Raw genomic sequence first — 71611 nt, 5'->3', positions numbered from 1 at the left:
GCAGATAGCATCCTCTTAGAGGCCCTTGAAAGTCATGCATCATGACTTTGGGCAACTACCTGCTGTGATGGTTCAGACCCAAGCTGCTTATTATCTGTACTGCCTGCTCTGGAGCAGCTTGTCTCTCTAGTCAGGGAAACTGAGGCATGAAGAGAAGGAAAAGAACAGGACAAACTGTTCTTGAGCTTTGCCTTTACCAGCTACTTGGACACTGGTATGTTGCATTGAGGCACTTTATTGTGGTGACTCAAGCACAACACTGAGAACAGCTGCCAAACCCCAAAAGCACAGAGTAATTTTTTGTTTAGATTCTCTCATCCTTTGATATAGTCAGGCCTAGAACATGATTTTGAACAGCAAAGCAAGCTCTGACAGCCTCTGATGGAGACAACCTCAGTCCCCTCACCTGCAAAGTGTAGCCAAACTGATTGATATGAAGCTGCCCCTCAAATCCCTGTGACCTAGTGGAGATTCATTTCTGGGACAGAAAGGCAGATGCATAGGGGAAAAAAACAAGTTTAGGATGTTCTAGAGGAGAATAAGGAGCATCCTTGTTAAAAAAATGGGTCTGGGCCATATGGCGGGTACATACTTCATAGCAGGGCTGGGAAACTATGTTCCTTGGGAAGAATATGGCTGAGCCAAACTAGCGAAGCAAAACAGCCTCTCTTAGGCTTGCTGAGGGGCAGAGGTACAGCAGAGCCCTCCAGTGGGAGAAATTAATCACCAGATGGATGGCATTTATTTCGATTAGCATAGTGTAGGAGTGTAGAGGCTTTTACCAGGAAGAGGAACTGGAATGAGAGGTTTGCCTGTTGTGTTACTGTGTCCGTGCGCACAGACAGGACACTGAGTCAATGTCAATAGCTTTCCTGGATGCCACTGGCTCTTCCGCTGTTGACCATAGCCAGTGTGGGCATCCTAGCTTCTGGGGACAACTGGGGCTGGTAGTTTGTGATATCTCCTCAATAAAGAAAACATTTAAAGAAAAACAGGAAACAAAATTAGCCTCTTCTCTGGTTTTTGACTTTTAAGAAGAAATCTGGTCTTGCACAGTGGGTCAGGTAAGGCTTGTCTTGAGACAATTGCTGTCCTGTTTCTAGCCATGCACATTGTTTCTGTGGATTTCAGGAGGAATTTGGCTGTGGGATTATTTTTGATCACCTCATTGCCTCATTGACTATCTGTGTGAATATAATCTCAGCATCAGTTCTGTCTCTAATATTCAGCATGGCTTGTCTGGAGGAAAGATGGAGACAGGCTGTGATGGGAGCTCTTATGCAAGAGTGCTTATTTTATGCTTCGATTGGATGCATGGAGCTGATTGGTGCTCAGCATGTTCTGGTATGGTGGGAACGAGAGGGTCTTTGGGGCCAGACTCACATCTGCTCCAACATAAGTACCCTGGGATGTTTACTTGCCTTTTGAGAATATGATAGTTCCCATGAGAACTTCTTCACGAATCCCAGGCTTCAGGGAGCCTAGTGTCCCTACTGATGGGGAGTGAGAAAAGGAAAAACACCAGGATGAAAACTGGGTGAGCAACAGAACACTCAGTATCACATACTTCTGCACAGGCTTTATCTGTTCACTTGTGACTGGCAGCCTCCATGGGGTATGAGTATTTACTTACCACCATCACATTACCTACCCCTCATCCTGTCCAGAGCCAAAGTGATGCAACAAGGTAGCACCACATGGGACCAGGTAATCAAGCTGAACCTCCTGTAGCCACTGCCTCCATCTCCTGACCCAAAGCACAGTTTCTCCCTTGAAAGTGATTTCTTATGCTGGAACAAAGTAAAGGTGAGAGATCTCCATCAAAGGACCAAAGCTTCTTGACTAGTCCCCAGCTGCAGATATTCTGAACCAGGTCAATAAAATCTGTGATCTTTTCTAGGATCAGGGTTAGCCTGGGAGCAGGAGCAGCCCCTGCAGTGGGGTAGGTGAGTTGGGCAGTGCTGGCCAGTGGCTCTCTTGTTACTTGCAGGAGGTAATTACTGCCCACTGCTATCCTTTGTAAAAGGACTGCTGTCCCATGGGGGACACTGCAGAGCCCCACTGCTCACTCTTTTTCCCACCCCGAGCTGACTTCTCTCTTCTGCTTCTGTCTGGCCTCTTCCCTGGGGAGCTGCTGTTTCAAGGACACCAACCTCCTCCAAATCACTGTAAACCAAAGGCAGAAGTAAAAAGCAGAGATCTGGAAATCCTTCTCTGCCAAGTCACATGATTTTCTCCTTTTTCATCATCTGAAAAATAGGATAAGATGCTTTGCAAATAGTATAAAGTAAAGACTGTACTCATTTCTACATGTGCACTGGCCTCAGAAACGAAACAGTGAGTGTCTGAATGTAGAAGACAACTTCTGCTAGGAGAGTAACAAGGTTTTGAAGTCATGCAAGAATAAGCCATCATTATACTGTTCTGAAGTTCACTTTCCATTAGAAATGCCTGCAGAGCAGAAAAACAGTCCCTGCAGGAGAGCTTGGAACAGCACTGCTGTGAGCTCACTTAGGGGAGAAAGGACTTAGGAAACTAAATCTTGTGAACTACAAGCTAAGCAACCCTCAAAACTGGTTATTCCTAGTCACAGCTCAGAGTCTTAGCTTAGGATGCAAGCAGAGATTGCTAATATCCTTTTGCTGCACCACTGAGCTGCAGCCCATTGTGCATAGTCAAGGGCACACGCTTATTTAACCAGAATTGCAGGGCCCAAAACTTCCCCATCAGAGTGAACGGGCAAAGAAGCAGAAAAGCTCTTGTGACAAAGAATGACTTACTTTGATCAAGTTAATTTATTATAGATTTAACTAGCTTGGAGTAGGTTGAAGAGCAGAGAGAAGAGGGGGGAATGTGAAGTATGGAAAAGGGGACTGTAAAGCCTCTGATTAGATGGCAGAAATGAATTATGGATCAGAACTAACAACATGAAGAAATGCTGTGGAGCCTGGGAAACACCATGAAAATCTGGGCTTCCCTGGGGGAAGGTGTTAGGTCCAGATCAAATCTTACAGCTTTGCCTGTTTGTATTGACTTACAACCAGTGACTTCAGGCTACATTAAAGCCCCATGTTAGCTGATGCCACTGATGACTCTCCGTCTGCTGCTCATGGTGGGGTGAATGAGAAATGAGCTTATGGATGTTCTTGCGCCTTCCTGGCTTCTTGCTCCTCTCTTCAAAGCATCACCTGCTGTTGTTTTCCTAGGCTGAATATCCTTGTGCACGAGAGCTGAAGTGCAAGAAGGAAAGATAAATCACAAGAGCTCATTTCCTGAGCATGAGCCCCCATGAAGTCATTGCTACAAGGTGATCTTTATATTGCAAAACCCTCTAACCAGGCCTGCATGCCTACCTCTGTCCCCAGCTAAGGGGTCAGGTGTGATCAGAAACTAAGGAGCTTGTGATTCATTTCCTGGGATGGACCAGCCCAAATCGGGTAGCTTATACATAAACATAAACACACACGCCAACCCCAGCCCTATGAATGTAACTGGAAAGGTAAGAAAACAAGTCACAGACCAGGCCCCTTTGCTCACTCTGCAGGCAGCAGCATTTTAGCTGCACAGGTTGAGCATGTGGTCTCTCTGAGACTTATCTCCATAAGGTGGTGTATGGTAGAAATTACACCAGACCCTGTAGGTGTTCCTTCCTGCTTGCTTTTACAGAGGGATAGAGCATGAGGAGCTCCTGTTCCAAGCAGGACCTGCAGAGGTTCAGCCTCTGCTTCCCCAACCCCTTCTCTATCTTATGGCCCAGGGGAAGAGGAATGCTCTCAGAAGTGACAGTCACACCTAGCCCAGATGGTCTAGGAGCCCAATTCCTGCAGCACTATATGACTCCCTTTGCGCCCCTTTCTATCCTATTTTTCTGGGTAGTTTTTGCATACCTTGGACATAGGCTTCCTGTGTCTCAGCACTTCAGTCCCATGGAGAAGAAAGGATAAAGCTGGGGAAGAGGCAATCCTGGATGTCTGCACTCTTGGGGAAGATGGGCCTGGATTACCTTCACTAACAAGACCTTGCCTGGCTGAGGAACTCTCAGACAGCTAAACCTTAGTGAATGTAAGGTAAATGGGGCTGGAGGGAAGTTGTCCCTACCCCTAGGACATTCACTGACTGGCTGTCCTTTGCTACACTGATGCTGGGAGTCAGCAGAGGAGGAATGGGAGGGAGAGATTCTTTGATGCCTGGAAATATTTCTCATCAATAGGAGAGCATATTCCCAGCAATTTCCATGGGGTATTTCCCAGCCTGCATCAAATGCTCCTTGACTGTACTACTCACTTTGCTTTTTATGCTGTGCACAGATGTGTCTCACAGGGCTGAATTAACAAGGATGTGCTGTGATTAGTTGTCTGTCATGATAGAACTTCTTTTATCCCCTAAAGACATTCTTGTTAAATACTGGACAAAGTATGTAGCAGAGAAAATAAGTCTACTTTTCATCTTAACATCTCCATGCAAATAATAAGCCTGATCCATCTTTAGCTCAGCATTAAGGGAGCCTCTTTCTACTCACCAAATCGCTTGATGCCAGGAGCTCAGAGCAGCTCAGCCACTAATGCACAGCCTAACATTGCTTAACTCCACTCTGCTTGCTTTTCACCAACTGATTGCCAAGCACCCAGCATGGAAAGTGGCACAGGGCTGTGAAGGTCTGTGGCTAATGCTGCATCCCAGCATGGTCAGCCAGATGCTGGGTTGGAGGACAGAAGGTATCCTGCTGCCCTTAGCAAGACAGTTCCTAGGGTTAAGCCCCAGTCTGCAGGGGAATTTTGAAAAGCAGGCATGTAATTGTATCATTATTCATCTGTGCAGCCTGAGTATGCCCTCCCTACCCACATGCTTCAGGGTGTTGCTTTGCCAGTATGAACAAGGAGGGAGAAGTGAGAGCTTCCCCAGCAAAAGAAACTCAAAGATTCTCAACAAAGCTGAATAATCACAGAATGGTTTGGGTTGGAAGGGACCTTAAAGCTCATCCAATTCCAACCCCCTGCCACAGGCAGGGACACCTTCCACTAGACCGGGTTGCTCCAAAGACCGTCCAGCCTGGCCTGGAACACTGCCAGGGAAGGCGCAGCCACAGCTTCTCTGGGCAACCAGTTCCAGCTTGCTACCTGCCACAAAGCACCCAGGAACAGGCAGTGCAGCCTCCCATGGGAGATGGAGACTTAAAAGGGGACTCACAGCCACACAGACAAAACCGTTTTCTTGGTCTCGCTGATTGGAAACTCCTCCACCATGTCTAGTAGAGGATGCAGACCTGGGCTCTGCCACTGCCTCACCAGAGGTTCTCTCTCATAACCCTGCATTTCCCATTGCAAAATGTTCTGAGATCCACAAACTAAAAGTTCAGGAAAGAGGAGAGTAGGATGTCTTTACTTGCTTGCACAACTCCAAGGGGGTCAGCCACACAGAGAGTGAAAACATCCACACAGCTTGGAACTATGTGGGGACTTCTAATGCAGAGCAGTTCAGCTGCCTAAAAATAGCAATTAAAAAAGAGAACTAATGTAAATCAAAAGCTATTTCCAGCCTGCTGCAGCATGGGCACTGTGTTTCCCTATAACAACCCAGAGCCACCAAATGTAGGCATCCTCCAAAGCACAGCATCCCTGCGGAGGACTACAGCTCCCAGGAGCCTGCAGCCCAGGCAATGCCTGTGGAGGGATCAGGCGCTGGGCAGCCAGGCAGGAGTACCGGCAGGGAGGCAGCATTGGCTGGGGATCCCCCCCATCCATAACCTGAGGTGGTTTAGGGCTGCTGTTTCCTACCCCCAAGCCTCTTCTCTCACTGACCGAGTTCCTCTGTCTCTCGTCCCCCTCGGTAGCTTTCACCTCACTGACACAGACTTCCTGTGAGTCAGCACCAGCAGATGTGAATGAAGTAGCTGAAGGTGAAGAGCTCAAAGTGGGTAGAAATAAGAACATCTGGCCAATGACATTTGGATACTTCCAGACCTACGTACTGCTGAGGGAGATGGGAGACAGGTCAGTAAATAGCTGAGCTGGGATGTCTGGGCCAGGATGGGATGCTGAGGGCTGAACCCCTTCACGGTATCTCCATGTGTCCCACAGCATCCCAGGACAGCAGTAGGATACTTCTGGAAGTTGGGGTCACTGCTGCAAAGCCACAGTGTTTGTCAAGGTTGTCTGTGGTGGAGTAAACTGCCCCTGCTGGGATAAATTGCTTCCCTTGTCTTTCTCAGCCCGAATCCTGCCTGAGACACCTAGCTTGTTCCCCTGGATAGAGGTGACCAGTGAGGTCAGAGGTATGGTTAGCCCAGGAGCAGGCAGCTTGGCTAAACGCAGGGAGCAGGAACAGCAACACAACACGGGAAGGGGCGTCCATCCTTTAAAATCTGCCTTAAAATGATGCTTCTGGGACATCTGTGCAAGAAGTGCTTTCAGGAGTGACGGAGGCACGGGTGGGAATGAGTTAATACACAGCCTGCCTGTGCCTGTGTGTGTGTGCTGGGGGGTGGAGGGGGTGTTATTCCCGGTAACAGGAGCAGAGCAACAGTAGAGGAGCTGCTCCTGTTTGTGTGTTTCACAAGCGTAACTCAGGCAGCTGTGCTGACACGCAGCCATCAGTGGAAAAAAAATCCCCGCACATGGAACAGCAAGAGAGAACAGTTTGCCTGGAATCATCTCTGGGCCCTGAGAAGTTGGTGACCACAGAGAATAAAAGCAACCTCCATTTCTCAGCCTAACTGAAAGGTTCACAGGGAACATCTCGCCCAACCCCTACCCTTTCTGTTGCTGAGAAAGGAGCAGATGTGCTGCAAATGCCCCTAGATGGATGCCTGCTGGGATGCATCAGGCTGCTGAGCCTGATGGATCAGGGCTCCCTTTGCCCAGGTGAGGAGTTGGGCAGCTTGGGGCACTTGGCAAAAGGAGCAGGGGAGGAGAGAGTTCTAGTTGGCTGCTCCACCGAGGAGCTGCCCCAGATAAGTTCCTGGGACAGTTTGGTATTGTTTCTCCCATGAAGAAAGTCTATGGCAAATGGGTTCTTCTTCAGCCTGGACTTCTAATATAGTTAGGTTAATAATGGTGGTGGTGGTGTTGTGGCTGCCCACTTCATGGGTCACATGTGACAACCTGCAAATTGAATCTGGCATTAAGGCAAAGCTGGACCTTTGGCAGTTCAACCGCAGGAAAGGGGACAGGAGAAGGAGTTGATTCTTTGCTGCCCTGGGCACCAGGATGACATCCGGGTCCATTCAGTTGTTTTCCTGGCCAGCAGCCCCAGCAGCCTTGCACAGCCTCTGGTGGCTGCCCTGGTGCTGCACAGAGAAATGAGCACATTGGTGTGAGATTCACTTCTGCCTCCAGCGTGTCTGGCTGCAGCCATGACCCAGACATCATTGTCCCATCACGGAGTTGGATCTGACATAAAGTCCCTATAGAAATAGATGTGCACCTGCTGAGGACGTGAGCCCCGTGGGGTTTGCACAGCCAGATGAGCCTTAGACAATGATCGTGCAGTTCTGTTCCACAGATGTGATATTTCAGTGCTGGGAGTGCAATGTGGGACACCCCAGAGACAAGCAGCTGTTTGCTCATCCTTAACACTTACCCTTGTGATCCCAGAAGGTCCCTCTCTGCCAGTGCACTGAAAGAGGAGCAGATGATCTCTGTGACTACTCTTCGCATGGGTTTCTGGCCCTGGCCCCTGGTCCTGGTCTGGTCATCCTGACTCACAACCCCAGGAATGCTCCAGAAATAGGTCTGTGTGTGCTTGCCACCAAGGGGGACTTACTTCTGGAAGTGGTGATGACTGTGAGTTGGCCCCTGATGGTTGTGACCACCAGCCATTAACACCTCTCTGAAGGAAACAGAGTTTGATGTTTGTTCCTGCTCAGAGATCAGCTCAGCACAAGGAACCGTTGTGAGTACTTGGAGATGCAGAGAACCTCCAGCCTGTGCCAGGCAGTTTCAGCAATGACCTTCAATCCCTTCCTAGATTTTACAGTCACTTGGCCTTTGGCTTTACTAGAATTAACTAAGCTTGGCTGGGATTTTATTTACACTTTCCTTTTTCACCCTGACTGCTTGCTATACTAAAAGCAGTTGGTCTGTTGGGTTTTTTTTTCCTCTTGGCCCTGACAATAACACCTGCCTCAATTTCTTCTCAGGTTCAGCCTCCGTGAAGGAAAACTTAAGCTTTCATCTAAAGAAGAGTAACTCAAACCAGCACAGAAGCTTTCCCATCCATGTTTGCTACCTCACAGCAGCCCTGGCTGGCAGGGAAAGCTGGTAGCAACAGGCAGGAGGACTCCCAGCAATGCCTGTCCTAGTGAGCACCACCTCTGAAGAAGTAGGTGGTGGAACAGGCAGACATGATGATGCTGAGCTCTTGGAGGTACAGGATTTTCTCAGCTACACTCAGAAGTTGTACACTTGCATGAGTTGTGGGGACAGTTTTAACCACAAGGGCACCCTGGCGACCTGCCAGAGATACCATAAGAAGGAGGTAGAGGCTGAAGGCTATGAGAATGAGGGCGATGCATGACTGAGAAGGCATCAAAGCTGGAGGGGAGGCCAGTTGGGAAGACCATACCTAGCACAGCACACAGAGGTATCCTGAGAGAAGGAAGAAGCCCCATGCCTGCTCTGAGTGCAGGAAGAGCTTCAAGGTGAAGGTGGACCTCACCAAGCACCTCCAGAATCACATGTTTGTTCTCCTGCACTGACTGCAAAAGGTTCATCACCAAATCAAGGAGCACCAGAGGATCCACATGGGACAGCAGAAGTAGAAGTGCCTGGACTATGGGAAGAACATCACCCAGAAGTTGCAGCTCATTGTGCACCGCGAGACGCACACAGGTGAGATGACCATGAGCTCCTGCAGGTCCCATGATAGAAAGGATTAAGCACTCAGCAAGAGAAGGACTGATGCCTGCTTACTTGGGAATGCTGCATCTACCCCCAGAGTCCACGGTCCTGATGTAGCTGCTCTCGTGGGAACATCTCACAGTATCTGGTAGGAGCCTGGAGTGGAAAACCTGGGAGGATCTGGACTTTGGCACAGAGCAATCTTAAACCTCAGTCAAAACTGGCTGACACAGTGGGACATTTGGAGATGAGGTATGGATATAAATACTAATTTTGGCTTCTTCTTTGTAACTTACGTAAGAGTCCTCATTTCAAGAGGGTTGGGTTGGGTTTTTTTTTTGCTAACAAGAAGGATGAGATGTTTTTCAAGGTAAGTAAGTGAAATCTGTGATTTCAGATACATTCATGTGATTCCAAGTGGTGGACCTTTAAGAGAAATAAAAGTACCAAAAATCTCACCAAACGTAGTAAGGCTTTCCATCATCAACTTCCTGGCAGGAGTAGGAGCAAGCCATTGTTGGTCCCTAGCCTTCCAGCAGCTGATGCCAGCACTGGCTGTCCTGCAGTCATGTGGGGCAGTGAGCAGTCTGCTACCATGGACAAATTGTAGCCAGAGGTAAAGGAGGATGCTGTTCTGCTGACAGGCAGGGTACACAACAAAGTGACCACAGACTAGCTGTATAATATGCACAGTTTATTAAACAACCACACTAAAGTAAATAAGCACATGAAAGCAAACAAGCACACTAAAGTGAAACTGGTGTCTATCTATATATATATAGTAAATAAGTACAGTGAAGCAAATTAGAGATCTATATATATACAGAGGAAAATTAGCAATGCATCAAATCGTTACTGCATAGAGAGAACAGATATTAAGAAGAAATACATCTCCAATTACCATTGAATCACCATCCAGGCCCACATTTCCAGCTCGGAAGCCGATGCCAGGAGTCTCAGGTAATTGGGAAAATTCCTGCATGGTGCATCCACCCATAGGTGAGGCTTCAGATTCGGCTGCAAGAGGGTCCTGCTTTTATACCCTTAGAAAAACAACTGGGTGTATGCCAGATCTGTAATTGTTTACTCCTGGGGCTGTTTCTCATGATCTCACTGTTGTCCATGCTGAGAGCATTGGCCAGGTGCCCTAGCATGGCCAAGTATGAAGGTCATAGCACACCTATGTTTTCCTCCTCCTTCCAACAGTCACAATGAACAAAACATACATACTCTACTGAATACACTTGGACAAAAAACATCCTTTGTTATGTCTCAGTCTTGAGAAGGAATCAACTCTCAGGTAGGTTCGCATCCATTATGGATGCCAAGACCAAAGGACTAAGGGATGGGGACGCAAAAGGTGTGTTTAACTGTTCTGCCAAGCAAAGGAGGCATTAGGTTGATCCCAGTGCTCCACCAACTCAGGTGGAGTTGGGAGCTTGCAGAGGCTGTTTCCACCACAAGCATGGATTGAGCCTCCCCACATCTGACATGGAGGCTCTGGCCTATGAGCTGTGTTGACCCATAAGTCCCCTATTACTTAGCTTAGTAACTTGGAGGCTACCTTCAAGGTGCACCTCCAAAGCTACTGGGCCAAGCCAACTTGCTGTTTAGAGTGATTTTGGGGCAGAAGAAGGAAGGGCTTTGCTGGGCAATGACTGCAAGTGCCACTTCAGACTTGCCCAGAGGGTTCAGTTGCTTTTGCATCCTGGGCATTACTACCAGAGCTTCAGTGACAGCAAAAAGGAGGTCCACGACTTCCTCCCCAGAGCTGGGTGCTCCCTTGCCCAGAGCAACACTCTATCCTCCTGCTCCTTCCTTAGCCACCGGGTTTTGCCTTTGAGGTTGCACAATATGTGGCAAGACATGAGACTGCATCCATGCAATGATGACTTTCAATACTTGGCCATGCCTTTGCAGCTCAACCAGCTGCTCCATCAAAACTACCCGCTGTGAAATGATCCCCCTCCCTCTGTGCTTTTAGCAGCCCTCACCGTTGATGGATTCAGCATGCACCCTGCGCTCCATTCCCCAGCTGCTGCTGCTCTATGTCCTAGCCATTACATTACTATCCTGCTAGTAACAATGGCAAAGAGCAATATCTAGTGCCACAAAGTGATGACAGGAGCCAAAGGAAGAATCAATAAACTACTGTTAGCTTGCAAAAACTGAGAGAGCTTGTCTCAGTGACCCCATGTTGTCACCAGACAAGCCGAATGGATACTTACACAAAATTAAGGACCATTTTTGTTTCTTCCCCCAGTAGATCTGTTTGATTTTCAAGATTTCCTTCAGCATTTCTGTTATTTTCATAGGGATTTTTTCCCTGCCTTTTTTTTTTCTGACATGAAATTCATCAGCCCTAAATATGTAGACTGATAACAGACTGTGATAATAGTAGACTAAACGATTACATGAAAAGCAGGGAATTAAACCATTCACTGGAAAACAGGCCATGGTGGAAGACTGCTGCTTCCTGCAAGCTTTGTATCCTTTTAAGCTTGCTTTTTTTGTACAAGATGTTACTGCTCCAGTAATCTTTGCTCAGCTCTGCCCTATTTCTGCAAGCCGAAGAGACAGTGAGCTGGCATGCAGGCTCAGCCTCACCAGTTGCCCCAGCCTTGTCCCTTGCTTGCGGATTTTCTCTCAGGAATTAAAAGACAGTGAGGGATAAATTATCCAGGTCCTCTTTTCTAACTGGGAATGATTTCTTTAACTCACATGGTGTTTTGCTAATGATCCCACTCACAGAAACAAACTTGAGCTGGGGATGATCGGAAAGCAGCTACGTACATGACATGCCAAGACTTCTGCACTCATAAAATGACTCCTTTTCCAACCAGGGTGATTATGAGTGATGAGTCGCAGACTGTGTTACTGGAACATGGATACAAGGAGAAAAGGCTTTGCCTAAGCGTCTTTCTAGTAAGACCCAAGACAAACAGTAGAGCATGAGTGTGGCCCAGTTGGACCCTCCTTTGGTGAACAGGAAAAGCTTTGTGCTTGCAAGCTAGGGTTGAGCAGTTTTCCATTGGCTGTCTAGAAAAGTTTGGCTGCTGTGGGGTAAAGGAAGGTGAATTCTTTGTCTAACAGAGTTTTTCACCTGCAAATCTTCCCAAAGTCAAATAATAATAATAAACAATAACAACAACAATAATAATAATAATAGTAATAATAACAGGAATGTATCTATTTGTCTCTCAGTGGCTGCAGGTCCACCATGCTATGGGGCTGGCTTTATCTCACCTGAATCCATGTCTCCACAGCACAGATATAAACATCTGACCTGGTCATCCACTATTTAAAATCAAAAGAGAGAAAGAGGGAGATGGAGAAAGTGATTTCTCTGCCCTATTTAGATGTTCACTCTAGGGTGAGACTCCAGGACTCCTACTGGCTTCATCTTTTCGGCTGCAAGGGGGAGCTGGGCTCCGAGTGAGACATCCCTATTAGTTCATGGTGGTTTTACCCCACAGCAGCCAATCTCTTCAGGCAAAGAGCAGAAGCTGTAGGAACACAGGCTGCAATGGCCAGCAGCTACTAGACATCACTGGCATAGAGAGTCAGCACTGCAGATGCTTCTGATGCAGAAACATCCCAGCCCTTAACAATTTGCCCGCTGTGCTGCACTGATGAAGCTCTCCCTTCAAACAGTCCTGGCTGCGTGCAGACACCCAAGGGAGTGAGCTGGTGCAGACAGGGATGTGGAAAGGCTGCCATAATCCACACAGAAGGAGATGGTTATTTTCCAGCTATTTTTCATGACTTTGTTTTTATTTATTGGTAGGCAGAAGCTAGTCATGCAAGAGACAGGAGAGCTAGCAGGAGTCATAAACACCCAGTGAAATACAAACATATAATCCAATGTTATCTGCTGCTCTTCCCTACATTTCTTTTTAGAAAGCAAAATAAATTACGTTTTGCAATTGTCCTTTTTCTTAATACCATGTCCCAACATACTTCTGTCATATAGGATCCTTCAGCTATGAGGTTCATCTCTTCCCCTGGATTTTTTCTGTATTTCCTCTAATAGTTTGCCTCTATTTTCTAATAAAAAGCTGTACTAAAAAAAGCTGCTTTTTATTGCTGTTGTATTCAAATCACCCCAAAAGAGATGGCGGTGGGGGAGGTGAGAACTTGGGATGGAAACATCCGCTTTGCTCCAGGACACTAACATCCTCATCTCAGTTCAACCCTTCATCCCATGGCAGGTCTGAAGGGGGGTTGCGTGAGACCCAGATTTTGCTGTAGGAATACCTGAGAAGGAACTTAACTTTCCATGTCTCTCTATCAATATTTGGAAAAGTATGTGCAAGCTCCTCACTCATCTTGGTGTAAATCAGTCTGCAAAAATCAGTCATAAACAGAAGCAAAACACTGGTGACTGGTGGGAAAACTTGTCTCCAAGCATTCAGTGCATCCTGGTTTTCTGCTCAGATCATTGCTGTTTGCTGGTGATCGTAGTTTTGCAGAGAGGAGCTCATCAATGGGGAAAGAGCAGCAGGGCGGGAAGTGAGAATGAGACTTCTTTCATTTCTATTCACACCTTGCATCATGAGCATCCCAAAACCACTCTTCATGCCAGCCCTGCCGTGCGTCCTGGGGCAGGAGAACACCCTTTTTCAAGATGCAGGAAGCAGACATGGTGCAAAAGATACAAACCACTTTCATTTAACAGATCCCCTGGTGTGCTCAGCTAAGACGCTGCTCCCTCTGTGCTCCTGCTCCCTTCCCACCATCTGCCCCAGACTTAATCTTGCTCTGTGGTTTGTGATGGCACCTATGCTACATGTTTGGAGACCTCTCTGAGCCAGTGTGTGTCACAGGCCATTCGCTGACATAACGGGATGTTCCTTCCCAGTGTACCTTAGCTATTTTCCGAGCAGCTCTCACTGACCAGGTGTGTTTCCATATCCTCCAACCTCCAACAATCCCCGTTTCTGTTTGCACCAAACAACCAGTCGAGAGAGCAGACTTGCTCCTTCCCTCCTACAGAGGGACATCTGTTATGCAGAACAAAATATGATGCTGTCGTGTTATTTAATCAAGACAAAATTCATAGGCAGCATCTGTGCAGAAGATAAATGTTTCGGGACAGTTTAGTCCTTTTCTTATCTGAGTGTCTGAGTGATTACGGTTATGTAAAGACTTCTCTTTCAAACACGGAGATGGAGTTTCATAAGCAAGGGACCAAAATAGTGCCAAGTAGCCAACCATCTCCCTTTGATCACACTGGATTAGTACAATTAATCTGCAGGTATTAGTGACCAGCAGGGTTTTGACTGGAAAAATATAATATATATTTATTATTTCATATCTGGTTTCCCCCAAGAGGCAGAAAATTCAATCCTGGCCTTTTCATCATTACATTTTTGTAAAGAGGGTTGTGGGATTTGGAAAATTACTGAGGGGCTCCTGATGAGAGGGAGGACAGTTAGCAATGGGAGCAATGAGACCTCTGCCCATTTCTTATGCCTTTGGAGAATGAGGCAATTGGAAATTGCCCAATGGATGAGTGCAAACTGGTGTGGGACCTCAGCCAGGACCTGCTGTGGTTGGTGGGAGGGCAGCAAATATCTGTCAGTATAACCAGCCCTAAAGGCACTTTCAATACTGCTATTGCTGCCTAACACTGGAGGAAACCACAGCTCAAAAATACGGAATTATTTACCTGGGAGACCAGGAATCCTTATTGTTATACTCTTGTCCAGTTACTGTAACAGTGCGTCTCATAGAAATACCCCTTTCACTACTACAAGCCCTTTGAAGAAAGAGAAGAGCTTTGCTTTGTTCCCAGAGGAAAGTCCTGACAAGCTTTCTTTGCTTTGGCTTTTGGGGATAGGTGCTGAGGGTTTCTCACTTTTCTTGCTGCAAAGCTGCTGCATTTCTCATCAATTTATACATGAAGATGTAGAGGCCTGGTCTGAAGCAGCAACTGTTTAACACTGTTACAGATCAATTGGTTTAAATGCTGCCCTTAGCACTCCCCCTGTTAAAGGCTGGCATAGATGGATTTAGCTTGTGTGGGTTGATTTGTGTGCTGACAGTTGGGAACACAACTGATTCTGACTCTGGTTCTTCCCATACCTCCAAGTCTTCACAGACCAGCCAACAGCAACCAGGAGATGCAAAGCAAAGAGAGGAAGAACAGCACAAATACACAGTGATCTTTCCTCTGAGGACCTATTTCAAAGCCGTCACATGCTAATTTTATTGACTATTCACCAGTTCTCGTACTAGAAAAGAAAATCTTCACACACTTCCTTGAAGTGGGGGTGATCCTAAATAGTGCCTGAACCCACAGCTAGAGCCCCAGCGATGCAAGCTGAGATATTACTTTAAAAAGACCCATGGGCTTTGCCAGTGCTTTTCATTTTTTGTAGCTTTATGAAATGAAAAAGCAATGTTTTCCCATCCCCTTGCAGGGGAGATAGATGCAGATTACAGCACAAAGCAGAGCGTTACATGATCAGCTCGGATAGGAACATGGAAATGAGTGTGGCAGAGGGATGTGGAGTTAGATGGAGGTTCAGCAGCCCTCGCTTATAAATACTAAACTCTGCCTATCTGGCTCAGAAGGTGAATTGCAGGTCACAGCAAAGATAGGAATCAAAAAGCTTTAACTTGAATTTCCAAAGTACATCTGTTGGAGCTGTCTTTAATAGGCCAAGCCTGTCACCTTCAGGGTTTTTGTTACTGGGGGATTTTTGCAATGGACAGACCAGGTGAGGTTCATGCCACTACCTTCAGGTGTTTGGCTGTCCTACCTTTCCCAACATCCCCTCCATCAGCAGAGCAAAACCCAGTGTTCTCCTGATGCCTGTTTGGAATGCCCATTTATGACTGAGACGAATCATGCCCCAGACTCCACCAGTCACAGAGGCTACCCAGATGGTGCAATCATCCATGCTGTATATAATTGCATTTAATAGGTGGGTCCCCACAACTCCATAAGCTCTTGTCAGGGGAATCCAAACTCCACTCTTACATGCCAGCTGTGCAGTTCCCTATAGATGAATTACTGTGAACTACATTTTTAAGACTTTCTTAGTATTGTTGCCTCACTTGCATTAAAATCTAGGCTGCAACAGCATCTTTCAGCCATTGAATTAACAAAGAGCATTAGAGCAGTGCAGTGCTAGAGGTCCAAGGCTGCAGCACAACTGAAATAGCAGCAACGCTTAAAAATAATACAGTTTCAGTGAATAGCTTCCTTACGCCTGCTATTTCCTGCCTGACAGCACCCTCTTCTGGGTGCTGCTCGCTGAATCATACAATCACAGAATGGTTTGGGTTGGAAAGGACCTTTAAAGCTCACCCAGTTCCAACTCCCTGCTATGGGCAGGGACATCTTCCACTAGACCAGGTTACTCCAAGCCCCATCCGACCTGGTCTTGAACACTGCCAGGGATGCAGCAGCCACAGCTTCTCTGGGCAACCTGTGCCAGTGCCTCACCACCCTGACACTGCTCAGGTCAGTGTGAAGCACTAGCAACCAAAGGGCAGAGCCCTCCCTGGGTGAATTTAAGCAGAATGGCATTAGACAGTCTCTTCTGAGCTATTTTTTCCCCCTTTAAAGGAGTTTGAAAATTGCTCTTTGAATGGTAAATGCTAATCAAAGTCAGAGCACCCAATTACTCAGTAGCTACTAGCTGATGGTAAAAAAAGACTGAGGAGCTCCTGATCAGAGGGAGGGGGCGCAGTTAGCAAAGAGGGGAATGAGACCTCTACCCATTTCTTTTGTCTTCGGAGAATGACTCAGTTGGGAATTACCTGCTGGATGAGCACAAACTGGTGTGGGACCTCAGCCAGGACCAGCTGCAGTTGGTGGCAGGGCAGCAAATATCCACAGGTATAATCACCTTTTTGACACTGCCATTGCTGCCTAACACTGGAGGAAACCACAGCTCAGAAATATGGAATTATTTACCTGGGAGAGGAGCAGGAATCCTTATTCTCATGCTTGAGTTGCTGTAACATGTCTCACAGAGCAAGACACCTGTAAAGCCTGGCAAACTGCTGCTTTGCATTGCTGGAGCAGCAGGTAAGATCTGCCCTGTGCTGAGGAGGACTGCCCTCAGATTTTGAATTATGCCCTCAGACACGTACCAGCCTTTTTTGTTTGCTTGAAATGCAGGTGAGCAAACACCTTTCTGCACAGCACATACATATTAGTCAGGACGAGGACAGGTGTGTTCAGGCGGCTACATCTCACAGCAATGTGGGGCGTGAGCTAAGAAGGGGATGAGCAGCTGCCCAGGGATGTTGCCCAGGGCTAGAGTAGCCACAAGTAGCATCCATCTGGCCACGCACCAGATTCCACCTCTAACTTGCCCTCTGCAATGGCAGAAGCACCTCGCTTGTGGCTGGCATCGGTCAGGTCTCCACTTGAAAGGATTTAACATAGTGCAGCTGGTTCAAGGGCTTGCTTGTATTTTAAATAACAAGGCTTATAACTACAAACCTCATGTGGGGCTTACCTGCATCCCGTTCTAACACTCCTCTCTGAAGCCAAGACACAATTTGCTGGCTAATTAGTTCCCTGGTGACTGTTTCCCACTCACTGCTGCAAACTTCATCCATTCTTACATGACAGATATAGTACTGCTACATTTGTTGGCAGTGTGTGGGTGCTTAGTTGCCTTTTTCAAGCATGAGTAGCAGCAAGGGCTGGGGAGATGAATGGAGTTGACATGGCTTTCCAGCCCCTGCTCAAAAAGCAGCAGTGGGAGGCAAGAGTGGCTGGGAGGGCCTCCAGTGCAGCTCAAAACTCAATTTCAGGGTCCACTTGGATCCTCCAAAACAAGGACACCCCAAAGCACTGATTGTTTTGGAAAGCCCTTCCCACCCTTCCATACCCCTCTGCCTGTTGGTTTGTACAGCGCCTGGCACATAGGCCCCTTGGCTTGTCTAGTCCTTCTTACACTTAACAGTCAGGTTTATTACTTTAGCTCTGTGTATCTTGGAGGATTTGCCAAAGATGATAACCCTCACTCACCACAGCACAGGGGAAACTAAGGCTAGAAAAGCCTCCTAGCAGGGAACCACAGATGTACATCTCCACCATTAAGGGTACTTTAAGCAGCCCACACAGAAGGAAGACCTGGTGCTTTGCCTTGCTTCAGGGCAGACACCTCTTTGAAGCATAAGACAGACTCATAAAAGTGCAGTTTAACTCAAGGCCAGGTTGGATAGGGCTTTGAACAATCTTGTCTAGTGGAAGGTGTCCCTGCCCATAGCAGAGGGGTTGGAACTGGATGAGCTTCAAGGTCCCTTCCAATCAAAAAAATTTTGTGATTCTATGATTCTGACTACAGCTCTGAAGTCACCATTTGATTTCACTGCCCAGCAGTGTCTGCACTCATGTTTTAAAGAGAGCTCTTGCAAACGTACAAAAGACTTGGTCAGTGCAATGATTTCATGCTCAGCTGCCCCTGCAGCCACATGGTGGTGGCAGAAACAGGACTAGTGCCCTCTTGCATGAGAGTCCGAGGTGATGCGAATCCAGATGGAAGGGTGTATGGTCCCTGACTTCTTGAGGGGCTGTCACAAACCTGAAATACCAAAAGCTCTAAGCAGGAGGGGGAAAAAAATGAGAGGAAAAAAAAAAGCCAAAAAAAACAGACATTGCTGAAGAAAGCACAAGGCTGCATGAACACAGAGAAGCAGGCATGTTAATGGTGTTTTTTTATTCTTAACACCTTGGACTGCAATTCTTTCCGTTTTTAAAGTTAAATTCGGGCAGCAATTGAGGAAAAAAACCAAACAAATAGTCCCTGTGTGCACAAACAATGCAGCTTTGAATAATACATGATAAGTTTATTTCATATTAACATAAACAGTAAAAAGTGGACATTTGACAGGATTTTACTTCAGGTCCTTTTCTTTATTCCTCTATTGTGTCCTTTTTGCCAGTCTCTTGTCCCTCAAATTGTGGATACTTTGCCTCAACATCAGCCCAAGTCAGATAACCATTGGCCAGGTCACGAATGATGGCAGGAAGCTCAGAAATCTGCAGGCAAAGTCACAAAGATGTATGAAACGCAAGTAAGTCATTGGAATAAGGCTGCTCTGTTGGATGCTTGGAGAACATGGGTAATTTTTTACATCAGTAACAGAACATGTGCAAGGTATCTTCCTACAAGATCAGTTTTGGGGAGAAAAACCATTAAGTAGGAGGAGATCTTAAATCACTCTGTGCCATCTCAGCAAAGACTGAGATGACCCTAAGGGAAATGCAGCTGTCATTGTGGTGGACCACAAGGTTCATACCTGGTAGTGTTACGTTACAGTTTTGGAACGGAAAGAAAACCTCACACACATCCAAAAGATGCTGTAAGCCAGGATTTAGCTGGCCCTATTTACTAGACCAGCACAAAAACCAGCTGCCTTTTCTTTGCTCCTCACAGCACACTCTCATGGTGTGAAGGATCAGCTAGGGGAAACCAGAAAACATGCAGAAATTTTAGGATAACAAAGTTTTGTCTCTTGCTCAGCAGTGAGATGTCATCCAGGTGACAGACACAGTTGGCTGCCCTGAGGAATGGGCACTGCCTGTCACACTGAATCGAATCCACAGCTGGCTCAACAGCCCCAGCAATATGGCACCAGTGCTTTTGTACAGAGTGAGGCTACATCTCATCCTTGCAGATGGGCACTAAACATCATAGGGAGGTTTGCTATTCCGGTCTCTATTACGGCCCTACTAGCACAGCATGCTTAGGACAGACACGGCTTTTGGGCAGTGGTTCACCAGCTTCTCTGGTGCTGCACAACCAACACTGGCAGGAAGCGAAAGCTTTAAGGAGCTATGCCTGAGCCATGCTCTGCCAGCCAGCCAGCCTAAAGTAGTAAAAAAATCTCCTGCCTTGTGGTGTTTGTGGATTCAGAGCTCTGCCTTTGAAAGCCAGACACAACCTGTGCATTTACTCAGCAGTCTTCACTTGGAAGGAGGCACTCTGAAAAGCAGTGCAATCAACACAAGGCATTGCACAAGGCATGGCTTTCAAGTAAGATCAACACCCCTGTACCCAAGAAAAACAAAAGCCTCTTCTCACTTCAGCAGCAGGGCCAGCATCTCTCTTCCCTGGGGACTTCTCAGAATAGCTAAATTGCCTGTGAGAGCTGGAGACAGCTCCCGCATACACAAGAGCCACTGCTGAGTCAGAAACAGCAGTTAATGCTCTCCCCTAGCCCGTATGAATCAGGCTCCGCTTCGCCAGCAGCCAAACTCATTTGCCTGCCCTTTACCTCGGCTCGGATCTGGCGCATTGAGTCGCGGTCCCTCAGGGTGGCAGTGTGAGGCGTCCGGTTAACAGTGTCAAAGTCGATTGTGATCCCAAAGGCCACACCAATCTCGTCAGTCCTGGCATAGCGCCGGCCAATGGATCCAGAGGAATCATCCACCTTGTGAGAGATGCCGTTCCTAGTGAGAGCTTCAGCTGCAAGAAGCAGAAAAGGGGGACCACCAGGGCTCGTTACATACTCAGCAGGCAACACAATCCTAGCAGCGGCTTCCCCTATATATTTGCATGGCACACCCTGAAGTGAGGCACCTGCATCCTGGTTTCGAACAGCATCAGACTCTCAGTTTTATTTTGACAAAAGATCCAGTGCTCCAGTCCCTGATAAGACTACAAGCTCAAGCCCACAAGCTCAAGCCCACCACACAGGTACCCCATTACTCTTACTGGATCACGCAACCCCCACCCAAAGAGCAAAACCATTGACTTCTTAATGACTTCAACCTGTCATTACAGTCCCATGACTCTGCCTTAACTCAAAAACATGCCAGCCACACGTGTGCAAGGGCATATCCAGCATGGGGAGGCAAGGTTCCAAGCAGAACTGATGCCAACAGCAAAAGACACTGTGACATACAGCCTATGTTCCTGTCCTTCAGATATGCATTTTCAGATGGTACCAGTGGGCATTTTGAATGCTTGGAGGCTCAGCAGCTCTGGGACTGACTCAGTAAATTAGTTGGCCAACAAGAACAAAGAAACAAACTTTAATCAAAAAAACACAAACAACTGTCCTCACCACCCCCCCCAAAAAAAGAACCAAAAAACTACCCCCCTCCCCCCTTCTGACAGCTTCTCCTAAGCAGTGGAAAAGACTTCTTTATGGCACAGAAAAAAAAGTGTCTTTTACACTGCAAACCAACATGGGGAAAGGCAGGGAACTGGGGTTTTTGAGACCAGACTGAAGAGATTGGTTGATACCCAAGGCTGACTGATAACAACAAACTCAGCTGCTTTGTTCAGTGAGAGCCAGGGGATCCCAATGCCATTTTCTCCCTATAGCACTGGGAAGAAATCTTTCTTCACAGTGTGCATCCCCATCAGCCCCACAGTGCTCAATACACTTACATAAGTCCTTGACAAAAGGCATGAATTCCTGATTCTGGCTTAGAGGAAGAACGGAGCACTTGAACGGTGCTACAACAGCTGGGAAGCTGAAGAACTAAGGAAAAAAGGAAAAGCAGAAATTAATTCAAGTTTAATGGTTAAATCAGATTCTTAAGAGCTAAGAATATGCTCTGAGGCTGGAGGAAGGGTGACTGTTCCAGGGGAGTCACTGGCCTTATGTAAGACATTAGGGCAGTAGCACATCAACACCACTGAAGAAAGACTGATTTTCTCCAGCTGTGCTCCACTCACCCTTCTCTCTTTAGAGCTAAACATTATCTTCCACCTAAAGAGGCCTACCAGAACGCTGCCTGAAGAAAGTGAACCTCACTTGAATTACAGGAAAATGAAGCGTAGAAGGGACTTCCCAGGAGATTTAGTCTTACGCACAGTCTAAGCCAAACTCACTGCAAGATTCCCAGAGAAACCCCAAACACATGGAGCATATGTGGCTCAAAGGTTTTCAGAACCCTCCACAGACACCCTCAGATAAATGTGCAAAAAAGAGAGGTGGGGGGAACTGGAGATCTTTCCTGGCAATCAGCAAGGCCTGTAAGAGTACAGAAGCAATGAACTGAGATGCACCGCAATAGAGAGCTGCCCAGGCTATCCAGAAAGTAAATGGCTGCTAGAAGGAAGTTTGGTATTTTAAGTTTTCATGAGCATTTTGTGATAGAAAGTCAACTGTGTCCTAACTCTGGGCTCCTGAATCCTGTTCCCTCCACTCATAACTGTATCACATCCTGCGGTAACCAGGGATGCTAAGGAGCATCATTATTTTTCTGTTCAATAAATACAGTCTAGCAGCCAGAAACAACAAACAGGAACCAGCATCAAGTTTACAGCCAGCTTCCCATGGGCCAGCAGCAATGGTGAAGAACATGACAGTGTGGGCACTGGCTGGAACAGGCTGTACTCTGTATGTAACACAAACTTCCTTCTGGCCCCTGCCACAACAAAGTTCAGGCCAAGATTTTAGGGGTGTCCAGAATCAGAGAAGGTTAAATTTCATTGGGGGGACTAAGGAAACAGTCAGTCTATTTTGTCTGTCTTGCTGCAGAGCTGTGGTTTCAGGAAAAGCTACGGAGAAAAAGGAAATACAACACAGAAGAGGTGCCTTTCTCTGAGCCATGGGACACTGCCAAGTGTGAATCCAGAAGGAGGAATTTCTCACCCTCCTGCCAGTAATACAGTGAGAGCCTCATGCACACGCAGCCCCAGAACGTTCTCAGCATGCATGTACAAATGACACGTACGCTGGCATAACCAGCAATTCAACAGCCCACCTGGGTCTTCCTCTCTCTACTGTGTATTGTGCAGTCCTATTTCAGCCCTGCCCCTGGATGCTAGGGAAAGGCAAATGCTTGCAGCCAGTTAAACTGAGGCCCAGCCACAGTAAAGCTCACCGTTCTCTGCTCGTCTCCTTCCCGGATATGGAAGGTGTGTTCAAACACTGTGTACATGATCCTCCCAATACCAAATGAGGGTTCAATTACATTTGGGATGATTTCTTCCACTGGAACACAAAAGAATCCACGTCATCATTTAAAAGGAATTTATACACACACAACAAAAAGAAAAAAAAAAAAAGTGTTTACTGAAGCTGCCTTTGTGCTCACAAGTTCTGATTACATAAAGTAATATTCCATTCACATGGAATTAAAAGGTTAAATATTTCTCTTCTAAATGCAAATACCTGAAGTAGAGGTTTGGACACAGTCCATGTACAGAATGTATTTAAGCTGTAGAATACAGCTTAATACAGTCAAGGGCCCTTCTCTGGCACTGAGAGCAAACAGCACTGCACAACTTCCATCCATGCCGATAAACCCTCTTCCACTTCACAACAGTGAAGCCTCATCTAAACTGTTCACTAGAACAGTTGCCTGCTCCACACCATGCCACAAACTAGGCATTGTCTGGGAGGGTGCTCTTTGGCATAGACCAAAACTGTTCCAGGGAATATGATAGCAATTAAACAGCCTGCATGATGGCAGTATAATGCTAAATCCCTGGCCCACTTTGGTTTAATGTACAGACATAGCCTCAGTATCCAGCAGTCTGAGTAGAGAATTGTGGAGCTTTAGATAAAACTCAAATTCCAAAGACTCACGCTGTATTCTTGAGTTGTTTTATCTGCCTGCTTCAGTGCTGCTACCTGCCCTATTCACCATCCGTCTGCAACACATCACAAGAGTGGGACAGAATAAGGATCAGCTAATTAGTGTTTGCAAAAAATTCTCAGAAGATGTAATGTGCTGTGCTGTTATACACCTGTCATTCTGTCCAGTACGTATCTGTCAAAGAGGCTTTTTCCTCTTTCTCTCCTCTGTGTATGAAAGGAGCTCAATAGATAGCTGCCTTGCTCAGACAGGGCAGCTTTTTAGAAAAAACTCAGATAATGGGGAAGAAACAACAGTTACAGGCATTAGCTGCTTTTGAAAATCAAAGGCAGCATCCAGCTCTCCAGCACAAGTGGGTCATGCCTCCCACTCTGTATGCCTAGAAAGCCAATCCTTTTCGATTAAGTACCTAACCTGGGGTGGGGTTTTACCTACCAAAAGAATCACAAAACTGTTTGGGTTGGAAGAGACCTTAAAGCTCATCCAGTTCCAACCCCTCTGCCACAGGCAGAGAGGACACCTTCCACTAGACTAGGTTGCTCCAAGCCTCGTCCAACATGGCCTTGGAACACTGCAAGGGATGGGGCAGCCACAGCTTCTCTGGGCAACCTGTGCCAGGGCCTCACCACCCTCACAGTAAAGAACTTCTTCCTAACATCTAATCTATATCTCCCCTCTTTCAATTTAAAGCCATTCCTCAAGCCACTCTTCAACTTTCTTCTTGGCCCCCTTAGGTACTGGAAGCTGCTCTGAAGTCTCCCTGGACCCTTCTCTTCTCCAAACTGAACAACCCCAACTCTCTCAGCCTGTCTCCATAGCAAAAGTGCTCCAGCCCTCAAACCACCTTTGGACTTGCTACAACAGGTCCACATCCTTCTTATACTGGAGGCCCCAGAGCTGGACACAGTACAGGATGGTCTTGTTTTATTTGTGCATTGAGCAACCAGTTTTCAAGAGAAGAGAAAGAAACCATAAGCTTTGCCTTCTGCTTGCAGGCAGAAGCCAAACCGCTAAATGTACCAACTTCAAGGAAAACCAGCAATGAGGCTATATTTACTGGTGCCCAGCAATACTACAATCACTGCAAGTTACAACTCTGATTTATTCTTTGAAGTGACAAAGCAAAGCCTTGCACAGCAGCAGCACATGCTGACTGAAACACATCTGGATATCTTAAAAGGCTCAGAAGCTGCAAGAATAAATATATTCTGCACATGCTATAAGTTGCTTTACTCCATCCTAGGAGCATTTATCATGTTCTCAAGCTAGGGCAGGATGATTCACTAGTTACAGTATGAACTTGGGAAAAAACTACCTCAGTCTCCAGCTCTGTCAAAGACTTCCCAAACGACCTTGGGTGAGGCGCTTACAGAGCTGGCTGGAAAGACAAGACTTATTTGAGGAACTAAATCCATGCAATATGGCAAGTTACCTTTCTAGCCCCATTTCCCATATCTGGACAAAAGCTCTATGGAGATGCAGTCACTGACCAAAGCTGATGTGATTACTACCAAAGGAACTGACTAGACTTCTCACCTTAAAGAGCCTGGTCTTCTCAGCTTAAAGAGCCTGGTCTTTAAGCTGATGAGCTGGCAGTTGCCAGAAGATTTGGCTCCAGGTGGCAGAGTGACAACAGGAGCTCTGAGCACAGACAGCTGCCCACAGCCTGACCAACAGACTGCCATAACCCAGCTGCTGCACTGTAATGGACTTAGATGGAAGTTCCCAAAGCTGGTGGACCTTCCCCAGCTCCTCCATCATGACAGCAGCTGGGTCTTAGCAACACGTAGAGCCTTACAAATCCTAGAATACTCAACTGAAGCAGCATCAATAATATGACACCCAAAGCCTATTGAATGAATTTTTCCTGTGCCCTGGTACAATGCTAACAGGACAATGCAACGAATAAAGTTCACTTTCAAAGTGTATCCCGAGCTGCCTCTTAGTTTTAATGATCAAACAACAAAGACACAAATTTACCATGTAATGTTTTCTGAAATCTTTTCACAGTAACCATGTCCTTTGTTAATTTAAAAGTTTTCCCTTCAGTTTCAACAGTGAATTCCCTGCAAAGGAAAAAGAAGTCACTTAAAAGCTGCAGCAATAAATAAACAAGTTACATTTCCTGAACTGCTTTGGTTGGTTGACTTTTAAGAGTGGGAAAACAGAAGCCAGGGCAAACCTCAAAGACCAAAGAAACACGTGGCATACCTATTAAAAGAAATCTTTGTTAACAATAAATGTACTACATTTACATTAAAAGCAGCCATTTTCATAATCACAGTGAATTTAATTGTGGTTAAGAGCCTGAAGCAAACTCAGTTGGGAAATGGAATAATCTCCAGATGAAGCAGATACACCAAAAGCAAAAAGGGAGACACACAAAATGGGCACTTGTTTGCAAGCTGTACATCTTGTTTAGTGATTTCTCATGAAAACTGAGCTATGTCAGAAGGTACCCTGCATTTTCACAGACACCAGACCAAGTGGAGGATACAGCAGTTATTTCATTGCTTATTTCTAAAGCTTTTGATAGTATGGTCTTCATACTGCTTCTTGCCGCTTGCTAGACTGCAACCAGCACACACTCCTTGCTAAGGAGAATTTAGGCTGTATTAACCTATCCACTTACAGGAAGCAAATGTCTGTTATTATTCATGCTAACGGAAAATTACCACCGATGGATTTATGCAAACATGGCCATACAAAAGGCAAGTCTAGCATGCTGACACAGTCAGCATGTGTAATCAGGAATGGCACTCAGATTGGTGTTATATAAAAAACACATTTAAAAAGAAAGTGTGTGCTAATCACCTGCATTCTGACCCACTATCAAATGAAATAAAGGCTTTGCTCTGAATGCAGCTACGACTGGATGCTGAATTTAAACAACAGGTATGATTTGCAGTCCACTATCAATTCAAACCTGAGATACTGCTTGTAACTCATCTATTGAATCATTTCAATGGGATTCTGGATGCATTTAGTTCACTTTCTTCTGGCTTTGATGTGTGTACACACCACCATATTCTGCAGCAGTTTCTCTCCCTGTTTTGAGTGCTGCTGTTTCTTCTACACTTTCAAATTTATAGAAATGTAAAAGAAATAAATCCTAGCTCAGAGAAGAAAAAAAAAAGTAAATGTTAACCACTCTGGAATGTATTTACTGTACCATTTCAAGCAGGAAATGAAGTTTGTTTTTTATTACTGCCCCATTAGCCTTCTCATAACATACACAGTTGTTGGCCTGCTTCAGCCAAATGTAACAGCTGTAGAGACATCTTACATTGTTCCTACATGTGTTAGGAATACACGCAAACAGGTGAAAGAAAAACCTACAAATTGCTGCCCCAAGAAGCCAAAGGTTTGTAACAGGTCCTAAAGCATATCACTAAACACTGGAGAACACTCACATAAGTTTTGGTTCTCATTAAACTATTTTGTTCCATCACTCACAGAATTTATTAATTTTTAAATTAAGTTCAAAGCCATCTGCCAGTCCTGGTCAACTCTCAAACCAGAGCAGGGAAGGAGGTAACCACTTCTCATTTCCCTGGAGAATCTCTCTTATGTGATGATCCTGCTAAATCCAGAAGCTCATTCCCTTACAAATACGTATTTGAATACCATGGTTACCCATCTACAAGTGTACATCAAGAGATATGTTGATGGATGGCAAGCAATGACTTGGTGGAAGGGACAGCACTAAAACATCTCAGGTAATCCACTCAGCCTGCTCTCAGGAAGAAGCTGGTTTCAGCTGAATCAAATCAATCCAGCAGCTTCTTTGTGATCATCAACAGAGGTGTCGGAGAAGGATAACAAACACACACAGCTAGCTCACCCTTTCTCGTTGAGCAGTTGCTCCATCTCAGTGATGTAACACTCATCACAGACTGAAAGGTATTCCATCACCACCTTTGCATCCTTCTTATAAGCTTTGCCAATGGCTCCCTTATTTGCCTCAAACTGAACAACGTTGACTGTTCTGTACAAGGTAGTTAAGGAGTTTGAGATGACAGAAAGCAGGACCTGGTTCTGGTCCTAGTTAAAGCTAATTGCTACACAACGCAAAGAAATCTCTTCCATTACTGGATTAAGGAACTTTACTACAAGAGAGGAAAGGAATAATAAAAAACCTGAAGGGCAGAAGGTCACAAATTTTGAAAGAACACAATTTGTTTTTACAAGTACAGATAGCAGCACAACCATGGTATGACATGGAATAACCTGGGATAGTAATCCTGTTTTCACATTTAAACCATGCGAACAGTCAAATGACTGTGAACAGTGAAAACAGAGCATAGCATTAAGCTAGAAAAAAACTAAGCACAACAGTAAATCCCCTTTGTTGACCTGAGTAAAGTAACCCACAAGCTCAATTCTTTGAAAGTTGCTTCCCAAAGTCATGCTGGTCCATAGCTCTAGGTTTCCCTGTTAAATTTAGAGATCTAACTTAAAATAGAGCTACACCGCTCTCCAAGACATCTCACTGTTAACTCACTTTTTGCTTTAAGAGAATTTGGGTTATTCTGAAAGGATATAGGTTCTTTGAGATGCTTTTCAGCTACAAGAGGAACTTTGGTGGCACGGGCATGGCAGGAGAGGTCATAGCAGGAACGATCAGCACAGCCAACGATCTCAATCCAACCCTAAAAAAACAAAATTGTAAGCTTTCACTAACTCACATTTTTGTTCACTTAACCATCAAATATGTTTATACACCATTAAGCCCTCCTGCTGCTATGACTGTTTTTTCTACATAATTAGCTCTGTTACAGTAAGCAGCCTCACTCACTAGCTGCTCCTTCATTTAAATGATTTCATTCATTTCCAGAGGAAATGATCAGTTATCTAACCAGTGCCTGTGTTCAGAAGCAGGTTTTCCACATGGCTTGGCAGAACACAGAACTGTGCCAACAGCTTGGGGCTGGGACTAGGGCAGATAGTTCCATCGCTCACATGCTATAGGCACCGAGACATCATGCCTTCAGAGTGCTGGTGCTCTGCAAGTATGGAACAGCCAGCAGGCAACCAGCCACATCAGAATGGCCAAAAGCCTGGCTTATGAGACACAGACCATATGCAAGGGAAGTACTTCTTCTGACATTTGGCTAAGTTGGACAGGGCTTGGAGCAACCTGGTCTAGTGGTAATTGTCCCTTCTTGGTAGGGGAGTTAGAACTAGATGATCCTTAAGGTCCCTTCCAACCCAAACTATTCTGTAATTTTATGATTTCAGCAGGTATGGCAAGGAGGAATCTCAAAACACCATTCATGGACATGGAACTGATGAAGCCTTCTAACACTCGCAGCAAACCATCATCTGGATTTTCTAAAAGGCAATCCCGTATAAGAAAAGATACATCCATTCACTCTGTCACATGGACACACAAGCAGCTAGATACTGTGTGGTTTTCCAGTCTGCAGTGATACAGCAGTGTATCAGAAGATAGGAAGAAATCCCTGTGCTTGAAAAATTATGGTGTTCCAGAACATACTGGGGAATTTTTATGCCATTAGGGTCCTGCGGCTAGTTCTCAGGAAACACAAAATACAGGTTTATGTAATTAACTTTATATAATAGGTTTTAAGTTATTCAGAGCAGTTAACTTCTTACTACTCAGTGCTGCACATTGCTATAAACATTTCTGGTCAGAGTTAAGTGACAAACCGAAGCATGAGTTTAACTCATGAGGTGTTTTTCTCTTGCCCCTGGTATTGCTGTCTTCAATTCTGGGTTAGGCTGTATGTTAGGACATACTGCTCTCTGTGTGTTGTCCTGACCCGAGACAAGGCTTGCCAAGTCTATTAGTCATACTTACATACTGTGGCCCACACATGTCCAGCCTTCTTTGGGCTGGCTGGGAAGAGACTGTGAATTTATGGAAGTCAGCTATCTACATTCAGAGGAAACCATTGCTATAGATCTTTTCTCTATGAAGACAGAACACTCATTTGAGCTGCAGGAATTTGTATTCTAGTCTAAGTCTGGTAGAATTTTACTGGCTGCTATTCCTCTATATAGCTGTAATGAAACATCACTAGCAGTAAGTCTGTTCCAGCTCCTCAGAAGAAAGGGGGGTATGTGTGTGTGTGCATGAACAACCCAACAAAAATCTGACACAAAGCCCACCAACCACACAGAACTTCACCCCTAGGTTGTAGAAGATTCTTCCTGCCCATAAATAAGCCTGTCTGAACCACTTGAAGCTTTGACCCATTCCCTGTGTGGGCACCTTTGGGCTGAACATGCTACCATTTTGGCTACCAATCCAGTCAGGACCATGGATGGGGTCACCCATGCAAGGGTCCCTGCGATGTCACAGACTAGCCCCACAGACTTCAGCAAAATCCCTTCAGTCTTCCAACCCTTACTGGAACCAGGCCCCCCAGAGTTCTCTAGGTATTTTCAGAAATCTGCAGGTACCCCAGAACCCTTGGAAAGGCTAACCAGGCAGAAGAACACATGCCACCTATACATATCCTTTTTCTAACTCAGATTTGACCGAAAAAGTAGATTCAGTGCCCTTGAAAAGGGGAATGACTAGCTATCACGCCCTCTAAGACATTTCTTATTGCAAACAAAGCACTCAAAGCATGAACAGCCCTTAAGGACTCAGCAGGAAGATAAAAAATCCTTGGGAATTTTTTCTCCCAGCACCAGCTGTCTGAACTGGCAGGAGTGAACTCTCTTTTCACAGCTTGGAAGTAGGAAAGGAAAAGCAAGCATTCAAGCACGAAGGAATCCATCTTGGAATAACACCTCCAGCAAAACAAATCCTTCTCCACTGCTGTTACAGGGGTTATACTCTTTGGAAAGCACCAGGACTTGGTTTCTTTTAATTCCAGATGAAATTAAACCACTGAAAAGCCCCCAGGCAACTTCAGGCTCCAGCAAAAGAGTCTGAATCAGGGACCTACAAAGAAGTGTGAACAGTTCATGAAATCTGTGCAAGCTCCCTGCAGGGAGCTGACCTGTCCCCCTTGCCCTGGATTCAGGATATTTCCACTGCTGTGTGTTCATACCAACGTGGGACTGGATAGAAACATCAGACTCGCAGCCCCAGCTTTTAAAATCAAGAAATATAACAGAGCCTCTTCCAATACTATCAATAGATCTGACAGGGAGTGCTGCTTGCTGCCTCACTTTATCACTTACATACGACGTTTTGGACTCTGCATCCCAGCAGTCACAGGCATAATGAGCCATTTCATTCTCCATATGCTGTCGGAAGCGCAGCTTCTCAGGGGATACGCCGACCTTTGTAAGGAAGAGGTAGATTCTGCCAATGAAGTAACCCAGAACAGAGTTATTGATCACACCCTGGAAAGGGAAAAAGCAAGAAAAAAAACCCAAACATTAATTCCTACGGAAGCAAAGTCATGGTTTGTTTTACTTCTGCAGACAACCTGACATGTTACAAAGAGAACTTCTTGCCTTTGATAAAGTAATATGTATCCCCTGAAATTATTACATCTTTTCAAATCACCTACTGCCACTGGCAGTTATCTCTAACAGAATAGTAAATTCTTAAGGATTCATCGCTGTCTCTGAAAAATCACCTACTTGAAAATACCCTGCTGTATGTAACGACACAGTCACTGATATTGTGACAGTCTATGGAATTGCAGTTATGACTCAGGACCCCACAACAATTGTACCCTATGGTACAACAGAGGAGTGGTATTCTCTCTTCTGTTACTGCTGGTTTGGTTTTTTGTTTGTTTTGTTCTTTGGGTTTTTTTATTTATTTTTAATCAGTTTTTTTGGGGGGGAATATTCTTTTTGTGTTTTTTATTTGGCGTTTTGGGGGGATGGGGCGGAGAGGGCTGGTAAACCAACTCATTCATAATTTGCATACATGAAGAATCAGATAGTGAAACCCCAACCTGCAAGCCACGTATTGATGGCAGGCAGCAGCTGAGTGTTAGGTTCCCAGCCACTACTGACCTTTTGGCAGAGTATTCCTTACTGTTCTTCTCCCATTAGATAAGTGTGAAGCTTAAACTCTAACCTCTATCCCCTCACCACCTGCAGCCTTTCATTACTGATAACAAGGACTAGGCTTCGGATCATAGTCACTGAATTCACTAAAGAGAACTGGGAGCAAACCCCAGCTGGCACCAACACAACAGTTTGTAATTTAGCCTTCAGAGCAATTTTCAAAACAGCAAGCTCCATGTGCTTGCAAAAAGAGCATTACCTGTTGGACTGCATCTCCCAGCCGCATTAAATGGGCAGACTGCCCGCTGACCTGGGCCTTGGAAGAGTACAGAAGGATGTTGAGATCTGCCACATTCTGAAACTTGGGGTGATTCTTCTCACTGGGATCCACAAAGTGCTCAATTTCTGCCATGGTGAATTCCCTAACAGAAACACAATCTTATGTATTAAATATGTTATATGTTAGCACAGCCGCTCTAAGAAATTATTATGCTTTAGCTTCTCACAAGCAAGTCAGCAAAGACACATGCAAACCCAGAGCCAAGACAATCTATAGACTGGAACATGAACCAGTCTCAACACTGGACTTAAGTTTCATCTTCAAATTCCTAATAAAACTTTCTACAAATTCATCTAGAGATCTCCAGGCCACAGTTATCACCACAGTGATTCACAGCAGGCAACACCACCTTTGGAAACACTTCCAGAAGTTCTCTGGAATTTTTCCAGACTGCTGTGATGCCTGTATTAGAAAGATACATTTCCTATAGGGTCAATGGATACTAATCCACTGATTAATTCAGTAGCCTTAATGCATATCAGAGATGCCCAAAATAGCCCAGATGAGGTGATAATTTCTTGAAGACGATAGTGATTCAGCAATGGTGTACATTCTAGTTTAAGACTTGTCTTTAATATATCTATACTCACACATTGAATCTTGGCCTTCTTGTTTGAAATCACTTTACATTGAATTAGATTGTTATCAAGAACCTTTAAAAAAGCTCTAGGTAATCATTAATTTTAAATCATGGGCATCAGGATGTAATTTGCTATGATAGTATAATAACAGTCTCCAGTAAATGTGCCACAAGCATATAATTTATATTTGACTGCAAATGCATTTCAATGAGAAAAGTTTCCATTTCCAGATGTACAAGAGAGAACAGAACTCTCTGGGAAAATTCCAGAGTTCCCTTAGTGCTAATGATGCCACGGCCTATCAGTGACATTTATGGCACCATATTAATCAATTACCAAGTTTACAGCACATACTGCCTGTGTGAACAGCAGAACCACACTGACCGTGCAGAGGAGTTCTTGTTCCAAATTAGACCGCTGTTCAGAACAGTTCAGTTAAAACACAGACATTATCCTTAACCAGCTGCAACAATCACTTTTATCCTGAGATAAAAAGCTTCTAGGCCATTCTCAATAACCCCGAGCTTTCCTGCTTGACTGATCTTGGGACACAAAGACATGTCAGGTCATCTCATCTCACAACTTGCTCTCTATAAGTTGCAGAACTGCAGAATCTGAAGAACTGAGATAAGGAAATACTGCTGCAAGGTCAATCATGTTTTGATGCCAGGTTTCAGTTTTAAAATAAATCACACAAATGTAATTAAATAAGCAAAGCTGCATGTCCTATTGAGAACAGAGATATCCTTTAATATGATTCATTTACATTATGATGGAAGTCCAATTTTGGTAGTAAAACTGAGTATAATCTAGGTGTTTTTAACACAACAGCTATTTCGGAGACCCTACTTCTCCAGCTTGCACAGAATTCTGTAGTTAAAACCTTAAGTATATGAGTTCATCTGTGAATCCTAAGAGTCACTAGACACATTTTCAGGAGCCTTGTGGGAGATGGCACCAAAGGGAACACTCATGTACAAACACTGGAACAAAATGGAGGTGATACCTGCTCCCAGGTACCCTTCTGCTGAAAGAGGAAATTTGCAGTACCTCACTCTGATAAGGCCGGAGCGGGGTGATATTTCATTTCTGAAGGAGTTTCCAATCTGAGCAGCAGCAAAAGGCAGTTTGCCTTGGTTAAACTCCAGAAGACGTTTGAAGTTAAGGAATATTCCCTGTGCAGTTTCTGGCCTCAGATAGCTGAAAAGGAGATGGGGAAGATTTAAAAATCAGGAAGGAGAAAGGGTCAGGAAAGAGTGAGAAAAACAAAACCACAGCTACTACAAAACCTGAAGATGGTACTTTCGCTTTCAAATCTTTTAACTCCAGACACAAAACAATGAAGTAATAGACTTCAGGGGGAAATAAACAAGTATCAGTTGCAGCTTGAACACAGCATTCCATAGCTGCTCCCACAAGAAAACTGGATGACTTGGCTGCTTCTGAGATGCAAGCACAGAATGCAAAAAGGTGTCTGAATAAAATACAGTGACCTGTGACAAATGCGGATTTTGCAGGAAAATCACAACTGCAGCTCTGCTCCTAAACAGACTGTGAAATGGCTTTAGTGTAAGGCCCTTACAACCCTTACAGTGATTTAAGACTTCCACAGAGAATACTACCTACAGACTATTTCATGTACTACACCGGAGATCACATACTACATGTATCTCAGATGCCATTGAAGAGCACAAGCAAGAATCAGATTCTTCACTCTTCAGGGGAGATTTCTAGTTTAGTTTTGAGACCCCAACTCAAGACAACAGCATCTGCATTCTCACACTAACCACCACTTAGTAAATGATGCTACCACTGGATCACACTGCTAGGTAACTTCATCCTGAAACAGGTATAATGAAGCAGGTTCCCTACAGCCATGAACTCACTGACAATGTCAGACCCACTGTTAACTGTCTCTATGGAAACGACTCCAACCACCAAGGGCACAGCTGTGATCTACACAATCTGGCTGCTTCAAGTATTCTCATGATTCTGCAACAGCTCCTTGTTTCTTTCTCCCACCTTTCACCAAGAGTACAGGGAATGCTAACCCACCAGAAGACTCGGACTGAAAGGCAGGAAAGGCTACTCAAGAAGAAATTTTCTATTTCAGTCCTACTGAGACTTAATTTTTATTCTAAGGGATCTATGAAAAAGGAAAGGTGTGAGTGGCATGAGTACCTACCCAGGCATGTTTCCTCCAGGCCCAATGGAGGTCTTAAACATCAGATTGAAAGAAACAGGAGGGGACAGGTCATTCCCAGTGATAGGTGATTTCACATTGTAGTTCACAAAGAGATCTGCAAGTTCTTGCTGGCCGTAATTGTCCAACTAATATCAAAACACAGGAGAATTATTTTAATTACTGGACAAGATAACAAATTAATTACGTCCTCTTCCTCTTTTGCTTAGCATGATCCACAGCTCTGAATCACCTGCCCAAAATATTCCATTTTAACCTAAATTTTCAAGTTTGAACCAGTAATAGAAGAACACACTGCACATCTGTAAACCCATTTTAGTAAGACATGTCCACGACTCAGTAATACCACAGGAACTCCGAAACCTAGATAGAAATGCAAGCAACAAGCATAACAGTGGGAGTAAAGCAGAAGAAAAGTCATGGGGACTGTATCACCACCCACCAGTAGCTTCTTTTGAACAGTTTCAGCTAAAACATGGGGAGCACTGTGCTGGGAACGAAAAAAAAAAATAGAGCAGTAAGAGCAGAAAGCTGAAATTTCTGCAGGGCTTTGCATTCATTTCTCTTTCAGCTGCTGCATGAAATACAATATTCAAGCTATGTTTTAGAGGTGTTCTGCATTTTAGTTAAATAGAGCAAATCTGCAGCACAGGGCTTCTTAGTGAAAGATTTTCCCATTTGTTCTGAAAACAACTTGGTAATGACTTCGATGCTTTCACAAGCGGGATAATGTCAGCCCATCCCAACAACCCACTTTCCCCTTTTTCTGGAAGATGGGAATCAAGCAGTAGTAGAATCACAGATCTAACTGCAACCTAACCACACCAACAGCCACGGTTTCTGGCATTGTTCTGTGCATTTATGTACTAGCCTTTTTCATAATACATTTAGATGTTGTTTCTAGACTTAATACCATAAAGGACCTATACTGAATAGTACAGCAATGATTTACCACTCAAAGTTAAAATCGAATATGCTGTTTCTAGCACTAATTGTCATAATCTTTCATGTATCAGAGAAAACTCAAGACAGGAGACAAAAGGAGTTTATTAATGGATAGAAACCCCTGAAGGATGGTCAAAGTTCAGTGTTGTAGTGTGGAAAACCTAATGATAGCTACTCAGCAATATGATACACTGAAAAATGTAAGTTGCTCTTTCTGGAAGGAAACATTCTGGAAGCATTTATCCTAGAAGTCATGACGACAAACATTAGAAAAAAAGCAAGACACAAAAAAAAAAAAAAAAAAAAAGGCAAATATCTGTACAGTTGATCAGGAATGTTAGCCTGGAGCACCAGCTATTCTCATGGGTAAACACAGGAAAATCTGTGCGGGGTGCTCAAGACAGAGGGAAAAATCTCAAGTGCTTCAAAGCCAAGACAACTTTAAAACACCGCAATTCACTGCTAAGCTGATTCAGAAGAACCCTGATAAAACTTCTCATCCATCTCTCTTCCTTTGTATTATAATACTGCAGTGAGGGATTTACAAAGGTAAAGGGGGGACTCAGAAGAAACAGGCCTTTTGCCAGGGTGTGAATCTCCAAGGACAGAGGTTCAGCCCTACCAACCCAACATTCAAGAGACAAATATGATAGTGATAACTCTCCAGAACAGCAGAAGGAAGGACATGTGACTACCCAGCAAGTTTTCAGTATTTATTAATGAGCAAGTTTTCAGTATTTAGGAGCATGTACAGCCCAAAATTTCTTTCTGAGGTAAAGACTTCTGAGCACCTTCAGAGACACAGAAGGGACACACTGTCTCTGGACTTGGCGTATTATACTTCCTCTGCTACACACACATCCCTGAAGCATTCACCTCCCCATGCAGGCACCTACCTGTGTTAGAACATTTTCCATTTCTGCCTTTTTCTCTGCTGTGCACTTCTTGTCAGACATAAGCTTTTGCAGGTGAGCTGCAAGCAAGTAACATATGTAGTGAGTTTATACTGCAACCCCATCACTGACCCCAATCTAAAGCCTGACAAATCAGGAAGATCTTCCAGTGTAAGTGTATGTCTACCAGCTGTCACTAGTGTCTGTCAAGGTAATTTCACTCATGTCCTCAGGGCAAGGCTCATCAGCAGTTCACTGTAGGTGTGCCACAAGGAAAACAACAGGTCTTTATCTAGTTTCTTTCCAATACTCCTTCCTCTAAAGCCAAGCATTGGCTCTGTAGTCCCTTTCTCCTTCTTTTCTTTCTATACAGACTGGAAATTAAAAGCAACATCTGATCCTGAGCTAGCAAGGCTAATTTTATCCAAATGCACTCAGAGGCACATACTGAGTTGGTACAGTAAGGTTAGACAGCATCCCACTTTAAAGCACAACATCCTCCATGAGATACAAACACCAAGACTTCCCACTCTCATTTGCAAAACACAGTCAGACTTTTTAGTGGCAGCAGCAGCAGGTGGCTGTTCACCAGTGATGGGCTGCAGATGAGACAGGGGCACTCTTGTTTCTATTGCTGTTCAGTGTGCAAAGCAGTAAGAGGTTAGACGGGCTTCTGGGTTGTTTCGTTTTAATGAAGAAAAAAATTAAACTGAATATTATGAAAGCAGCTTTATGCTAATATGGATTGTTCTACATACTTAAGTTCCAAGGAAAAGGCTAGAAAACTGGAGATCACAACCCACTTAAACCTAGAACAGAACGATCCTGTCACAATGGAGCTGTACAGGAGAAAGTTTTCTAGTAGGTTTCTTACTTCTACAATTCCTTCATGTGGTTTTTCTTTGTTTAACAAATTTTAATCAATAACCAGAAGGAAGTCTTAGGACTTAGCAAACCTAAAGAATGCCTGAAGTCTACTTAGTGTTCCCAAAAGCCAGCTGAATTCTAAGGTATAAGAATGTCAGCAGCTGCCTTGTAACTAACTTCTGCATAGGGAAAGCATGCTCTGCCTCTTTACATCATCATTAAATCATTTATCAATTCTGAACAAAAAGCAATTGAAACTCAAGAAAACCAAGACTAGAACATGGCAGAGAACAAGAACCTTGTTACATAGACAGTACTCAGCTTAAACACAGTGATCTTTTATGGCCTGATAACACAGGATAAAAAGGGACCTATTTTCTAGAGATGCTGTACCTTGCTGAAGACATTACACAACATTTGGGTAGAACTGAGAACTTAAGGGACCATCGGTACGTATGATTAATGAACTACAAACACAAATGTGAAAGACTGGCTACATCAACTGGCCTTTCTTGAGAAAGACACTCTTTTCCTATGTTTGTACCACTGCAAGAAATCCCCAAGCCCACCCAGCCTTGGATGAAAACCAAACCTTTTAAGAGATGATCAGCACGGAAACATTCCCCATTTTTCACATCTTTCACCATGAAGTCAGCAAACTTTTCTACATGGCCAGAAGTCCTAGAAAAGACAACACAAAAAAGGAACATGAAAGCTGCCACTAGAATCTGTAGGTACTGTGTGATGCCAGTGGACGGATCATTATCAAAGAGAAGTCCTGCAATCTGCACACTCAAACCACAGGCTTGCTCTTGTTTCAGATTATAGATTTATATTAAGCAGTACCATCCCACAGAAAATCTGATCTGTGAGAAATATCAATATATCTAAAATCTTCAAATATCTCGTTAAGGTGACTCTTAGTGCCTCTAGAAACTGAAATGTGATTGGAGCAAGACATAGATGCAGTTGTGAGGAGTAACCAGTAATTCAGGTGGATAGATTCCCACTATTTTACACCAGTGATCCATGAAAGCTGCCCATTATGCTGTGACCCATAGAAAGTAATGCAGTTGACTCAGCTCAGGCTGCCTGAAAGCTCCTGACATACTTAACAAACCTGTGGGTAGCGTTAGCTGAGGCACACAGAGGTGAAAGGGTTCAGAGTCTGAACTATGCTCTCACCCTGGAAGACAGTCCCCTACTTGGTCAATAGGCCCTGTACCTCATCTGTGGATAAAAGATGGCTTTAATCCCCAGAACTACAAAGCCTCGTATGGATTCAGAGCTCAATTAACACACTGCATATTGCCAGTCCTCCACAGAGAAGGGAAAGATGGTCAAGCAACCTGGCCACCGCCCTAAATTACAACCAAGGTGTTCCATATTTAGGCAAGTCACCTAATCCTTTTGTCTTCTTGATCTTTCAGAAAGAGGCAATTATTTTAGGTAAGAAAAGAGGTAGTAATTCAATTAGGTATTTCTTACCTAATGGGACTACTAGGTGACATTAAGACATTAGACTTGCGGACACAAGTCCTACTGTCCTCCCTGATTTATGGAACAACAGCTTCGCACACTGACCTGTGCACTGCAATCTAATTATTTTGCACTGCAACAAGGCATGAAATTGGGTGACCCAGCCACAAAATCCCTGTGGGTATTTTACAGAAGACTGTAAAAATCAACTATGACCAGAAATTACATGCTGCAGAACAAAAGACTCATATTTACTTCAGAACCGGCTCTGGCGTGAGCATGGTACAGTCAATCTCCAGGATTTGCTCTTCCTGAATAAAGTGCTGTCTCCATGCTTGGATGATGTTGTTCTTCAAAGCACACCCAACAGGCCCAAAGTCATACAAACCACTGACACCTGCAGAGAGAAAAAGGTGAAAAAAAAATTAAAAAAATGTGGTAGGTGCAAGACTGCATGAACCAATATTGTTTGGAGGAAATGTCCTCCCTTTTCAGCATCTCCATCAGCTGCTTTAAGGCTGAGGTCATTTTCTGAGCATGAAGCATCAGCTTCCCTTAACTCATGACATAAAGGCTGTAAGTAAACTCTGTGAAGCACCTAGACAGACACTGCCTTACTGAGTAACCAATACAGTTCAGCTGAAGAGCACACTGGGGCATCAGAGGGTGACAGAAGCTGAAACTATTAAGTATCTCCAATAAACAACTCTAAAAGCCACACTTCATCCACCAATGGACTTTGTTTTGTGGTGAGTTTTGTGGGAGCAATCTATCTGAAGGAGGAATCAGAATAATAAAAAAAGATAACACATGGGCTAAAGCAGTATGTTATTGTCAGTAATAACACATATCTGCCAATCACCAATTTAGGCACAAAGATGAAAAAAAAAAGAAAAATCCAACAAAACAACTCAGAGTTTTTATTTCAGCATCTTGGGTAAAAAAGCAGTAACCACACAGGCATTGTGCTGCACTCCTGAGATGCCCAAATCAGCATGTGAGGAGGTTTAAGAGCCATGTGTGGTCACCTGCACCACAAAATTCACTAAGGTAACAGGTTCTAAGCAGTTTTGAGCATTACTGTGCCAAGAGAAACTCAGATAGAGATAGAATGGTCACAAGGGTATTAGCTGATCACCCCCGTAAATGCCAAAACACTCTACCCTTTTGCAAAGAAACCTTCTTCTGCAATGTAATGAATGGAACATGCATCCTGAAGTCCTCTCATTTACATTCAGAAAGCAAAAGACAAAATTTGAACTCCCTTCCCACTGAAACACTTTAGGAAGGGAGAACTTTTGAAGAGCCTACAGACACAAGCAGGAAAGTTTGACGCCAACTTAAAAAAAAAAAGCCAAAAACACTTTTATGTTGCATTAGTATAACATTGCAAGAGTACAGCATTTCACACAGCTAGAAGGATAAGAACATTAGCCTAAAGGGATTAAAACGTAAATTTCTTCAAAGCCATACCTCCATAAATAGAAAAGGCTTGATCATAGAAAAACCTCCTTTTCAGAGTGTCTTCCATTTTAACTCTGTCCACAATGTCATCTTTGGGCTGTAAGGCCAGCTCCTGTAATTGAAGCAAACCGAAAGCAGTTAATAGCTCCCAATTATGGCAGGAGCAGAAATCCTCCCTATTCATCACTGTAAGTCAAAAGTCTGCAAAGACCATTCTGAAACAAAAGTATCCCGCCAACATGCTCATTTTTCCAAAGAGCATGAGATTCCAAAGCAGTCACACTGAGATTCAAGCACTCAATAAAGAACATTATTGTCTGAATACAGCATTTTAGACACTTGAGGTGGACTCATCTGCCCTAACTTTCAGATGACTAAGCCTGAGCTAGTTATCCTCAGCTTTTCTTACAATCATGGAAAAGAAATGCCAATTTCCAAAGCAATTCTTCTGACCTATTTCCCTCTCCTGACTATAAAAACAGCTTGAAGTGACTAGACTACAAACACCTAACTCTTGGCATATATGAAGCTTTCAATAAAGTGTTACTTCCATGAAAGAATTCTGACAATGAAGATTATAAACATCATCCCTGAACTCTCCAAAGTTGCATATTTAGTTATTTGCACAAAGAATACCTATTCGCAAAATGCAGGCTTTCACAAATACGGCCCCTGCACTCAGAAAATTTAGTCAAAGAGTGTTTAAATGCCCTGATCAGATTCTGTGAAAGTGTTTTACAGCAGACCCACTATTTTACCTGAAAAACTTTGATTTCTGCAACCAACTCTGTTAATGAACTCAAAGAAAGCTTTTCTTCATGAAATATGTTTTGATAATTAAAGCAGGGTTAGGCCCAGAAGTTCAGGAAATTAATTCAGATCCTTGTGGCTAACAGTATCATTTTGAACAGTGTTCTGGTAACACAAAGTACTGCACAGCCAATAATTTCAAACTTTTCTTTTTTTTAGCACCTGCAAAGACATATAAACATAGTCTGATTTTAAAAGCACTGAACCTCTGCTGCTGCCATAACTTTGCATAAGCCAAGGCATAACTGCACGAGAGACAGAAAGAGTCAGAGAGCCCACATGACAGCAAACACTAGAACAGTACTTTTAAAGCATGGAGAGTGAATCTATTTGGCACGCTCTGCCTAAAAACACAGAACCACATTTCACAATGACCAGAGTCCCTTAACAGAAACAATGGCTTTTGCCCAGAGATGGACCAAAGGAGAACAGTGACACAAGCCAATTCTGAACTGGCAAGGAGAAATGGCCAGCAGCGCAGGAGTAAACCGGAGCAGGTACAGAATTCTGTAGAGCTCCTCTTCTATTACCTAAAAGAGAATAGTTAAACTGGCAGAGAAGTCAAGATACAGTCTCTTCCACCTGGCATACGTTCATTAACATAAATATATTAACAAATATAAGGCAGAAAAGTGACTGTGTTTGGCTTCAAGGAGGATAAAGACCTTGCATAGGAGAAGAATCATCTGCTGATTTATGATACGGTTTGAGGACATAAAGCTGAGGAATTTTAAATACTCAACTGCTCTGCCCTGTTTAAAGCTTCAAATTCAGAACCACTCTATCTTTAGGTGGGAATCACAGGACTTGAAAACTGTACCAGCAGCTGTTAAAGCTAAAGAGCAATTCACACTGCTGCCTTCTGCAAACGTGCAAGTGACTGCGAGGCATTGTTGGAAACACCATCACACCATCAAGACGGAAAGACTACATTGGAGCACTGCATTCACAAGGGCAGATGCTGAGTTTGCAAGGTCATTCTTGTATAGACTGGGATACAGCCCACACAAATTGTGTAACTGGTAAGCATGTCTCTACTCTGCATCTTACAGGCACTCTTCCAACAGAAAAGTGGGACTCTCAGGGATACCATAGCTCCTAACCTGCCTTGCTACATGTCTCTATGTCAAGTTTCAAGGGCTAGGAAACAGAATTGGGAAAACATTTATACATTACTTACTCCAGGACAACCTGGCTATCAATACAGGGTTCATGCAATGGTTTCAAAGCATAGTTCTATGCTAAATACTAAGTAAAAAAGATATCTTTTTACTTGGATTAAATGTATGCAAACAGATAGCTATAATACCAGACCTGACAGAGAATGCTACCTGTTTGCCTCACCTGACTCTGTAGAACAAACAGGGTCAACAATTTGGGTATACTCATGTTCTCACAGTAAGTTAGTTGAAAGCAGAGGTGCATTTATTGATTTATTTATATGTTGTTAAGACTATGGCCAAATTACAATCTTTATATGGAATACAAACTAGAAAGAACCTCACAGTTTCCTGAGTGAATCTGCACACCTGACTGTTTTTAAGCTTCAGGTATTTCTTTTTGTTATTTTAGCTTGAGAAGGGGAGGGAAGCTTGCAGAACAAGGAGGTATATTTTCACTTCCTTACTGATCTAGAAATAAAAACCTGGAATCCCATCATTCCATTTGCAGAAAGACTTTTCAGAGCCCAAACTGCCTCTAAAAAAAGGGGCACAATTTCAATACATCCCTTTCTTTAAGGCTGAGAAAAAACACAGGCTACTTGAAACATCTCCAAAACTTTGTTTAAACCGTAGCAAAGAAATGGTTTCTAAGGAAATATATTCTATGCCACTCCGGGAATTTCAATGCTGCACGAAAGATCTGAATATGAGACTCACTATCACGAACAGCATGTCCTCTCACTGTACACAAAAAAATCTATACAGTAAACAAAGATCAGTGCCATATAGACTGAATTTCAACTTCGAATATGAACCACCTGAACCCATATTTATTTATTTGCTTACTGTGCTTTAATGCCAACAGACAGTAGCATAACAGATGAAACTGCCACTAGTTGGAAAATGCAAACTATTTCAGAAGTTATTCAAACAGTCCACCCTGCTGTGACTGTTTAGCCGAAATCAATACTATAAAAAAGCATGAAGTAGAGATTTCAAGGCTTTTCAGACAAATCTGTAGAACTCAAATTTAATTTCCAGACTCACCTTTGCTTCTAGGACCCTCTTCCGAGCTTTGAGCTCTGCTACAGCTTTGTCTATATCCACCTGGGGAGCTTTCTCTTCCTTCAGTTTCCGTACCAACTCTCCCTAGAAAAAAGAAGAAAAAGCATATGACACAGATTCTTTCTTTGACCACCACAAACAAGAGCTCTCCTCCTTTCAGCTCCTTCAGCAATCCAAAGGGAAGGCTTTGTCCTGCCTCCCCACTCTCCACAGAGGTCTCAAAAGGCTGCTTCAATTGGTAGAAGTGAGACACACGCATTTTAGTGTTGGAACAAGACATCATTAGAGAAATTCAACCCCCACACACTATTGTTAAATCCCAGACCTGTTATTAAATCTCAGTGTGCAAATACACTCCTGTATGTAACACTTCACATCAGATTTCCACAAATCCTAGTTTTCTATCTTTGAGGATGCACTAAGTGGATTCTCAGTTAACACAGGCCTTGTGATGCTCTTCTCAGTAATAAAGCTAGTCTTCTTTCTACCCCTTTTCTTCTAAGTTTATGACTATTTTAGACTTCTTTTTCTCTATCATATCCGTTCAAAATTAGACAATTTTTTAGAAGGAGGTCTCACAGAAGACAGCCATTTTCAGCTTAAGTGAAAAAAGCACTGCATTACCTGTAAAAACATTAGCTCTTAAAACTCACCCAGTAACGTTCAGAAAGAATGGAGTGTGTGTGGGGGGGGAAATAAGATCAAAAAAACCCACCAAAAAAAACCCAAAGCCTAAATTTTTCAGAGTAGCAAAACCTTACAGTGGGCTTACATAGAGGTCTTAACCTCAGACAAACCACCATCACCATCACCTTGTCATGTTTCCACAAAGGTCTCTTTCCCTGTGGGGACAATTCTCCCCTTTCATGCCAGCAAGGTAATGCTCAACCCTAAACACCCAACAGCATGCTCCGCTGAGCATGATCCTCAGCAGTCATGCCCAGCTTGCTCTTGGAGATAAATTAATTAAAAGTCTTCCTTTGAGCCCACTCTTCTTCAGTCAAACCCAAGGTCTATCTTCAATTATTGAGAAAGACAAAGGAGCTGACCAAGGAAGAAAAGGCACAGAGATGTCAATGCCCTCTCAAGCGGTATATTCTAAGAAAGGGATGCTCCAAGTTCAGCATTTTTCTTTCATCCTACACTTGTCTATTAAACAAAAACAAAGCCAAAAAGAAAAAAAAAAGGAAAGAAAAAGAAAGAAACCCCCTCCCCCAAAACAATCCAAACATATTGCAACATTTCCACTATACCGGCTTCTGCATATATTCTGAGCTTTTCTGACATTAATATTACAGGCACTGAGAAACCAAAGAGAAGAGAATGCACAGACTGCCATTCAGTAATCAGATCAGAAGAGCTAAAAGACCTTCAGAGACTAAGGAACTCAAACGCTAATTTTATTAATAAAAGGAGGAAATCTCAAAAGACTGCATTAAAACACACACAATGTAAAGAAAGAAAAATAAGAAACCTGTCAGGCTCCCTAACCCCGCTGGCTACAAGAATAAACCAAATCTGCTGTTTCCTTCCTGTTAACTAGTTATACCAAAATGTGAAACTTTCACTGTCAGGCTGAGGACTTCAACTGCCATTCCCGGGTAACGTGGCAGAGGGAGGGATCTGATCTGTTTTCTTTTTTTTTTTTTTTTCCCTCTTTTAAAGTAGTAAGTCCAAATTGCCTTTGTTGAGCAAGGGGGTCAGCTGTGGAAAAACATCAAGGCAGTAAGCAGCAAAGCAGTAACTGCTGACTCAACAGATCTAGCACCCTGCTCATTGCTGAGCATCTAAAAGCAGCATGCAGCAACTCTTTGTCCTGATCTAGAAGAGTGCTCAGACACACACAAGGAGAAAAAAAAAAATAAATCAGAACTGCAGCAAATAATGATGTTTGCTGACAGGACTCAGTCTAATTAAAGCTACAGTCTTGAGCCCAACCCAGAGGAGGAGTGCACAGCAGCACTCGATGTGGCAAATTTTGCTGCAGCTTTGTCCCATACACCAGTAAAGCAGAGAGGGATCCACCCCTGGATCACGGCAGCTTATTGCATCAGGCACTGCTGCAGGAAGATACGCCGCTCACTCCATAGGTTAAGAGTCCCTGAGGTTTAATTAAATATGCCTCTCCATGAGCTGATAGCCAGGGTCACCTGCATCATAAAGTATCAACTACCCCAATCTTCATTACTCCCTCCGTTTCCTCTTGTGCAAATATCTCAGTGAATTGCTGCTGTCAGCTGTAAGACACAATATCCGTGGTCTCAGCTATTCAAATTTACCCACAAACCTTTCCCTGCTACCTCACACTACTCTTTCAATCCCAAAGGCAGCCTGAAAGATGGGGTACACTGGTACTTTAAAGGCAAATGACAGCATCCAAGATACAGGATTTTAAAATAAATTGGCTACTTCTAGAGATCATAATTTTATTTACAGGCCCTCTTGCCAAGGCATTATGCTGTACAATGATTCATAAAAAAAAACTCATTGAAGAACTGGTATAATTAGAGAGCCATAAATCTACTCATTTAATGAGAAAACACATGCACAAAGCTATGAATACATGGGACACACACAGCTATTTGTGCAGCTAAGCAGAAGACTATGGATTCAGCCACTTAAAGGAGATACGTGGGGAACCCACACGCACAGGTCTTACTGCTAAAGCAGGGAGGAGAACTCCCACATTCTGTGAGCAAGCTCCACTGCCATTAGCCCCACAGCAAGGGTACCAAGATCAAGATTTGCTTAGGAAGTAAAGACAACCAAATCCTTCTCAGGTAAGAAGGAAGCTAAAGATAATAGTGAAGGAGATGGGAAAATAATGGGATGCAGCCCCAGCTAATAGGAGACAGGTACATATCTAGACAAGTAAGAATGATGCAATGGCAAATGTGCAAATCAAATACTATCCCTTACTGCATGAGGCAAACATGTAGCTCTAAAGAATACCGTTTAGCTCCAAAACCCAGCAAAAACTCAGCTCTAAAAGGAAGTCACTGTGTGACCCTATGGGATGATAAACCCTATGCAGGCTGTTTTCTGAAGAAGACATGAAGAGCCAGATACGGGGTCCTAAGAGCATGGCAAAGTCAGCCCAAGCTCACGCACAGAAGGAAGACGCATCAAGCCCGGGAGAGGAATGCCAGGTAGACTGACGCACAGATCCAGTTCTGCAGGACAGCTCTAACACCCTACATCACCACGGGGAGGGGAAAGGGCAGTCCAAGGGAAACCCACACACGCTCTCGTTGCCAGCCCACTCCCCTGTGACAGAGCAAGACCCACCCGAAGGGAGACACTTGCACACCCGAGGGCCAGAAGCCATTGGCAGATCCACAGTGACCCCTCTACTCAAGGCTAGAGCCCAGAGGGCACCGCAGTACGCCAGGGCGCGCAACTCGAGGGTCGAAAACCCGTCTCCGTGGGGCTGAGGGGCAACACCGCGTTCACTCCACAGGGAGGGCAAACCCACCCCACGCAAGCCGGCATGACTCTAAGGTGGGACGTTTCCCCACAGACCCGAGCCGAGACACCGGCCAGCCGCAGTGGGGCCGGAGCTCTGGGCGGGTCTGTCACATACCCGGCCCCTCAGGGAGAACCAGGAACCCCCCCCGCTTCAGGCCGGTCCTCCCGGGCGGGTGTCCATCCATCGGACGGGTGTCCATCCATCAGGCGGGCTCCCTCGGGTGGGTGTCCCCACCTCAGGCAGGTCCCCCTGGGCGAGCGTTCCCCCCTCAGGCGGGTCCTCCCCGCCGGCTGTCCCGTCTCCAACCCCGGCAGCCGTCAGCCGCCACCCGCAGCAGCGGGACTCCCCTCAGCCGCGTTCCCCCGAGGTCAGCGGGGCCAAGGCGGGTTACCTGGTGCCGCACCGCCTGCCGCAGGGGCGCGAGGAGCGCCTCGGCTTGCGGACCGTCCATGGGGGTCGCGGCCGGGGCGTGCCGGGAGCGAAGCGGGGCGGCAGCAGCGGGCGGGCAGGCGATGCGGCGCAGGAGGCGCAGCAGGGCGGGCAGGACGCTACGGGGCGGCAGCGGCATGGAGAGGCGCGGCACGCCGCCCTGCCCCCCGCCGCATGATGAAATCCCGCCCGGCGTAAAGCCGGCCCGCGCACCGCCGCCGCACTTTCAGCACGGCCAGCAGCAGCCGCCGGCGGCAGCGACAGCCCGCCGCAGATTCGGCACGGCACTGCGCAGCGCAGCGCGGCACAGTACAGCACAGCACAGTGCAGTGCAATGCGGTGCAGTGCGGCCGGCGGGCCGGCAGGGGGCGCGCGGGAACGCCCGCGTCGCGCACGCAGCGCTCCAGGACCGGGTTGCTCATGCGCGGAAACACCGACCCCATACACCCCCCTGCGCGGCGTGTCGCGGGGTTGGGGTACTGCTCCTTACCGCCTCCTGCGGTAGCAGTTGTCCGTGGGGGGACGTACCCGGCCCTAGACCCCCCACCATCAGCACCACACGAAAGCTCTGCAGGGCCCCATCGCCTACCCAGGCCACCTCACCCGCCTGGTGTACCCTTGTGCAGGAGCCGGGTCCCCGGCACATGCCCCCGCCGCAGGGTAGGGAAGCACTGGGCACCGGGTGTTATTCTTTCAATCTGCTGCAGCCGTTGAGCTGCAAAGTCTTTGTAGGTTTTGGGCTTGGCTGTGTTTTGGTTTGCACTGATCCGTAGTCTTTCCATAGACAGGCACCACCCGCGGACTGGGTACTGGGCAGCAGGCAGGAGGCCAAGACCTGCTTTCCCCTGCAGGCACGAGTGTGGTGGGTCTTCATGGGTGGAAGGAAATCCTTGTAAGCAGAAAAGAGCCCCAGTGAGCACCAGTGCCACACAGAATCATAAAATCATAGAATGGTTTGGGTTGGAAAGGACCTTAAGATACCCAGTTCCAACCCCCTGCCATTGACAAGGACACCTTCCACGAGACAAGGTTGTTCAAAGCTCTGTCCAACCTGGCCTTCAACACTGCCAGCGATGGCGCAGCAACAACTTCCTTGGACAGCCTGTGTCAGTGCTTCACCACTCTTACAGTAAAGAATTTCTTACTTATACCCAGCCTAAATCTCCCATTTTAGTTTGAACCCATTACCCCTTGTCCTATCGCTACAGTCCCTAATGAATAGTCCCTCCTCAGCATCCATAGCCCCCCTTCAGGTACTGGAAGGCTGCTATTAGGTCCCCACGCAGCCTTCTCTTCTCCAGGCTGAACAGCCCCAACTTCCTCAGCCTGTCTTCATATGGGAGGTGCTCCAGTCCCCTGATCATCCTTGTGGCCCTCCTCTGGACTTGTTCCAGCAGTTCCATGTCCTTTTTATGTTGAGGTCACCAGAACTGTAGACAGTACTCCCAAGTGGGATCTCGTGAGAGATCTCAGAGGGGCAGGATCACCTTCAACCTGCTGGTCATGCTCCTTTTTATGTAGCCAAGGATACAGTTGGCTTTCTGGGCTGCAAGTGCACACTGCTGGCTCATGTTAAGTTTCTCATTGACCAACACCCACACGTCCTTCTTCTCAGGGCTGCCCTGAATCTCTCCTCTGCCCAGTCTGTAACTGTGAACATGAGAACACCCCATCCCTGGGAAATAAAGCCTTCCAAGAAGGAGAATCCAAACACTGGTTCCATAAAACAAAATTTAGGGCAAATTAAATAATAAAAAAGAATTTTCCACACATGTTTTTCCTGCTGCCCCCAACCTCCTCCTCATTTCCCTTTCGCCTGGGGCCAGGAGCGTCAGCACTGCTGCAATGTTGGCTAATTGGAGTATTCAGGCTGCTATTTTGTACCTGTCTGTTTATTTGAGAGACAGCCTCAACCTCGTAATGAGCGCAGCTGAATATTTATCTGCTTGTTCTGAATGGTATATTTGTATTTCAAATGCTTAACTGTTATTTTTATTTAGCTGCAAATTGCTGTTTTTATTTCACTGGCGTACCTACTTGGAAAGCGCTTTAGCATGAGGTTAATGCTGAGCTTTTCTCTAGTCCTGATTATTATTTTCTTTAATTAAACCAGTACTGATAGAGCATAAGGGCTCTGCAGCCTCCTTCCAGCTTGTCATGGCGACCTCAGATGTGAAAACAGTAGAATCAGCCCCAGAAAAAAATCACTCGTGGACAAATGAGGAGAGGGCAAACTTGCTGCGGACATGGAGGAAACATGGAAGGAAACGTGGGCAGAACCCGGGGAAATGGGAAGCCCCAGTGACCAGGAGCATCTCAGTTCTCCTGTACTGAACCTGAAGAATCAGGTAGCAGCACATCTCAAAAATGCCCTTTTTACCCCCTCCTAAATTTCCTTCTGTACTTGGTGCCAAGCACACTTGGTCCCCAGGGCAGCACCTTGCTGCCTTCCATCAGGAGGACGGACACGGGCCAGGCTAGTGCTTTGAGCCTTTTTTCCTCAGTAAAATGCCTTGCACCCCTTACTGATCCCAGCAACATCTCTCCTTGCAAATGAAACATGCCTGGCACTGGTTCCCAGCACTGTGGCTGGCTGGTACAGGACAGCCTCAACACAAAGGCCAAAAAGACGTTCTCCCTGCCTGTTCCATCTCGCTGGGAGGGCAGCTCTTTCCTCAGAGGACTTTATAAAGCATCTGGCTGAGAGCACCTATGGAGCAAGACCAAGATGTAAGACCTGTCCTTTTGAATAAATCCTTCATGACACATTTGATTGCCTGTGCTCTGGGCTTGCACAAGGATTGGTCTGTGCAGTCAACTTGAACTTTAAAAGTCATGTAGTGTTGTTTTTTTAGATAAAGGAACAAAGGAATAGAAGAAAAGAAAAATGAGGTGGACACATTTCCTGAGCAAGGTTAGAGGAGGGTGGATAGGGAGTGCAGTAGGAAATCCTGACTGCCTCTTTTGCCATGGTACTGCTTGAGACTGATGGCATGATTTAGGGTCCATGGTCCCAAGGCATACAGATGGATCCTTGCTAGGTTGAGCAGGAAGGGAAGAAAAATAGGCAGTGTTTTGCACCAAACCATAGCTGCCAATGAGAGGCTGTGAGCAAACTCGACCCCCAGAACTGGGGCACGCCCAGGGTTGGCTGGACCCCATCTCCAAGCTGATTTCAGATGTGTAGGGCTGAATATTTCTGGGAATTATCAAGAAGCTACTATCAGAGCTAAAAATAAAGCTTTATATCAGTGTGGAGCTGCTTGGGCAGGCCTCGTGTATCCAGGGCTGACAGAGGGTCTGCGGACTGGGGCGCAGTCCTGGAGTGCCACCAGACTGCTCACACTCACTCCAGTGCAGAGGCTCTGATGCTGCAGAGAGCCTTGTGCTTTGTGCTGGTTTGCAAGGAGGACCCAGCACTGGCTTCATTTTTAGCACCCTGGTAACCACCAGCACTCCTGGGCACACCATTGCCACTGGTTAACATCTCACAACTGCCCAGAGCCAGCTTTTCCGCTCCTTTTAAATCGGATTCCAGCTCTGTGGCTTTTTGCATTTGATAAGCACCTTGAGGGGGCTTGTTTGAGGATGCCCATGTTGGGTCTGTGATGTGCAGCCCCCCATGAGGACTCCCCACAGGGCTGTGGGGGAGGATGGGATCTTTGGCCTCTGAAAAGCCATCTCCATTTCCTTCTCTGGGTATGAGGCTATGGTGTGGGGATGAATCCTAGAATGATTTGGGTGGGAAGGGACCTCAAAGCTCATCTAGTTGCAACATTCTGCCATGGGCAGGGACACCTTCCACTAGCCCAGGTTGCTCCAGGCCCTTTCCAACCTGGCCTTGAACACTGCCAAGGATGGGGCAGCCACAGCTTCTCTGGGCAACCTGTGGGCAACAGGAAAGAGTTTCTCCCTAATATCTAAATCTCTCCTTTCCAGTTTAAAGCCATTCCCTCTTGTCCTATCCCTCCCTCTTCTCCAAGCTGAACAACCCCAACTCTCTCAACCTGTCTTCATAGAACATGAAAAGTGACAGGTCAGCCTGTAACACAGGGGATCCCCCAGCACAACCGGGGTTGGATTTATTGCATAAGGGAATTTGCAGGAAGAGGGAAAGGAAGGGTGGGGTGTGTTCAGGCATCCCCTCCTTCAGCTTGCAGACTCCTGGTGCACAGAGATGTACAAGCACCCCCTGAAAGTTCTGCGCTGTGTTATGGAGATATGAGGCCACCGAAGGGAGAACAGAAATGTGGCTGTGTCCCCCTGCTCCCCCTCTCTGGGTCCCCATCGGAGACAGCAGCAGCGGCGGAGCAGCGAGGACACAAAATGGGAGGCAGAAGAGACGCTGTGGGAGATGGAAAGGGATGGAGAGGAGGGGGGAGCCCTGCTCCGGCCACGCGGACTTGTTTTAACGGAGGGAAAGGAGGAAAAAATCCCTCGCAGGGGTGTAGGGAGGCAGAAAGGAGCCGTGCAAGAGGGTGGGGAGCTCGTCAGTCTGCAAAGCCATTTCTGCTCCACCGCACTTACGTCTCGGTGTACTTCCCTGGCAGATGCACAAGACCCCGCTGGCACGAACCCCTCCGAGCCCCCGCAGAACAAAACCCGCTCTCCCTGCGTGCGGAGGGAGAGGGGGTTTTTGCTCGGCCTCGGAGTGCCTCTGCCGGTGCCGCTAGATGGCAGGCGGCCTCTCCCTCCGCTGTTGCCGGCCCCGGCGCAGTTCCCGGCCCCGGCGCAGGGCCTCCCGGCTTTCCAGCATTCCCGCTGGGTTTTGGGGAGGTGCAGCGTGGGCCAGAGTTTCCGTGTCGGGATGCTTTGCAAAACCGAGGGGCACCCCAGCCCAATCAAAAGGGGCTTTCGCAATGCGGAACGACGGCGGAGACGGCCTTCCGAGGTTCCGACGCCTGTGGGCTGCCTTTCCCTGAGACAAAATCCTCAAACCCTCCCTTTCCCTTCCCTCCCGCCCCCGCTTTTGGTTTCTTTCTGGGGTGCTTTTTTTTTTGGTTGGTTGTTTTTGTTTTTTTTTTTTTTTTTTTTTTTTTGTGGATTGTTTTTCTTTAATTTTCCTTTTTTTTTTTCTTTCCCTCTCCGAAGGGCTGCCTGCTTTTCTCGAGCTCATTTCAAGCATCAAGGTAGCAAAATCAGGCAGATTCATCCCTCTGAACACAAGCTGAGCCTCAGCGATGTGCAGACAAGTTTCAAGATGATTTCTGAGCACCGGCGGATTTTTAGGCTGGAGTAAACTAAGCAGAGCCTGAGGCAGGCACATAAACGGCTTAACCTGACATTCCTCTACAGGGCTGCATTTCTTTAGCCTTCAGAATAAGGTGGCTGCATCCAGCCTGCTTCTAGGTTCCAGCCCCCAGCTCCTGCTTTCCCCCAAGCTATGTTAGGGGGAGAACTAGCAGGGGCACATCCAACACCATGGCATACAGTATGCGAATAACCATGGGGTAAAACTGTTCCCGGGCCCTGTTTTCATCTCTGAGCTGCAACAACCATTTGCTGATTTTGGTGCATCCCTGCTCCTATGAACCTTTCAAAGTCGTGAGGGAATTTCAAGAAGGGAAAGCATGAGGGGAGTAAAAGAAGGGACAGTCATGAGGGGTGTACATGGGGGCAGTCGAGAGGTGAGCTCATGGGCGCAGTAGTGAGGGGAGTTCATGAGGGGCAGTCCAGAGGGGAGTTCACGTGGGCAGTAGAGAGAGGAGTTCATGAGGGGCAGTTGAGAGGGGAGTTCATGAGGGGCAGTCAAGAGGGGAGTTCATGAGGGGCAGTTGAGAGGGGAGTTCATGGGGGCAGTCGAGAGGGGAGTTCATGAGGGGCAGTCGAGAGGGGAGTTCATAAGAGGCAGTCTTGATGTGAGCTCATGGGGGCAGTCGAGAGGGGAGTTTGTGAGGGGCAGTTGAGAGGGGATTTCATGAGTGGCAATCGAGATGGGAGTTCATGAGGGGCAGTCGAGAGGGGAGTTCATGGAGGCAGTCCAGAAGGGAGTTCATAAGAGGCAGTCTTGATGTGAGCTCATGGGGGCAGTCGAGAGGGGAGTTCATGAGGGGCAGCCGAGAGATGAGTTCATGGGGGTAGTCCAAAGGGGAGTTCATGAGGGGCAGTCAAGAGGGGAGTTCATGAGGGGCAGTCGAGAGGGGAGTTCATGAGGGGCAGTCGAGAGGGGAGTTCATGAGGGGCAGTCAAGAGAGGAGCTCATGGGGGCAGTTGAGAGGGGAGTTCATAAGGGGCAGTCAACAGAGGAGTCCATGAGGGGCAGTTGGGAGGGGACCTTATGAGGAGCAGTCTTGATGTGAGCTCATGGGGGCAGTCGAGAGGGGAGTTCATGAGGGGCAGTTGAGAGAGGAGTTCATGAGGCACAGTTGAGAGGGGAGTTCATGGGGGCAGTCAAGAGGGGAGTTCATGGGGGCAGTCATGATGGGAGTTCATGAGGGGCAGTTGAGAGGGGAGTTCATGGGGGCAGTCAAGGGGGGAGTTCTTGGGGGCAGTCAAGAGGGGAGTTCAAGAGGGGCAGTCGAGAGGGGAGCTTATGAGGACCAGTCGAGAGGGAAGTTCATGGGGGCAGTCCAGAGGGGAGTGCAAGAGGCACAGTCAAGAGGGGAGTTCATGAGGGGCAGTCTTGAGGTGAGCTCATGGGAGCAGTCATAATTAGAGTTCATGGGGGCAGTAATGAAGGGAGCTCAAGGGGGTCAGTCTTGAGGTGAGCTCCTGGGGGCAGTCATGAGGGGAGTTCAAGAGGGGCAGTTGAGAGGGGAGTTCGTGAGGGGCAGTCGTGAGGTGAGTTCATGAGGGGCAGTAATGACAGGAGTTCATGAGGGGCAGTCGAGATGGGAGTTCGTGAGGGGCAGTCATGAGGTGAGTTCATAAGGGGCAGTAATGACAGGAGTTCAAGAGGGGCAGTCTTGATGGGTGTTTAAGAGGGCCAGTTAAGAGGGGGAGTTCATGAGGGGCATTCATGGTGGGAGTTCAAGAGGGGCAGTCTAGAGGGGAGTTCATGAGGTTCAGTGGTGAGATGAGTTCATGATGTTCAATGGTGAGGGGTGTTCATAAGGGGTGGTCTTGAGGTGAGTTCATGGGGGCAGTCGTGTATGTAGTTTAAGAGGGGCAGTCAAGAGGGGAGTTCACGAGGGGCAGTAATGAGGGGATTTCATGAGGTTCAGTGGTGTAGGGAGTTCATGAGGGGCAGTTGAGAGGGTAGTTCGTGAGGGGCAGTCTTGTATGTATTTAAGAGGGTCAGTCATGAGGGGAGTTCATGAGGGGCAGTAATGAAGGGAGTTCATGGGCGGCAGTTGTGAGGGGAGTTCATGGTGCAGTCGTAAGGGGAGTTGAAGAGGGGCAGTCAAGAGGGGAGTTCATGAGGGGCAGTCATGAGGTGAGTTCACGGGGGCAGTTGTGAAGAGAGTTCATGGGAGCAGTCGTGAGGTGAGCTCCTGGGAGCTGTCGTGAGGGGAGTTCAAGAGGGGCAGTCATTCGGTGAGTTCATGGAGGCAGTCGTCATAGGGGTTCAGGGAGGGACAGTTGTGAACGGGGAGGAGAAGAAGCCATGAGATGTTGTAAGTTGGTGAGGGGAGAGGAGGGTGGCCATGAGGCTTGAGGGTAAATCATGAGGGGACATTGTGAGAGGGGAGCAGGCGGGGCCATGAGTTGTGTGAGGGGAGTTCATGAAAGGAGAGCAGGGACAGCCGTGGACTGTGACTGGTGGCCATGATGGGAGACCTTCAGGGGAGATATTGAGATGAGTGGCGGCTGTGAGGTGTAGGGATGGCAGCTAATCAGAGTAGGCCTCTATGGCAGGTAGATGAGGGGTGACTGTGAGTGGAGATCCTGAGGGGCAGCCCTGAGGGGAAATGTTGAGGGGATATCAATTTGCCCTTAATGACATGGTTTAGTGGTGGGCTTGGCAGCACTGGTGTAATGATTGGACTCAGAGGTCTTTTCCAACCTAGCTGATTCTATGATTTTGTGATGCTGCTCTGCTGACTCCAGGGAAGGATGCTCTGAGGTTGCATATGCATTGTGGGGCTTCCACATCCTTTGTTTTCTCACCCCTATTCTGGATACAAAGGATCAAGCTACCTGATTGGGGGATGGACACATTGGATGTTTCTGAAATTCACCCCCTCCTGGGACAGGGTTTTTTTTAAACTGAAATAGGAAGCACAAACCTCACCCTTGGCTTCCTCTAGGGTTTGGTTCTTCCTAGAGTTTTCTCCTTGCTGGAAATTTCTTTTCTGCACTTCTGGTCCTGATCCAGACAAATGCTTAAGCACACACTTAGCTTCAGGCCCTAGCACCCTGCACTCCCACAAGTGACTTCTTGGATGAGTCCACATGTCCCTTCCTGCCTTGGGAAAGCTCGTGCCTCTCTATGCTCCTGCTATGAGATGATGCCACTCTGGCAAGGGGGTTGGAACTAGATGATCTTAATGTCCTTTCCAACCCAAACCATTCTATGATTCTATGATGCATCTCCTTTTCTCGCCACTAGCAGCAGGAGGCAGGAGCATCAGCTTCTTTTGCTATGCATCTGCCATGAAACTAGCCCCATACCTATGAAGGGAGAGAGTTATCAAATCTCTGGTGAGGGCATGTGAATACTGCACATGAAGATCTGGTGTCCCCAAGAACTGAACACCTGCAGCTCTGAGAGCTAACGTCTATGGGCCAGCCCATCTTCATCCTGTCCACTCTTCTCACCAGGGCATGACAAGGTAATGCTTAAATTGCCAGTAGTGCCTGTGACTATTTGATGCTGGCTGAGATGGCCAACCAAAATCCCAGCTGTTCTCACCAGCAAGGACTCAAAAACTTGCCTCCATGTCAGTGATGTGCCCCAACACCCATTCTGCAGGGACTGGGACCACAAGTTCATTTTGGCACAGGACACCAAAACCAGGCTGATCCATTTGGTCACATGAACCCAACAGCTTGGATCCAGGTAGTCTCCCAGTTTTGGCTGTGCAAGAGCTCTGATAGAAATTCAGGTTGGTTTCCCTACCCTTCCACTTCTGTGAATTTAAATTCTGTAAACCCTAATGCAAGGAACTGAAATGCATATTGATTAATGGCCTTTTATGGATGCCTTGTAGAGCATATAAAAAATTATTTAAAACTTGCATTCTAGTATTAACGACTCTTGTCTCTGGCACTTTGCAGTGATTCAGTCTTGACTTTTAATTGAAATGCTTTAGTTAATATGAATTCCTTCAGCCAGAGAAGATGAAGTGGCCCTTCAAGTGTGTGCCACAGAGGAGCTTTTGACTTCAAGGTTCCCAAACTGAAGCAGCTGTGACACTCCTGAAGAGCAGCCTCTGTCCTTCAAGTGGGTGCATGTGGTTTGTGCTCTGAGGAGCCATTTCTTTGGACTTCCCCTCTGGGTGCTGGTCATTTGATCACAGGGGGGCTGCAGGACAAGCATTTCACTGCTCTGATACTCAAGGCAATCATGTGGCAAAGATTAATAATGTCCCTCAGCAGGGCAGTAAGTGCGCTCATGGTGCAGCACTCCTGGCACCTCAGGTGATGCTATTAGATCCCACTTCTGACAGCACCAGTGCATATATATGAGATAAAATTACCGTTACCAGGTTGAATACCTCATGCCTCCTTACTCATGTTTTCTTCTGTCTCTACATCTGATCACAGGAGGCTTGTTCCTAGCCTTGAAGCTCAGGTCTGAAAGGGCACCTTGACTTGAAAACATTCCCTGGAAAGGATGTTGCATTTTGTAGGAGCTGAAAGAGATGGGAGCTTGGCGCTGCCAAGATGAATATGGCCCCGCTTGGTGGAGACAGCAGTTTATTTAATATTTGCTGGCTCCATGGTGGCCAGTGTGAGAGACAGGGGTCTGCCTTGTGGTTTGGTGAAGAAGACCAAGATCTTGCATGTTACAGAGACTTATTTCAGGGTTAACCTCCTGCTTTGTGACTTGAGCCTTCAACATGGCATGGGAGAGGATTTGTCTTTGTATTCCCTTTGCCTCCAAGGGAAGACAAGCCCACAAATAAGCACAAGGCCCCACATGGGTGTTGCAATGCCGGATCCTGTGCTCAACCCACCTAGGCCAATGCCTATATGGAAAGCTTGAGTCCCAGCAGTCCTCACTCCCACTGTTTTGTGAACCAAGAGACAACTGCATCTGTGAATCTGCCCATCTGAGCTTTTAAAGGAAATTAGGATTTTTCATCCAGTCTCTGATGGGACAGGATGTTGAACAACAATCAGTGACTCAAACCAGGGGGGAACAGGGATTTCCAGGTGGCATGGTGTTGGCACAGGATAAGAGAGTCGCCTGTGTGTTAAAGTGGACCTGTGACTGTGAGAGCTAACAGATGTGTAACTGGTCTTGACCTATTATGGCTCAGGTTTAAAAAAAACTCCATCTGCAGATTGCATGCTAAGTGATCATTTGATTTTTTATGACTACATATAAAACATGAACCAACAGGGATCTGAAGTGCTTCTCACCACCACAAGTGGCTTTCCTACAGGTCTCATCAAAGCCACCAGTAACTGGGTATTTCCTCAAAGACTATTTGTCCATCCAGGCCATCATACGTACAGTAAGCAGCACTTCATGTGTAGATCCTGAGAGAAGTCACAATCACCAACATAATTCAGGTGGTGAGTAACCATTAACCGACAGAAGGATATAAAAAGAAAGTATTTTGCCAGATGCTGCAATTACGTTTTTCCTTAAATATTAATTTTGCTCCTTCTCTGCTTTTAGTTTCTTAGAATCATAGAATCATAGAATAGTTAGGGTTGGAAAGGACCTCAAGATCATCTAGTTCCAACCCCCCTGCCATGGGCAGGGACACCTCACACTAAACCATCCCACCCAAGGCTTCATCCAACCTGGCCTTGAACACTGCCAGGGATGGAGCACTCACAACCTCCCTGGGCAACCTATTCCTGTGCCTCACCACCCCAACAGGAAAGAATTTCCTCCTTATATCCAATCTAAACTTCCCCTGTTTAAGTTTTAACCCATTACCCCTTGTCCTGTCACTACAGTCGCTGACGAAGAGTCCCTCCCCAGCATGCCTACAGGCCTTCTTGATGATTTCTTTATGGTAACATACGCATCATGAAGAAAGCCCCTCAGCTTGTCAATGAAAAATTAATTTCTTGATGACAGCTGGGATGAGCACCCGGCTTTGCTGTCTTGCTCCTCACAGGGACTCTCCTGTGGCAATGCAAGCCCACTGCTCTGTGAGTGGACTCAACCTGGTCCAGCAGAGAAGCTCCTCACAGGGCAGCATGGAACCTCCAAATTTGAAGATAAGCTCCAAGTCACTTTAGGCTGCATCTGCTAGAAATAAGCGGTGGGTTAGTTTCATATCCGAAGAAGGTCCATGCCTCCTTTCCTCCCAGGTGGTTAAAACACCACTCTATATCCGATTGTGCCATTGTGGCATTTTAGAGGTCAATTAAGTCAGGCTGTGTTTCCAAGGCTTTTTGTTGTTGACGTTGATTTTACCTTGTGAGTCAGACAGTAATGGGCTTGACTCTCTAGGTCAAATGCTTAGCTGGAAACCATGGGGTTCATTAGACAGCAAAGCAGTTCTTTGCCCCTGTGAAGTAAAGGAGTTAAAAATCATGAGCTAAATCTCCAAAACCCAAGCTGAGACATCCTTTAGATCCAGTGTCATTGTACTTGCCTAATTCATTTTTTTTAACCAACTTTAAGAGCTATAAACTCTAAGAGTAGGCAAAAGTGCATTCACACATCTTGGCTATCTTAAGGAGTGTGTGTGGTGGTGTAGTTTGGGTGTACAAAGAGGACCTTGCCAAACACTGTCCAGACTTTCCAAATTGCAGTGCTTTGTGCACATGGGTAGATCTGAACGTAGCCCTCATGAAAGAATCTGTCAAATAACTAACCACATCCTACCCTGCTTACAGATGACAACAACATTACTGTGGGGCTTTCAGCAAGCAGTAAGTTATGATTAGAAATGATGGGGGTTTATAATAAATAAATGGAGCATTCAGACTGAAAAGTCTGAGTTACTCCTCTAATCATGCCCTAGGGTGGCTGTGTGCTTAGGGAATCTCTCCCCTCACTGTTGTACCATGGCACTGTATATCGTCTTTCAAAGTCATTTCAAAATGCAATGGGTTCAGTTTGCTTTTGCTTGGAATCAAAGAGTTTTGCTGTTCAACGAGAAAGCAAGACTTTGACACCACCACCACTTCTTTTTTTCCTTGTCTTTTTTGAAGGTAATGTTCAGAGTTGCTTTTCTATGCACAAAATGAGGACGCTGGCAGCAGCTATCTGGAGTTTGTTCACACTAAAATCAGAGTGAAATGTCCTAACAGCATAGTCCATAATTCATGACTCTGTTGATTCCTCTCCTAGGCTACAGTGACATCAGTAAATAACAAAAGACTGGATACTGTCAAAGAATTCGAGGAGGAGATATTGGAGGTATTGGGCAAATGCTCTCCAAAGGACATGGAAACTGTAGCAGCCTGCCATCCCCCTGCAAGAAAAATAGAGTGAAAGCACATGAGATTTAAGTAATAAAAAATGTGAGTTTAATGCAGATTTGTATTTATGTATTGTAGCATCTGGAGTTTCCAACGAGTGTGACCACATCCTCCTAGAGTTCAGCAAGCCTTTACAAGTGAGCCACTAGGAAACACATAAATTATTTGCTTAGGGAGAAAGAAAAGCTTTTGTTTTCTGTTATTTTACAGAATGCCCTTCTGACACAACCCAGTTTCTTCTGGGACCAGTGACATGCAAGCAGATCATTGTTGTCCCAAAGGACATATCCCAGTCTCCCATCTTTAAGACACATTCCACTCTCTTGACTTTAAGACAAGGTAATAATATTTTCTTGACAACCAGAATAGAGAGGAAAGCTTAATAAATAGTTGTGTTATTGTATTGCTAGAGCATCTGAATAGTGTGGCAGAACTGGATCTCACCTGCTTTTTTCCTTTCAAGCTAGGGACAGACCCTGTCAGGGCAGCTTCTTTGATACACTGTCTCTCAGCCTCCAACAGTACCTATTAGCAACCCATCTGTTGGAGAGAAAACCCATCTAGTTCCATTCTGTAGTTATTTAAGGAAAGGGACCACAAATGCTTATATCATCCAGGAGCCTGAGTCCTGTGGGAAACCATCAGGTTTTAATTTTTAGCTCATACCATAGACAGGTAAGTCACTGAGACCACACTTGAGCATTGTCTGGTGGTGCAAAGCTGGTGGGTTATGAATGTGTTCCCATGATCCCATGTCCATGCTTCTTTTTCTTTTTCTTTTTTTTTTTTTTTTTTTTTTTTTGACAAATCCAGAGCACGTGCTGCAGTGTTCATGGCAACTGGCAGCCTGTCCATGCCACCAGCCATCACAGCCAGCATGGAAATGTTCCCTGGCACACCAGGACATGTGGGTGCTCTGGCATGGTGGAGAGGTTTGTGGAGGGCATTGCTTTGAGGATAGGCTGCTGTCTCTAATTCACTACCTTAACAAAAGCCTCTGAAAAGCAATGAGGCAGAATGCCATTGCATTGCCAGGGCGTGACACAGCACCAGTTCCACAGCTCCACTTCCCAGGTGCTATCTTCAATGATGCCATATAGGAACAGTGACCCCAGAAGTGGCCTTTCTCCATGAGACACTGTGGTGGAGATAAATACCAAGTCTTTGTGTTGGGGATGGCTATCATGAATGGCAGATGGTGCAAGAGGAACCATAGCCAGCAGGATCAGTCAGTGTTTTTCCTAGATGATGATGAATCAAAGCCATAAAGCTGCTGGCTCCTGCCTTGCATGGTGTCCAGTCCAGGAGAACAGAGAAGACTGGTGGCAGAGGGTTGGGCCACAAATGTGTTTAAGATCCCCGGCAGAGGAAAAGCCTTGAAAGCAGGAAAGTGGAGCTCTGGAAGACGTGCTGATCTCACTCTAGACTGGGTGGGGCAGAAGACCAAAACATGAATCAGCTACAGAGCACTGAAACGAGGCTAATCTTGGTCATTTGGAGTTGGCTGCCACTGACTTGCCTTGTTGCCAGTGAGTTCAACACAAGCTGGACAGGATATGCCTGGCAAAGAGCCTGCTGAAGTTGATTAAATCACCCTGCTGTTGCTGCTTGAAACCCTTCCTACCCCCCTTTCTGAAGTGGCTTTTGCAGCAGTACACTAGCACCCTGGAGCATCAATCGCTGTCTTGCTGTCTTTTCATTCTTCCTGCAATGGACAGCAATGGAGTGTGCGCTTGGTTAGCATACAGGAAGATGGACCATTATATTGATCATTGCTTCTGTACTGTGATCTCTTCTGTTTTGCCCTGCAAGATGTAAGATCAAGAAGGGCTGGAGGAATTAACCATCACTGAGGAGAAACAAAACCACCAAGGACTTCTGTGGCTCTCTCACTGCTCCTTGGGAACCAGGAAGGATGAGTCAAGAGACGTAACAGTCTGCTTGCTCATAAGACTGTGGGATACTTGATGCCCCTGAAAAAAACAGTGTTGCAGGGAATCCATGGCCATACTCTGGAGCAATACCTTAAGCTTAACATAGTACTCAAGAGATCTCTCTGTGGTAGGAACAGGGCACCCCACTTATGCTAGCATATCTCCCAGAGTCCTTGACCTTCAGACAGATCAGCCATGACTGTATGGTTCTTCACGTCTCCAGGTCTACCATGGAGGACATGGGTAGAGGTGGGAGCAGTAGCCCCATGTTCCTAGCCTGCAACAGTGACCAGTGGAGAGGTGTCCAAGAGGGACAGCTAGGTCAATCCACACAAGCCAGGTAACTCTGCCTGGCTCCTAATGGGAACCTGGAGAACATCAAGGAACAAGGTCTCCCTGCAGGTCCTGTCCTATTGCTCCACAGGAGCTGACCTAAGCCTCTCACTCAAACTTACCAGCTCTACCTAATTTTTCTTTGTGTAGATGAGTTGAGTTGCTCCAGAGTCCAGGTGTGTGGGACACTCTTCCAGTGAGCTGCACAGGCAAGGCCAGTCCCATCCTGAATATGAGCAGAGAGCTTTATCATGCCTGGTGGTTACAAAAAGTGGGGAAAATATGGCAGTGAGTTAGGAAACGCTGGGTTAGTAACCATCAGAAAATGGCAAATGCAAGACAGTTTGCAGGGAGAGACAGAGAGGAATGGAGATTTGGGGTACAGCAAGCAGAAAGATAGGTGGAGGGCTTGTGGGAGTCTAGGCCAGATGCAGGGTGTTCCAGCAGAGAGGTTAGCAAAGCAACCGACAGATGTCATGGTAGGAAAACTTTGAAACAATAGAAAATCTTCAGAAACAATATGACAGGGTCATTTTATGCTGGGTTAAAGATCTGGTTCTTGTGGCCCTAGTGTTTAGCTTTGTCCCTAAAACTCAAAATTACTGCGCTGTTTGATGATGATGGCTTTAGGTGCTTTGAAAATCTCAAGTATATTCTGCAGCATAACTGGTCTAAAATAGGTTTTCCTCATTCTTCTGATGCCAGCATCAGGGCCAGACCTCCTAGGTGTTTTAACCTGCTTGTTTACCCTGCTTCAAGTGAGATTAGAGTCAAGCCGCTGGATGTAGTGGTGCCTTTCATCACATTTTTCCTTTAGTCTTTTTTTTCTGTCTTTACTTCCTCATCCCTGACAGGGGAAGCACTGTTCCTTCCATGCTCCTTGTTTCTGATTGAAGCAGACATAGAAAAGGTGACAATTAGGAAATAACCTACAGTGTCTGCTTTGGAAAGGAGAGCACATCCCACTGCTGAGCAGCACCAAGTCAAACCAGTGGCTGCCTGTCTGGGTCAGATGGAGATATTGCTGCCTTATATTCTTGGAACTGCCTGAGATAGCATGGTACACTGCTGCCCTACAGACCAAATAATAATATTAGCATTAGTGTTGAGCAGTATGCATTTATAGTCCTGCAAGGAGCAGGGAGTTGGACTCAATGATACTTACGGGTCCCTTCCAACTTGAGTTATTTTATGATTATATAATTTCAGGATGCTCAATTGCAGTTTGGAAAATAATGCCAATTAGAAGCAAATGGCAAGGCCAAATAACTTATTATTTGGGAGATCAAGTAACCATCTGGGGCAGGGTTGCAGATACAAACTTCGGTCTTCCCAGATTATTGTCCTCTGCCAAAATGATAAAAGGCTGCTAAGCAGTGTCAGTGTATTTCCCCCAAACTGAAAGAACGTAACAACAGTGAATGAGTTCAGTGCAGAAGAACTGAACTTTAATCAAGCCTAAATATATATAATCATTGGTAATGATGATTTCTGTTCCTTAAAGCATGCCGGGCACCTGAAACATCTAATGAAAGCCAAGATACTTTCTTTATGTTGTTTATAGTGCAGAAGTCTTATAGATCAGCCAAGGTGGATGTGCAACCCCTTCTCCAGGTCTTGTTTGGCCCTTGTTCAGTGTCCAGGGCTCTTGCAAAATGCTGCCTCAAGCCCCCTCTTCCATCCCTTCCAATGCCAGGGAAACTGAAACCCAATCTCAGACTGTCTTCCTCCACTGCAAATGATAAAACAGAAAACCTTACCAAAGTACAGCCTTATGAAAGGGAAGGCAAACAAAGAGGGCAGGAGAAGAGAGAAGATAGCATCCTAAACTATGAAACAACTCATTTTCTCGAGGATCCCACCCAATAGCCTCTCCAACCTTACATTTACAAGGCAGCAACAAGCCCCTTCCTGTCAGTGTATCACCTTCACCTTCTGTTTATCTCCACCCTCTTGCCCAGGGGAGGACGGTAGGTCTGAAGGTCCCCCTGGAGCTCTTGCTCTCTGCTAGCCTCTTCTGTCCCTCCTGGTCACCTCTCTCATCCCCACAGAATATCCTGTGGTGCCTCCACAGGACTACAAGCCTAGAGAGGACCCCAAAACCAGCATTTACCACGAAAGGGGGTATTTGCCAAATAGGGTTTTGGGACTATGGTAGAGTGATCAAAGCAGTCAGGAACTGCACATGGAGGTGACAAGGTAAACAGGCGTCGTAGATGATAGAGAGTCCAGGATAAAGGATGAGGACCTGAAATCATCCCATCATGTCTCATCGACACAAAAAGGAGTCTGAGGTGCACAGCAGAAAAGTACCAGTAGCACAGGGACCATCCACACTTGCTGGAAGTTCACCTGCCTGCCTAGGTGAGGACTAGCCAGCAGCAGAGATGTTGAGTAACATGGGGCTGGTGCACACTCCTCCGATGCAGCCAGATGCATGCAGTTCATCTCTCCAGATTTCCTAGTACTTGTTCTCTTGTTCTGGGAAGAGGAGAGAGCTGCAAGAGGCCCATCTCACGGGGATGCTTAGAGAAAGGAAAGTCCATTGTGTGAAAGAATTTGGTATTTCAGGGTTTGTTTTCCTTCTGACACAGAACAAAACACCACCATGTCAAAACCCTCTGTAAGGCAAAACAGAACCAAAAAAATTCCCCCAAAAGCAACAAACAGTGGCGTTTAGTTTGGACATGGTCTGTGGAAGCATTTATATTTTCTTCTTGGGTTTTCAGTCATAAGGATACCAACTACTGCAGCTATTTCAGGGGAAAAAAAAAAAGGAAAACAAAATCCTTGCCAGAGCAGAGAAGGGGAGCCTTTTTCTGCACCAAGATCCAACCCTGCTTCAGTGGGTTTTATCTGCGGTGGCACAAGGTTCAAAGTGGTTCCCTTTTTTCTGCCCTAGGAGGGAAGCAGAGCTGCAAAGGACCCTCCAAATCTTAAATGGGAAAATCAGGGAATGGGCATTGTAGTGACTGTAGAAGGCATCGGCAGAGTTGTTTTGCATTAGCTTTCCATGAGCAGAAGGACTCCTACAAAGCAGTCAAGAAATTTTAGAAAGGTTGGACGTAAAGGTTGGTTCCCAGCAACAAAAATGGGGCAAGTCACTGATCTGGGCGGTGCTTTGGGTTAGATGCTGCAGATGTCTTTCATGTCAAGAGCCTCTGGCCCAGTTCTCTGGCCCAGCTTCCCAGCCTCCCTGATGGTCCTGGATGGGCTTGTGTCTCTCCTTATGCTTTCAGCCCCTGGGAAGGTGGTATTTTGTAGGTACTGCTGCTTGGATGAGTTTCCCCAGTGGGGCAATCCAGGATGCCGATGCCTTCAGTGACAGCAAAAAAGCAGCTCGCCACCACGTCTCTCTGCGAGTGTTTTCTGAGCGCTTGGCATGGCGCCTGGCCGCCTTTCACTGCTCCCTTTTCATTTGCGTTAATTCACTGCGTTTCCTTTCTCGCTCCTTGCAAGGAACAGAGGGAGAGCCTGTTCCAGCAGACTGGCCCCATCCGCTCCACCCGGCTCTGCTGGAGCGAGGGTTGGAAAAGAGGGATACAGGCAAAGGGGTATCTCCCACCCCTCCGGGGCCCCGTGTGCTGCCTGCGTGCTGCTTCCCAGAAAATACGGTAAGCGTTCAGCCTAAAAATGTAAGTCTGATCTCATGACACAGGGTGGCCCTGCATTCCTCACCTCTGACATAACCCGCTGGGAGTGTACTCTGCAGAAAAACACAAACAAGATGTACTGGTGGGCTGGCGGTGGGGGCCAGGCGGCTGGCAGATGTGCTGCAGAGCCCCCGCGCAGCCCCCCGGGTACCGCAGCCCTGCTCCAGCACAGCCTGTACCCTCCCGGCACGGGTGAAACCGCAGCCCGTGCTGTGAGGACAGAGCCGTCCATTGCTTCTTGTACCAGGCGGTGCACGTGTGTGCCCCAGCCTCTCCTCTCCCAGCCCTGTGCCCTAGGCAGGGGGGTCGTGGGAGGGTAACTTGCTGTGGTTCAGTATCATCCAGGGAGGCAACAGAGCTCCCCTGGGGATTTGCTTGGTGAATGCCTGAGGGTGGTTTTTAAGGACTTGTGGTGCTTTTGCAGTTGGTTGGTGGTTATTTTTTGCCTCATGTTTGTTTCTGCATCCAGTCTCCCTGGGGCAGGCTCTGCTCTTGGTTTGCCATGACCATGGCTGGTGCAATTTCTCCATTGGCCTCCCATCACCATTAGACTTCCACTCTTATCAGGAGCTCCACTGTGAAGCCAACAGTCCTGTATGCTCTGATTGCATCATGCCCAGTGCCCTACAGAGCTTGTCACCCAAAGCCTTGGGTTTCACAGGGCACTTGATGCCTCCTTGTACCCCAATAGGGCATGGGGATTAAATGGTCACATGGAGAATCAGGGCAGGGTAGTGATGCGAGTCCCGCTGCCATAAACACAAAGCTGACTTTCTTCCCAGCCAAACCCTCCTGCAAGTACAGCCTTGTCTTGAGCAGGGGGCAGATCCTGCTCGGCACGGAGCTGACCTCCCATCTCACCCAGCCACATCACACCACTTGTTTACTGTCTTTTGCAGATGCCCTAAACCCTGACAACGACCTATTTTCCCTTCTGTTGCGCAAAACTGCTTTCCTAGAAAGAGGCTTTGTAACACTCTGTCCGACCAGCCCAGCTCTCCTCCATGTATGTAAAAGGAGACTTCAAATGACTGGCAGCTTAACTCAAACACACCCAAAACCCACATGCTGATGAGTTGGAAGACTCAGTCAGATGCTACCTGAAACCAGCCTGGTTTGCAGAGGAATCAGATGAGCAATGTCAGCCTTCACATCCACTCCTCAAATTTACTTTTTCTTATTGGTGCTTTTCATCTGTCTGCTCCTGCTCCAGCATTCAAGAAAGCTAGGAGAAAGCTTTTCTCCAGACATTTCTCCTCTGTTTCTGTCCTTACCTTTGTGTGGCAATGAAAACATCTGATTTTTTTCTTTTTTTAAAGGGAATTTGGGGGAAAAAAAAAGAAAATCTCCTTATTCCTCTGCCATACTTCCAAGTTTTCAGGATTACTGCTCCTCTGGCAGAGGATGGTTTGCAAGGCAAAACAAGACAAACAATGGTAGCAACAGAAACAATGGTTCATATTTGCTTGTTCAGAGCACACAAATGTTTGATCCCAAGCAGAACAGTGCCTTTGCTCATGGGTTCAAGCTTCTTTTCAGGCACCCCTTCACCTTGGGGATCTCCATCCTTTTCTTTAGGAGGTGCCCTGGCCATGCTCAAGCTGTTGGTAGCAGTGTTATCTCCTCCTCCCACAGTGATGGTTTCATTCAGCTCCTACAGTTCTTCTCCATCTCTAACCAACAGCCCAGTTTTTTAAGTTAACTCAAAGTCTGTGCTGGTTTATTTTACTGTGCCAGGTTGTAACTTGAAGCTACAGACATAAATTCAGCCTAACAAGTTCCCCTTGGCCAGCTGAGAGCACAGGTTAGAGATTAATCCAACAGCAGCAGATGGTCTAGGTTGAATGCTTGCTGCTTGCCCACAGCTGCTTGTTCCTGTCCCCTTGGTACCTGCAGCCTGGGCTGGTACCTGCCTGGACAGACAAGCTGTTCTAAATGAAAACAGAAATGCACAAGAAGCCTGATGTGCTGGGGACAGGGTCTGGTTGTGAAGCAGCTCATGAGCCCACCAACAGCTACACTAAGAGCAAACCTTGGAAGGGTCACCAAGGTATGGTGACTTCCCTCTGGCCAAGCAAAGTACTTTTTCGCATAGGGACCCAGGTATTCTGCCTGGGTCCTAGTGGCAGGACACAAACCTGCTTTGAGTATCCACCACTTTTCCTCCCTGAAATTCTTTCCTGAAAAATAACATGATTATCTCTGTCAACTTACATAAAGCCTGCCTGGAAAGCACAAGGAATAAAGAGCCCTTGACTAGAACTATTTGAGCTTTGGTAGCTCTGCAAATAATTTTCCCAGTTTGCAGGCAAGTGAATGTGACATGAGGTTGAGGTGATATGAAAGACAAGTGGTCTTTAAGAGGTCATGGTGTTTTATTTTTTTGCCTGCTTCTAAATGTGCATAGAATGCAAACAAGTAAGGAGCTGGCTGATGGGCTGGTGTCTGTGCTTGCTTATACAGGGATTATTTGGCACCTGGGATTTTTAATTGCATGACATTGTTAGGGATAGCAGTCACTGCGTATCTTTGGGGATCTTGGCTATGACCAGAATCAAGCCCCTGAGCCCCTGGCAATGGACCGCTTCAGTGTCACCATCACATGCTGAAATAAAGCATCTCTACAGCCAGTCATCTGTATCTGGTTTTTTTTGTAGGTGATGAGCTGTGTATGGTACTTTTGCCCCTAATGGTGAATAGTCAGTCCCAGCAGACCATCTGCAGAGGCAGAAACTAAAGGGCTGGGATGTTGTCAGGTATCTTTAACACTGAGAAAGCACTGACGTGTACCCAGTTCCATTAATTTTCTCCATTTTAAAGCTGAAACCCATGAAATCAGCAAGTAGGGGAACACCAATGTTAGGATTAAAAAATAAATAACAAAACAAAAGAAAGAAAAGAAAAGAGCCTTCTTTTGAGCACCCAAAAGGCACAGGAACCACAGGGTAATAAAATATGTACCTGCGTTACTATTTTGCTGTAATTCTGTGCACAGCTACAGAATGTATAGCCTGCTCCTGGAAGTGCTCTTTCTATTGTTGCATCTATGGGCTTAGATTTAAGATCAAATTACCTAATTTAAAAATTGAGGAATATCATCTGATCCATGGTAACTAACCAAGTTCATGCAGGAGTAATGGCCTGCCTCCTGACCATCTACCTCAGTTTCTGAGGAATGAAAGGGACAAAACACAGCCCTGCCTATAGTCAGTGCTGGACAGAAAAGTCTCATTACTGCCTCCTCCATTAGGCAGGAATAGCCTTCAGAATGGCACTGGAAGGTCACATATTTCATTGCTGTCTTGTTTTCTATGAAACTGCAGCCCACTGCTTCCCAAGGCTGAGATACAGCCCCTCTGGATCTCACTTAGGAGATGCCACTTACTTGCTGCCATCCACAGGTTTCTCTGATGAGAAATCATCCAGCAAGCTGCTGGTCCTCATAACTTTTGTATTTGGAAGTCTGTTCAGCTTTACCAGAGGGCAGGAAACCACCACAGCATTATGAACCCAGGATGAAAATAGTGGCACTGCCAAGGTCTGCCTTTTATAATTTTTCACTCTGATTTCCTCTTTCTATACCAAAATGTGCCAACAATTGTTGGTTTTTTTTTTTTCTCCACAAGCTTTTTAGAGCCTGCTGCAGTACACATGGGAATCAGTGAGGTTTGTGCTGTTAGTTGATCTAAGAAAGGACTGATGTGGATTGCAATTTTCAAGATCTGCAAAGAGAATTACATGGGTGGTATCATTATGTTCAAATAGTAATTTGGCTTCTAAGCCTCTTACAGAGTGCTAAAATACTACCCTGGCCATTGGAAGACCTGGAATGTATGACATGGAGGAGGAGACTTGGAAACAGCAATCCTGACACCCTCAGCTTGGTTGTGCCAGATGTAATGCAGGAGGCTGGAAAACCTCAGGTAATCACTTGAACCACATTCAGACCACTTACTATGGATATGATAAAGCCCTAAACATGCACGTGGCTGGAGGGACATTGTGAGCAATATCATCCAGAACAGCGATGGACCTGGCATGCTCTGCAGCTGGTGGGGAACTGCAGGACCCTGTTCAAACAAACCTTAGATGGTGCTTTTATTTCTTCCCACTGATGGCGTACAGAAGTAGGGATCTGGCAGCCCTGGAAATGCAAAATCCTGAAGTAATCATGGTTTTCAGGGTAATAGTGGGTACTGAAGTCTGTAACTGAAGTTACATAGTCAGCAGTCTGAGGAGAGCCCTTGGTTTTGCAGTGCTGTATCTGGTGGGCAATTTTTTCCCAGCCCTACACCATGACCAATTCTCCCTGATGACTGAGGAAAACTGCAAACAAAAAAGCTTCATAGTGCAATAACCTAAGCCATTTGCTACAAAATAAGGCAATTAAGGACCGGAAACTCTTCCAAAGTGCTACAAAGACATGACGCTGTTGTTCGTTTTGTCTGGACCGGAGCCCAGGGCCCATGACTAGACCTGTCGTATCCCCACACCTTCAAAGCCAGAGCCTGGGCTGTGTTTGTGTTCTCCTATCGCAGGGTGAGAGCTTTCCTGGAGCCACTGAAAGAGCCTGAACACTTTCTTCTATAATCTGTCGTGACTGTCAGGATGCCAAGAGACATGCCAGACCTAGACCCTGGGCCAAAATAGCTATGTAGACATGCCCAGAAAGGAGAGCTGGCACAAGGTGTTGTATAAAGTGAGATATGTGAAGCTGCAGGCAAATATTTTGGTAATTGCATGGGTAGCTTAGGCTTGGCAGAGGGCAGGGCACGTCTGCTCATCAAGAAAAAAGGAGGTAAAACATTATCAGCTTGGAAAAGGGTTGGAGCCTGTTTTAGTGGGAGCTCAGGGGAGCTGCAAGGGGTTAAACAAAAATAATTGTCCCAGAAAGGTTGAGGTAAAGGACTCAGTGGTGTCCCAGTGAGGCCACAAGCACCTTTTCAAAATAGGTTTTCCCAGGAGAAAAGATCCCATTCCTGATAAGGTATCATTATAATTACCATTTCATGGTAAGGTTCAGAAGTGACTGGAGGAAGGACCATACACTTTGCTCAGTGTTTGTGCAGGGAGAGCCTCCACATGTCTCTTACCTCCATGTTGACCTAGAAAGTTCAGCCTCAAAGGATGGGAGAGGAAAATCTAGTCCCCACAGCTGGGGTAGCTTACAGCACAGAGTCAGTGAGGCAGACCACAGACACACTGCACTAAAGTATTGCACCTAATTAGCTTCTGCAAGTTGGCGATATGTATGCCCGAAGAGGTTGTTACCATCGCTCACAGCCATCCAGTTCCCTGCTGAATGTTTTTGATCAAAGTCTTTCCAAGCTGATCTATTTTCGGCCCAACCCACTCAATACCTTGATTGCTACACAGCTCTTTTAGCTGCTCTTAGGTAAACATGCTGTCGCTCCTTGGCATTTTGCCTTGCTAAGCCAAAAATACAAGTGGCACAGAAAATAAGAGAAGCTGTTCTCCTTCGCCAGGAAAAATTATGCTATTTCTGAAATAAACTGTTTTTAATACACCTCACTGGCCATGCACGTATACACTTATGTATAAGTATACTTGGAACTGGAGGTCCAGCTGTTGGCATCATCTGCCTACATGGAGACAGAAACAGAGACAATTATGTACCTATAAACCCAGACACATCTTCAGTCCAGTCTGTATCTGAATGCAGAGTTTCGGCTATGCTGAGATATCAGGGTCTGACTCCCATTAAAATAGGTCCACGTGTACTCCACTCAAACCTGTGGGTTATGGTCTGTTCTGGAGAGCTCATCTGCTGTGGCTGTCCTTAGGGAGGGTGACCACCATGGTGCTCATGCTGGGAACTGCTTTGCATCATATGGTGGAGCAGGGGGTATGGAACAGATACTCTGGGGACCCCTCTGTGCTAAAAGCCATAAATGGTGACTGTGCACACCAGATTGGCTTTGCCTGTCCTTGGTTTTCTATGGGCTGACATGGCCCCACATGAGATGAAGGACTGCACAGGAAGCACTTCACAGATCCACCCTCAGTCAGCACGCCTGAAGCTAAGCGAGAGCAGGCTTCAGCAGATCAAAATCAGAGATCAGTCCATGGCAGACCTTAGTTTTGCAGAATGATAAAGTCTGCAATGGGTTGAGAAGATCATTGGCCAGACCTTAAAGTCATGTTTTT

General features: G+C 46.0%; 2 protein-coding genes across 2 annotated transcripts in view; one reads left to right on the top strand and one right to left on the bottom strand.

Annotated features, from left to right (window-relative positions):
* Window positions 1-994, top strand: part of LOC136009208 (zinc finger protein 260-like) — a 6692-nt gene extending 5698 nt beyond the window's left edge. Inside the window, exon 2 of the mRNA XM_065669264.1 lies at window positions 1-994. This exon is cut by the window's left edge and continues 3570 nt beyond it. The gene's annotated coding sequence lies outside the window, so the exon portion shown is untranslated.
* Window positions 995-18635: 17641 nt separating this feature from the next.
* GARS1 (glycyl-tRNA synthetase 1) lies at window positions 18636-47233 on the bottom strand. Its single transcript, XM_065666899.1, has 17 exons — window positions 46988-47233; window positions 43110-43211; window positions 40099-40201; window positions 38881-39022; window positions 37739-37827; window positions 36283-36359; window positions 34424-34569; window positions 33289-33438; window positions 31577-31739; window positions 30532-30696; window positions 27910-28022; window positions 27215-27355; window positions 25351-25436; window positions 22654-22763; window positions 21209-21302; window positions 20088-20278; window positions 18636-18849 (listed from the first exon to the last, which is right to left on the bottom strand). Exons 1-17 carry the CDS (start codon window positions 47162-47164, stop codon window positions 18724-18726), a joined length of 2175 nt encoding a protein of 724 aa, XP_065522971.1. The 5' UTR covers window positions 47165-47233; the 3' UTR covers window positions 18636-18723.
* Window positions 47234-71611: the final 24378 nt, after the last annotated feature.

The sequence above is a fragment of the Lathamus discolor genome, chromosome 2 (genome assembly GCF_037157495.1).
Source record: "Lathamus discolor isolate bLatDis1 chromosome 2, bLatDis1.hap1, whole genome shotgun sequence".
Lineage (NCBI taxonomy): Eukaryota > Metazoa > Chordata > Aves > Psittaciformes > Psittacidae > Lathamus > Lathamus discolor.
The sequence above is the reverse complement of the archived record's forward strand: the minus strand, read 5'-3'. Positions and strand labels throughout refer to the sequence as shown.

Coding starts and splice junctions, on each gene's coding strand:
- GARS1 (XM_065666899.1), bottom strand. CDS start 47,164: ATGCCGCTGCCGCCCCGTAGCGTCCTGCCCGCCCTGCTGCGCCTCCTG. Junction 43,212..46,987: donor GGCAGGCGGTGCGGCACCAG/GTAACCCGCCTT, acceptor TCTTTTTTCTAG/GGAGAGTTGGTACGGAAACT. Junction 39,023..40,098: donor AGCCTTTTCTATTTATGGAG/GTATGGCTTTGA, acceptor TTCTCTCTGCAG/GTGTCAGTGGTTTGTATGAC.